The sequence below is a fragment of the Antechinus flavipes genome, chromosome X (assembly GCF_016432865.1).
Source record: "Antechinus flavipes isolate AdamAnt ecotype Samford, QLD, Australia chromosome X, AdamAnt_v2, whole genome shotgun sequence".
NCBI lineage: Eukaryota > Metazoa > Chordata > Mammalia > Dasyuromorphia > Dasyuridae > Antechinus > Antechinus flavipes.
The window spans coordinates 22,668,473-22,740,561 of NC_067404.1; the positions used below are offsets into that span (position 1 = coordinate 22,668,473).

The window sequence follows — 72,089 nt, forward strand, 5'->3', positions numbered from 1 at the left end:
ATAATGGCTTTTTTCCCCAAAATATGCACAAAGATAGTTTTCAACATTCACCCTTGCAAAACCTTGTGTTCCACATTTTTCTCCATCTCTTCCTCCATCCCCTCCCCTAGACAACAAGCAATCTAATATAGGTTAAATATATGCAATTTTTCTAAACATATTTCCACATTTATCATGCTGCACCACAAAAATCAGATCAAAAAGGGAGAAAATGAGAGAGAAAAAAAACAATCAAGCAAACAACAACAAAAACAGTGAAATTACTGTGTGGTGATCCATATTTATTCCCCATAGTCCTCTCTCTAGATACAGATGGCTCTCTCCAAAAAGTCTATTGGCATTGGCCTGAATTGCCCCCTTGTTTTTTTAATAAAGCTTTTTATTTTCAAAACATATGCATGGATCATTTCACAACATTGACCCTTGCATAGCCTTGTGTTTAACATTTTCTCCTCCTTTCCCCACCCCTTCCCCTAGATGTCAAGCAATTCAATATATGTTAAACACATTAAAATGTATATTAAATCCAATATGTATAAACATATTTATATAATTTTCTTGCTGCACAAGAGAAATCAGATCAAAAAAAGAAAATGAATGAGTAAGGAAAAAACATGCAACTGAACAACTACAAAAAGAGTGAAAGTGTTATGCTCTGATCCACATTTAATTCCCACAATCTTCTCTCTGGGTATCAATGGCTCTCCATCACAAGATCCTTGGAACTGGTTTCAGTCATATCATTGTTGGAGTCATGTTCATCAAAATTGATCATCGTCTAATATTGTTATTGCCGTGTACAATGACCTCCTGGTCCTCTTCTTTTCACTTAATATCAGTTCATGATAGTCTCTCCAGGCCTTTCTGAAATCATCCTCCTGATCATTTCATATAGAACAATAATATTCCCTAACATGCATATACCATCCCTTATTCAGCCATTCTCCAACTGATGGGCATCCACTCATTTTCCAGTTTCTTGCCACTCTGAAAAGGGCCACCACAAATATTATTGTACACGGAATCTCCTCCTTGTTGAAAAGAGCCACATCCATCACAGTTGCTCATCATATAATCTTCTTGTTGCCGTGTATGATGTTCTGTTGGTTCTACTCACTTTACTCAGCATCAGTTTATGTAAGTCTCTCCAGATTTTTCTGAAATCATCATGCTCATCATTTCTTCTAGAACAATAATATTCCATAACATTTATATACCATCATCTGTTCAGCATCCTCACTGATGGGCATCCTCTCAGTTTCCAGTTTCTTGCCATTACAAAGAGGGCTGCCACAAATATTTTTGCACATTAGTTGCTTTTCCCTTTTTTATGATCTCTTTGGGATACAGGCACAGTAGAAACACTGCTGGATCAAAGGGTCTTCAGGATTTTATAGCCCTTTGGGAACAGTTCCAAATTGCTCTCCAAAATGGTTGGATCTGTTCACTGTTCTACCAACAATGTATTAGTGTCCCAGTTTTCCCACATCCCCTCCAACATATATCCTTATCTTTTCCTGTCATCTTATCCAATCTGAGAGATGTGAAGTGGTACCTCAGAGTTGTCTTAATTTGCATCTCTCCAATAGTGATTTAGGGCATTTTTTTCCATATGACTAGACTATGGCTTTAATTTTTTCATCTGAAAGTTGTCTGTTCATATTCTTTGACCATTTATCAGTTGGAGAATGGCTTGTATTCTGATAAATTTGAGTCAGTTCTCTATAAATTTTAGATATGAGCTTTTATCAGAGCCCTTGGATGTAAATCCACCCCCCCCCCAGTTTTCTGCTTCCCTTCTAATCTTGGCTGCATTAGTTTTGTTTGTACAAAACCCTTTACATTTAATATAATCAAAATTATCCATTTTGCATTTCGTGATGTGCTCTAGTTTTTCTTTGGCCATAAATTCCTTCCTTCTACACAGATCTGAGAGGTAGACTATCCCTTGAGAAGGGCATTTTAAAAAAAGCATTGGCTGAACATATTGAGATATTGAGGTGTTTATGATCCTCTCGGAAGCATCTCTCTTGATAAGAATGGGGTGGGGTATGAATTCGATCATCTTTGTAGTGAAAACCTTTCACTTTGTGGTGACTTTTCCTGCTCATTTACCAATGTTCTCTCTCTCTTCTTCTGCCCATGCAGTAGGAAATACTGGAGACTTGGACTCAGGGGATCATATAGCCTGAGTTCAAATTCTGCATCTATTACTTATTATTTGACTTTGGGCAAATCATTTTAACTTTAAGTCTTAGTTTTCCTCTCTCTAAAGATAAGGATAAGGACTTAAGGACTGGATCTGTGATTTCATCACGATAGGGAGCTCCCAGATGAGAAGACTATCCTTTACTGTTTCAGGTTGGGGCCTTCTTAGAAACTTAGAATCTTGAAACATTTATCAAGAGAAAAGAAGGGTTAAATTCTTGCTCCGAGGCACATGGCCAGTATGAGTTAGAGGCAAGGCTTCCAGGGCTTCTTGGTTCTTGGGGGCAGTGAGAAGTAGCATGTAGCTCACTGGATAGAGCACTGGGTCTGGAGTCAGAAAGATTAGTTCAAATCCAGGCTCAAACAATTCCTAGCTGTGGGATTCTGAGCAAGCCACTTAATCTCTGCTTCTCTGACCAAATGGATCCACTGGAAAAGGACATGGCAAACCACTTCACGATCCTTGCCAAGAAAACCCCAAATTGGATCTCAGAGGGTCAGACACAACTGCCTTTCACTGCCCCTCCTCATTTAAAATGCAGATAGTGTTGCTTGTATGGTTCTGAATATCAAATGGGATGTGTGTATGTGTGGGTGTGCGCACATGTGTACGTGGAAGATGCTTTCTAACCTTAAAGCACTATACACATGTAAGCTGTTATTCTCATTAACAGTGACCTCGATACAGTTTGTGGGGACAAGGTTGAGGAGGAGGAAGAAGATAACAACTGTAATTTCTTTTCTTGCCTCCTTAATTCCTGAGGAGAAACACAGACTGCATTTGGTATCATTAGTTGAAGTGAAGATAAAACCCTACAGATTCTGTGCTTGAATTACTATATCATTCAGATGACCCTGAACAGTAATAATAACAAGACAACAATAAGAGCTGCCATTTACATAGATGATTAAGCTTGGTGTAAACGATCCTATTTGGTTTCTACAAGGACCCTTTGAGTTACATTTGTGTGCTGTTGTGCCTTTAAGAGTGCAGGAGCACCCACACACCCTAATAAGGTCTCAGAGGAGAATTTCAGTGCCGGGGATGGTTGGAGGGAAACCATTGCTACAGGAAGGAGGAACATCGTGCTGGCTAAGCTGCTATCCATCTGAAGTTCCCTAATCAAGGACAGATCCATGGGTTTCTGCATAAATCTTGGGATGATACGTTAATTGTTGCAGTTTGGTTTTGTATTGTAGGAATTTCTGGAAAGACTCCTCTCCTTCTCCCTGGAATTGAATCCCCCCGTGTAATAAAGGAAAGAAATTAAGCAAAAACACTGACAACAGTGACCTTGGCTGATAACACGATACAGTATTGTATCCCATCAATCTCTTGCTTCTCCTCTGAAGAAGCAGGATGTTCTCTGGGACCATTCCTCCTTTTTCAGTGAATTAAATATTGTTTCTGCTCCTTGGCGCTAGTCGTCTCCCATGCTTGGAATATACGCCCTTGCCGTCTTAACCCCAATAGAGACCCTCCCCTCCTTGTAGATTTTGCTTTTGCCGGCCCCCCCAACTCCTAGTGCTCTTCCAGCAAATGACTTTGTGTTTATTTTGTATATATTTGCGTAGATTACCTTGGGTTTCTATTCTTCCATGTACTTTTGTCCCTCTTTAAAATATCAGCTCCTCAGGAGTAGGGATGGATTCATTCTTTGTGCTCACATATCTGGCCCACAGCAGGCGTTTGAGGAGTACCTGTTGGTGGGTCGATTGCTTTTCTGCATCATGTAGTTTTTTTATTCGCGTGTTTAGAGTTGTAAGGTTGTTGAGAGCCAGCATTTTGGCAACACGACGCTTATGTTCCTCTGCTAAGGCTTCCCACAATGCCTCATTCTGGGGTGGAGGGGGCCCTGAGGTTTTAAGGCCAGGTCAGTGGGACAAGAGCCCTGGCAGGTCCCGCCGTAGCGGAGAGACACTGCCCGTGGCCGAGAGACACTGCCCGTGGCCCTGACAAAGGACAGAGTCTGTTTTCTGAGCATCGGCCCCATCGTGTACATCATGTACGTTTATCACCGATAGCTTGACCGCTTGGGGATGAATTCCTTGGCTGCGGGAATCCATGAAAGTAAGAACAAGGCCAGAGAACTTTCAATATTCCCCGGCCCCCGAGGGTGATGGAAAAGGGGCAGGAGGTACAAATCAGCACATAGTTTTTAGACAACCTAGGAAATTGCTGGCTCATTAAATGTGAGATTCTTATCCACTGACCAATGAGCAGACACACTAGTAATGGAGCTGGATCATGTCACTTTTGACATTCTTGTTAGGAATGAAAGCAGGAGAGAGGAGGAAGTTAAAGCCAAAGGGAAGAATGATGATAGAAATTGCTTGGAAAGGCAAAGAAATAAGAGGATGGAGCTGGTTTTATATAAGATCCAGAGACCACCACAAAGTATCGATCCATGGGAGTCTTGGTCATCTCATACTGTCCTGCTCATGGGTATTAGCAAAAAGTTTCTCTGGGTAATGACTGAAGTTTATGTAGCCATGGTGGTTACAGGGGATAGAGATGTAGAGAAATGGGATAAAAACGCAGGCCTCTCCAAGGAATGATAATAATAATTATATAATATGTTGTATTATATGATTATATAATATAATTTAGTAATAATATATTAAGAAGAATAAGAAGAACATTTCTACAGTATGTACTATGTGCCAGGAATGGTGTGAGGTGCTTTACAATTATCTTACTTAATCCTCACACCAGCCTTGTCAGGTGCTATTATTATCTCCATTTTACAGATGGAGAAACTAAGTGACCTTCCCAGGGCCACACAGCTAGTGAGTATCTGAGGCTAGGTTTGAACTCTGACCTGGCTTTTGCTCCCCAGTGACTTCACCAGAAAAGGAAAAGGCGAGGATGGCCCCAAATGCACATGTGTCAGAACACTTGGTTTAGGAAAACGGCCTGAGAGAAGTCTGAGCCTTGTGGCCTCCACAGAAGCCTTACGCCTTTACCCCACGAGTTTTCATATAGAACTCCAATAGCTGTCAACCAGTGGCTGTGAAAAAGCCCCCGAAGTGCCTCCATCAGCCAGCTCTCGCCTTACTTGCCAAGCCCACGGGAATGGTGGTCAAAGACAACACCGCTTTCTAATATAAAGTCAACTGTAAGGACGAGGGATGAAGGCAGGCAATATGACTTCAGAGGGCAGAGAGAAGCAGTGGGGGGCCAAACCAGTTTAAAGAGCTCTCGCTAGGCAAAGTTATCCCAATGGCACGAGAACCAACAGGGAAACAGCACAACAAACCAAGGAAAAATGGAAAAGGCCCGTGAGGGTGATTATAGCAAACTATGCCATGTCCATCAAGGACAGTGGAACCACCAGACTGGACTGTAAGATGGACTTACAGGAAAAGTAGAGCTAAAGCAAAGACAAGAAGGATGAGGAAAGATTGGACCGACAGCTTTAAGGAGATGTGTGCTGGAGATGACCCAATCGTGAGGGCCCTGAAGGAGCAGTTCACACAATATCTAAAGCAAGGGAATGTTTCAAAAGCATGGAGACGATCTCTGACTGATACATCTCATCCTGAAAAAGGTGTCTGAAGGAATAGTAAGCTAAAAGCCCATGGACCCCTTGACACAAAATCATGACGAGACCCATCTCTCAATTAATTGAGGAACTAGTAGGGAACAGGAAGGCTTTTGCAAGTGATATTGAAGTCATGGATTCTCTCTCTCTTTCTTTTTCTGCCTGTCTTTTTTTGCAGTCGATATCAAAATGTAGAGAATATAAGATCCCACTGTGTTTATGTTTATTTTACCAGAATAGTTAATATAGTAGAGCAAAAACAAATTCATGATTCTTTCAACAAAGCGTTTGCCATCCATACCTCTACTTCGCTCAAGATTCCTTGAAAGATATAACAAGAGAAATGAGTCTGTCCAAAGACTCCTCTGATCATAAATATTAGGTGAGGCAGAAAACTGTGAGCCAAAGGTGCTCACTCCTGTGATAGAGGGGATCTAGGACAGACTTCAAGATGAAGAAAGTTTTCCTGCAGATGACAAGGTTCTGCAGATTCTCCTGTTTGGGCTGACATTGTCCTAACTGCACCAATTTCCAGAAGCTTGCGGGATGTCCATAGAGCCCCACAACCACTCTAGAGGGGATTGGCTTGACCATCTACCCAGGAAAAACTAAGTGGATGACAACTTGGCTAGCCAGCACATAGAGCTTGTCCATCAGTATGTACACCTGGAATAGTGAGTACAAATAGAGAAGTAGTTGGGCCCTGAGTCAGGAGGAGCAAGGGAACAAACTGAATTGTCTTCAGAAAATTGCAAAGCTCCTTTAATAACCCCAAATGTCTCTTGGAAAAAGAGATCCACCTTTCCTTGTCCATTACACCACCCTGCCTCTCACTGCGCCCCTCATTTAAAATGAAGATAACAATAGTGTACTGTGTCACTTATGTTGTTCACAATGCGTTTGTGTGTGTACCAGTGTGTGCACAGAAGATACTTTTTAATCATAAAGCACTATAGACATGTAAGCTGCTATTCTCCTCAATTGTGACCTTGACACAGTTTGAGGGGACCAGGCTGAGAAGGAGGTGGAGGAGGTGGAAGATAATAACCAGTTTCTTGTCTTGGCTCCTTAATTCCTGATTAGAAACATAAACTGCGCTCAGTGTCCTTAATTGAAGCTAAAAATGCATTGTTTCTGTGCCCAAATTATAATGTAATCCAGTTGACTACAGACAGTAACAACAATAACAGTTTCCATTTACATAGATTATCAAGGTTTGAACAAATGATCTCATTTGGTTCCCACAAGAACTCTCTCTGAGTTAAGTGTGGTAGGCATTTTGATGACCATTTTTACAAATGAGTAAATTGAGGTACAGAGCAAAGCAGATGATATGTGGTCAGCTTCTTTGGTTCCAAGCTTTGTGATAATTCTATAGAAGATTGGCAGCAGACTTCGCTCTCAGGAGCACTTCTCTGACTGCCTCAGTTCGACTCCAGTAGCCTTTGCTCAATCCCCAGAGTTTGCAGGGAATATCTTTCAAGATGCTTTACATCTTGCTTTACCTGCAACCCTTAAAGGTGTAGCCTTCCCCCGAGGTTACAAAAAACCTTTCTCATTGTTCTCTGGATTAATGCAAACCTGTCATCTGGTCTCTGCTTCCATAGAAATCCACTTCCTTGTCTGATATGGTATGGGGGGAGGGGGTTGAATGCCTATGTTTAGTAGATGCTTTTTTCTTTCTTTTTTTTTATTATAGCTTTTTATTGACAAAACCTATGCATGGGTAATTTTCCAGCACTGACCCTTGCAAAAACTTCTGTTCCAACTTTTTCCCTCTTCCCCCCATCCCCTCCCCAGATGGCAGACAGTCCCATACATGCCAAATATGTTAAAGTATATGGCAAATACAATATATGTATACATATTTATACAGTTGTAAATGCTTTTTCTTAAGAAATACTATCTAGCATGGTGAAAGAGCTTCCAGTAAGGACTTCACAACTATTGCAAGGACTGGGAACAATTCACTTAATATCTAAGAGCCACAGCTTTCTCATCTGTTAAATGGGAATGTCTAAGTCAAGGAGATGTTGTGGGAGAAGTGCTTTGTAAACTTCTAAGTCCTTTAGAAGGACCTTCTCATATCGAAATCGAAATCCACCTCAGCAGTAAGCACTGTTTTGCTGCCTATGCTCATAGGACTTAGTAACTTAAAGCTAGAAGAGAGTGGAGAACTTTTTTAATTGGTGGAAGCATATGGTGGTGGACTGAGAGAGTGAAAGACTTGAGTTCAAATCCAACTTCAGATACTTCCTGGCTGTGTGACAGTGGGCAAGTCACTTTACTTCTTTCTGCCTCGGGTTCTTCAACTAGAAAATGGGAATAGCACCTACCTTGCAAAGTAATTTTGAGGATCAAATGAAATGCTAAAGCACCTTGAGAACCTTAAAGTACTATAGAAATGTTAGTTCTTATGTCTTCGACTCCAAATTTAGCACTATTATCCTCGTACCATAAAGAGATCTGATGAAAGAATGAATGAATGACTTGTCTGTAATTCAGCCGATGATTCCAGAGAAAGTTTCTTCAATACATATAAAAGATCCTGTGCTAGGACTACCGAGATGATAAATGACTTGTCTTTTCCATCAAGGAGCTAATATCTCAAAAAATGCTGGAAAGTATGGGATAGGTCACTATCAAGTTGGAAGTCCTTAAAAATTGTTGTATGTGGCACATCAGCCAAACTCCCCCAGTGGAAAGGCTAAAGGATGGCCCCATTATTGCTTCTTCTCAGCTGAGAATTACTTCTCATTACAAAGAGGGACCTTAGAAACCATCCACACTAGCTCTTACTTGAGGGATGAAGAAGTTGATGAAATTATTTGTCTAACATTACACGATGACAAATGTTGGGATGGAACCCTGGCTAGTCCCAGGTCTTTTCCTTCTCCCTTGCAGTTTTTCATCGTTTGGGACAAATAATAACATCTAATGAGTAGTCATTCAAACGGTGCCTTGGAAAAAGAACTGGCTTTGCCAAAGACTAATTGTGTGATCTTGGTCAAGTCACTTCCCTGCTCTGCGTTCCCATTTTCCTCCTAGGTAAGAAGTGGAGGTCGGATTAGATAATTAGCTTTAAACCAATGATCCTGTCGGACTCCTACCGTGCACAAGGCTCAGTGGTAGGTATTGCAGCTTCAAGACAGTGTCTGTTCTGAAAGATCTTATTATATACTGAGTTCATTACCCAAAAAAATTATATACGGAGTTCATTACAAGTGGGGAATCTTATCCTGCCAAACATTACTCTGCTAAGTCCTGTCTAAATTTATCTTGCCCCATGTACCATTTGGGAAGCAGCTAACATAAGCCGGGCTGCCATCAGCCCCCTAACTTACTAGGCTTGGGGCTTTTGTTCAGTAAGGTAAACTCCTGGTCCATTTTATAATGTGGTTGAAAGCATCCAATTTTAAGTATGCATAATCATGAAAAATGAGTGCCAAATTATAACACCAACTCACTAGGGTATCCAAATGAATTTCAGTATCAATAGTAATAGCTTTCGCTAAGTAGAAATGGAAAACGAAATAGCAGGTTCAAAATGAGACACGTGCTTCTCGACAGGCTCTTAGGTTCAACGACAGTTCCTTCACAATGGAGCGTGCCCTTGTGGACTAGCCATTTTGTATTATGTGAGGCTTTGGATGTTGACACAGAAATCTTCCTGCAGAGTTTTGCTCCAGAAAATTCATAGCAATGAATGACTGGCTGGTACAGTGGAGAACTCTTTGCTACAAGTGGGGAATCAGGCTTTGTGCATTTTGGATTTAATGATCTCTGATTTGGAAATTTCATGCTCAATGTGCAAAGCTCAGTCTTCTCAGCTCTTACACCCACAGCTTTCATAAAAGCTGATCATTAAGTACCAAGCAGGAGACATGGCAGAAGGGATTGGGTTCAAAGGATGCCTTCTCAGATGTAGTACATGAATGAGTCAAAACTATAGATTGCTTCATTGCCACGAAGCACTTTATAGCTCATATCCTTGACCTGCTTTAGGACTTGGAAATGATTGGGAACAAGAAAAGAGTCTTAAAGAAGGTCTGGGTAGAAAAATTTTTAATGATTTCCTGGCAAGATTTGCCTACTGCAAGGCGTCTGAAAACGGGTTCCATCAGCCTTTCCATTTACCTACAATCAACCTAAAAAGACAAGTTCAAGTACTCAGGAAAATACATCCAAGACCAGGATAAACCATCGTATCTCTCCCTCAAAGCCCACTGTCCTTTTCCAGAAAACAGCTGAGAACTTTTTTTAAAAACCTGAAGACAACCGCTAGATTTGTGAAAACGTTCCAATGGAAAGGCGACAGGAAGGGATGCAAAACAAATTTTGGTGCTGAACAAAATCGGGGTTTTCCTTTAGCCCGTTATTTCCAGAAACTCCTTCACAACCCTTCACCACCCATTTCACAAGCACTATCTGGGCAGGGGTTGTGATTACAGCAGATACCCTTTATGTGGCTCCTTTGAAAAGGAAAGTAGGCCCTTTGATGATCATCGTCACGTGTAACCTTGTGTGTGTCACTTAGACTCGGAGTAGAACGCGAGTAACCGAAACGCTATTGCTCAGGCTATTTTGGATCTTTCCGTCTTCGCCTTTCTTGCCGAATATACCTTGTAATGGGATCCTAGTACCTGGAACAGTTGGATCATTTGCAGAACTCCAGGTTGCTTTCATTGGATTAATCCCTTATTCCACCTACAGTATTTTGGTGTGCCTGGCTTCCCACAGTTCCTCCAATGTTAACATGTCCACATTTGTCACTTCACCAATCTGCATGATGCAAGGGGAAATCTGAGTTGTTTTAATTTGCATTTCTTTCACTGTTATTGGAGCTGGTTTTCATATAATCATTTATAATTTGCAACTCTTGAAAATTCAGTCACCTTTCAAATGGGCCAAATATGCCCAAGAGAACACTAGCTTCGGTAGCTTGGATTTCCTCTTTGATTAATGGGGACCAACTACTACATCAATAATATGAATTTCACTCTTTTTTTTAGACATGAGCATGAGCTGCCAAGTGCTAACTTACCATGGGTCCCTCCTTGCTGATCATCCATCATCTCAAAAATTGAGAGCACGTATGAGCCAGACAAGCTCTTCAAGATCATCTAAACTGACACAAGGAGAGGGAAAATGAGAAGCCATGTGGTGGAATACACAGACTTGACTCAAGAGGGCGGAAGACCCCTGGTAAGTACTTCAAATATTCTCCCCCCTCCGTGTGACCCTGGACAAGTCACAACTCCTGTTTGTCTAGGCTTCTTCATCTGTAAGAATGGTGATAATATCTGTAGTGTCGACTTCATAGGACTCAAAGGAAATCATGTCAGTAAATCCCTTTGCAAGCTTTAAAGCTCCATGTAAATGTCAATTAAAGTGACTTGAACAAAGTCATAGTTAGGGTTGGGGTGGGGGCAGCATTAGGAGTGCAAGCACACTTTATTGTCCCTTGCTCACTGGTGACAAGACTAGCATAGTGACTTAGGTTTGGTAGTTTCCATTATACACTGACAATGCCTTTGTTTTTTCTGGTTTCTCTCAAAAATTATTCATTAAATATCTTGGTATTGATATAAGAAAAGCACGTGTGTGTGTGTGTGTGTGTGAGAGAGAGAGAGAGAGACAGAAAGAGAGAGAGAGAGAGAGAGAGAGAGAGAGAGAGAGAGAGAGAGAACCACTCCCTTGGTGGTAATAGAAGGTGTATAATAATATATTTCCTTTTCTAGAGCATTTATTCTCTTGAAGTTATTAAGAAATTCTATAATAATAATAGTAGTAGGAATAATGGCTAGTATTTATATAGCACCTAATATATGTCAGGTACTGTGCTAAAATGCTTTATAAATACTAGCTCATTTGATCATCACAAGGACACTAGAAGCTAGGTGCTGCTATAATCCCTATTTTACAATTGAGGAAACTGAGGCAAAGAGAGGTTAAGTGGCTCGTCCAAGGCCAGACAGTTTTTAGGGGTCTAAGACTGGACTCAAAGCCAGATCTTTCTGAATTCGTGTGCAGCTCTCCATCTACTGCCCCACCTCACTGCCTTGAGGACAGTCATCTCAGAGTACAACTATCACACATGATAAAAATCTGGAATTTTGTCAGTGGGGACACCTCATCAACTGATGGAGACTGTGATCCCTCTCGGACCTAGGCCTTCCTGTAACCAGAAAAACCATCCCACTTTCCCTTTCCAATCACAACGAGTTTAGTCTTTGGACAACACACTCTTACTCTATCACCCCCAAACCTTTCCCACTTGGTAGGATCTGCCCAAATTTGTGCTGTTGTGCCTTTAAGAGTGCAGGAGCACCCACACACCCTAATAAGGTCTCAGAGGAGAATTTCAGTGCCGGGGATGGTTGGAGGGAAACCATTGCTACAGGAAGGAGGAACATCGTGCTGGCTAAGCTGCTATCCATCTGAAGTTCCCTAATCAAGGACAGATCCATGGGTTTCTGCATAAATCTTGGGATGATACGTTAATTGTTGCAGTTTGGTTTTGTATTGTAGGAATTTCTGGAAAGACTCCTCTCCTTCTCCCTGGAATTGAATCCCCCCGTGTAATAAAGGAAAGAAATTAAGCAAAAACACTGACAACAGTGACCTTGGCTGATAACACGATACAGTATTGTATCCCATCAATCTCTTGCTTCTCCTCTGAAGAAACAGGATGTTCTCTGGGACCATTCCTCCTTTTTCAGTGAATTAAATATTGTTTCTGTTCCTTGGCACTAGTCGTCTCCCATGCTTGGAATATACGCCCTTGCCGTCTTAACCCCAATAGAGACCCTCCCCTCCTTGTAGATTCTGCTTTTGCCGGCCCCCCCAACTCCTAGTGCTCTTCCAGCAAATGACTTTGTGTTTATTTTGTATATATTTGCGTAGATTACCTTGGGTTTCTATTCTTCCATGTACTTTTGTCCCTCTTTAAAATATCAGCTCCTCAGGAGTAGGGATGGATTCATTCTTTGTGCTCACATATCTGGCCCACAGCAGGCGTTTGAGGAGTACCTGTTGGTGGGTCGATTGCTTTTCTGCATCATGTAGTTTTTTTATTCGCGTGTTTAGAGTTGTAAGGTTGTTGAGAGCCAGCATTTTGGCAACACGACGCTTATGTTCCTCTGCTAAGGCTTCCCACAATGCCTCATTCTGGGGTGGAGGGGGCCCTGAGGTTTTAAGGCCAGGTCAGTGGGACAAGAGCCCTGGCAGGTCCCGCCGTAGCGGAGAGACACTGCCCGTGGCCGAGAGACACTGCCCGTGGCCCTGACAAAGGACAGAGTCTGTTTTCTGAGCATCGGCCCCATCGTGTACATCATGTACGTTTATCACCGATAGCTTGACCGCTTGGGGATGAATTCCTTGGCTGCGGGAATCCATGAAAGTAAGAACAAGGCCAGAGAACTTTCAATATTCCCCGGCCCCCGAGGGTGATGGAAAAGGGGCAGGAGGTACAAATCAGCACATAGTTTTTAGACAACCTAGGAAATTGCTGGCTCATTAAATGTGAGATTCTTATCCACTGACCAATGAGCAGACACACTAGTAATGGAGCTGGATCATGTCACTTTTGACATTCTTGTTAGGAATGAAAGCAGGAGAGAGGAGGAAGTTAAAGCCAAAGGGAAGAATGATGATAGAAATTGCTTGGAAAGGCAAAGAAATAAGAGGATGGAGCTGGTTTTATATAAGATCCAGAGACCACCACAAAGTATCGATCCATGGGAGTCTTGGTCATCTCATACTGTCCTGCTCATGGGTATTAGCAAAAAGTTTCTCTGGGTAATGACTGAAGTTTATGTAGCCATGGTGGTTACAGGGGATAGAGATGTAGAGAAATGGGATAAAAACGCAGGCCTCTCCAAGGAATGATAATAATAATTATATAATATGTTGTATTATATGATTATATAATATAATTTAGTAATAATATATTAAGAAGAATAAGAAGAACATTTCTACAGTATGTACTATGTGCCAGGAATGGTGTGAGGTGCTTTACAATTATCTTACTTAATCCTCACACCAGCCTTGTCAGGTGCTATTATTATCTCCATTTTACAGATGGAGAAACTAAGTGACCTTCCCAGGGCCACACAGCTAGTGAGTATCTGAGGCTAGGTTTGAACTCTGACCTGGCTTTTGCTCCCCAGTGACTTCACCAGAAAAGGAAAAGGCGAGGATGGCCCCAAATGCACATGTGTCAGAACACTTGGTTTAGGAAAACGGCCTGAGAGAAGTCTGAGCCTTGTGGCCTCCACAGAAGCCTTACGCCTTTACCCCACGAGTTTTCATATAGAACTCCAATAGCTGTCAACCAGTGGCTGTGAAAAAGCCCCCGAAGTGCCTCCATCAGCCAGCTCTCGCCTTACTTGCCAAGCCCACGGGAATGGTGGTCAAAGACAACACCGCTTTCTAATATAAAGTCAACTGTAAGGACGAGGGATGAAGGCAGGCAATATGACTTCAGAGGGCAGAGAGAAGCAGTGGGGGGCCAAACCAGTTTAAAGAGCTCTCGCTAGGCAAAGTTATCCCAATGGCACGAGAACCAACAGGGAAACAGCACAACAAACCAAGGAAAAATGGAAAAGGCCCGTGAGGGTGATTACAGCAAACTATGCCATGTCCATCAAGGACAGTGGAACCACCAGACTGGACTGTAAGATGGACTTACAGGAAAAGTAGAGCTAAAGCAAAGACAAGAAGGATGAGGAAAGATTGGACCGACAGCTTTAAGGAGATGTGTGCTGGAGATGACCCAATCGTGAGGGCCCTGAAGGAGCAGTTCACACAATATCTAAAGCAAGGGAATGTTTCAAAAGCATGGAGACGATCTCTGACTGATACATCTCATCCTGAAAAAGGTGTCTGAAGGAATAGTAAGCTAAAAGCCCATGGACCCCTTGACACAAAATCATGACGAGACCCATCTCTCAATTAATTGAGGAACTAGTAGGGAACAGGAAGGCTTTTGCAAGTGATATTGAAGTCATGGATTCTCTCTCTCTCTCTCTCTCTCTCTCTCTCTCTTCTCTCTCTTCTCTCTCTCTCTCTCTCTCTCTCTCTCTCTCTCTCTCTCTCTCTCTCTCTCTCTCTCTCCCCCTTTCTCTCTGTCTTTCTCTCTCTCCCCCTTTCTCTCTGTCTTAAGCTCCTTTAATAACCCCAAATGTCTCTTGTAAAAAAGATCCACCTTTTAAAATAATAAATATTCTATCATTGCTATCATATGGCAACAAGATATGGAACACAAGAATCAAAAATGAGTGTCATATGCAGTAATTAGAGCCAATGCAGAACTTTGAGGAAGAATAGTAGTAAAACATTTCATCACAGAAATATACGATGGGAAGGAAAGATAGACTGGTTATATGTTGAAGGCGAGGATGGCAGGTGGTCAGCTAACATGTTTTACAGGAGAAAGTGTGAAAGATCTTCCCACATTGGGAAGACATCCATGGTTAATTTATGGACAGAAGGTGCACACAATGGTCAGGAATATAGAGCAGATAGATAGATGCAGTGGCAAGAGCACCTGACCCTGAGGGCAGCAGGAGGAAAAATAAATTGGTTGCAGTTTGTGTTGCGAAAAACAAAATTCTAAATAATGCAATCACAAATCCATTTGAATGTTAAGTATTTATGTTATTCTAAGTTTATGGTTCTGTTACCAATATAAATGAGTTTGTACTTTTCCAAGATTTCAAGTCAACCAATTGTGTTATAAGATTTGGGGGAAAGAAATTCTGGATGCTGGCTTTGAAAACATCTAAAATGTATTTTATGGCTGGATATGCATATCCTTTAGCAAGAATCCTTGCTTTGACATTTTACCTTCACTCTATCCAAGTGTTATTTTTGAACTCTTATTGATTCTTAAGATATTTCTTTATATTGACGGACATTTTAGAGATGTTACAGAAATCTCACACGTCACAACAATTCCAGAAGGGGCAAAATCTGCTGCTTCCCCAATTCTTCAGTACACAAACCACACAACAGAATGTAGTGTACAGGGGATTAATATCTTGGTAGAGACATAATGGAAAATTTTGAAAAAGGATGGTAGTTCTTTTAATAAAGTCTTGTGTCATGGAACATGAATGTTGGTCAAGACATAAATACTCTTCTCTGTCATTCTTCCTCTCTATAGCTTAGTCTCCCGAGCCATATGCATGACTGACAATGAACAAAGCTTATTTATGTGGTATATAGAGTTTTGGCTTAATTTTGCCATCCTACTGTTTCCTTAAATGAATCATATTTTAGTATCATTTTATGTGCCAATTCTATGCATGAACAATTCTGGTAGGAGCCCCCTTGTAACTGGCATCCTGTCCCAGCTGCCCACTTGCCAGGGCCAGGCAAATTAATAGGCTTCAGCGGCAATTGATAGTTTTGGCATTTTTCATTATTCCAAACAGGAAGTTGATGTACACATCAATATCATGGTCTACGTACAATATCAGTAGTGTTACCATAATATGTAAAGACATCCCAGACTTCTCGAAAAAGAGACTGTTTCATTTTTAGAACGTGGGTCCCCAGCATCTAGCATAGAACCTGACACGTAATGTGTCCTTGGTAAACGCTTATTGTTGGATCAATTGGCCACCGATCTACCATTGATCCACCTTCCATTTTCTTTTCTCTTTCTTTTATTTTATCCCTGCTTTAAAGAACATCCTTGTCTCTTCTCATTGGCTCCCCTCTCGCCCTACAGACGCCTTCCCTCACAATGAAGAAGTAGACCTAACACGCTGGTTGTATCTGACAGATGTATGCTTTGTTCTGTACCTATAGCTGGGAGGAAGGAGACAATCTACCTTTGCTTTTGCAGACTCCCTAACAACAGTTCTTATTTGTCCTTTGTTTTTGAAGAGGATCAATGGCATTATGGAGTGATGTCTTAACTTGTGTGAGAACTGGATTTAAGTGAGGCTGAGTTGCACAAAGTCATAGCTTCACTCTTTTTTCCAGTTAGTGAAATTCAGTGAAAATGCAAAAGTCTAGATGGTTGATGTTGGCCAGGGACACAGAAGGTGATCTTGGCGTCTTTGATATCCGGCCAGGCTCTAAGCACTGCACAGTACCTGCTTCAACCGCCTTCGTGGTCACGGGAACACTTTGCTTTCATCTGCCCATTGTACTGGGGAAGTTTTCACATACTTGGCCAAACATCCCTTTGCCTCTCCTACGGATTTGAGGCCCGCCAGTCACCCTCAATCTGGTTTTACTAGGATGTGACTGTTCTGCATGCTCTGGCTTCTTGAGGGGGAGGGTCCCAGGTAAACACCAAAGGTGAATGAGAAGCCCTAAAAGGGGCTCAGCAAGCTCTCCCATCGCAAGTGCTACCCCTCGGAACACCTCACGCATTCCATTAGCTACTGTCTTTATAGATACAGCTTTCTTTTTAGCTCTGTTCCACTGTTTACTCCAAAGCATTCATATAACTCTTACTCTGGTGCTAAATGTTTTACAAAAATTATCTCATTTGATCCTTACAACAACCCTGAGAGGTATATGCTGTTCTTCTCCCCATTTTACAGTTAGGGAAATTGGAATAAACAGAGGTAAAATGATTTGCTCAAGATCACACAACCAGTAAGTGTCTGAGGCCAGATCCAAACTCAGGTTTTCTTGACAGAAGGCTTAGCACTCTAACCCCTTCACCACCTAGGTACCCTTTCAGTTTAGTATTTGTATCTAAAGTGCCCAGACAATACTTGGTACATAGCGGATACTTAATGGATGCTTCATTCGGTCATAATACAGATAGGGAGAAAAGGAGTGGAAGTGAGAGACTCAATCCCCACAAATGAGGGAAGGGCAGGGTTGAGGGCCTTGGTCTTGCTGAGAGCTTGTAGAAGAAAAGGAGATAGAAGCCGAAGAACTTTGAATTGTCTGGCTAACCTCCCCCTGGATACTCTGAGGAAGTCATTTCTCCACTGGGGCTGGGTGCTGAGGAGAGGGTATTAGTACAAGAGTGATTTGATCCAGACTGAACTAAAAATGAGAGTACATGATTTTATACAACCAGGCACAGTAAAAACTTGATTTGATCAAGGGATTATGGAGATCGGCTGGGGGTACATGCTCATTCTCCCCCTGCCTTTGTGAGAGTGGATAAGGATGGAGAGTATAAACACCTGTTGTTTTTCTTAAATTTAGTTTTCAGCATTATTTTATAAGATTTTGAGTTCCACCGGACACCTGTTTTATGGAGAATCTAGAAAGCAAGGACAAGGTCAGCCCCGGGATGGTGTGGGAAGGTCTTAGCTGAAGAGCCAAAGAACACAGAGTACACATTTATTCCCATAGGGGATTGTTATCATCTAAGTCCTAGAAACCACCTGAAAACAGGGGCATTGTGTCCCCTTAGTAAAGCCATGTGTACATCTCTTCTGTGGACCGGTGACAATACTCAGTGACCCTAGGATCTTGGGTGCCAGTGTGCTGGATTGCACACCATTGGGATCCTTCACCATTTGTGGGGACTCGATGCTAACTGTTCTAAATGTTGGGTGTTTGAATTTCATTCTGCCTGGTTGGGGAGCCCGGTGGGTTCCAATGTAGCCATATAGTATTGAGCATAGAGAACAACCATGAAAGCCCGGCTTAAATCCTAGCCTCCAAGGTGGGCAATGACGTATCGAGGAGAGGAGTGAAAAGGATTTTTCAGTAACTAAAACACCACCTTTGGCTCTAGAACTTGGCCCACGAATGATTAGGAAGCAAGTCTTCAGGTTTTTCTCACAGAATGATATTCTCTGCTGTATACAGTGTGGGGTGGTCCAACTTCTGACACAAGCCGTGTCACCCTGGACCAAGCACTTAACTTGATGCTTAAGTTAGCTCACTAAGATTTTAGAGAAGGTCATGGACTAGTTTGGGTGGCCCTGGGCAAATCAGTTAACCTTTTAGTTCTCCAGACAACTCTTTAAGACAATAATTTATAAAGGAATTGCTGGTCTGCCTTAGTGGAGGTACTTTCTATATCAGGAGTTCCCCATATGGTTTAGAATCCAGAATTGTACATAAGTGAATGTAGGGGTTACATAATTAAGATGAATATTATCAATAAATGTTTGCTTTGTATACCTATTTGATGTCCCTATCTACCTGGGCTTGCCTAAAAATTTCTCAGATTAAAAGGGATCATAAATGGAAAAGTTTAAGAAGCCTTGTTTCTTTAACCCTGCTTCTTGGCACCCTGGCACTTAACCTGAGGTTTATGAACTTAAAATTAATTCACATAAGTCTATTTCAGCATAATTGGCTTCCCTTGCAATCTTATGGATTTTACTTTATTTCAGCTGCTATTCTGAGAAGACCCCTAGTCTGCTCCCCCATCCCCCACTCCCCAAAAGCACACTGTAGGTATTACTCAGTGGAATTTTGGTAAGTTGAATTTATTTCTTCAGTTTAGGAGGCTGTGGAAGATGAGCAGTTTTAGAAATTCCTAAATCAGCCTACCTATCTTGAAACACAGTCCACTGTGTATATTTGACCATTATTAATTCAGTAGTCAATGGTGTGTCACATACTAAGCCAAATGTAAACCAGATCTCTGGTGCTCTCTGTTGACTTAGAAAACCACAAATGAACATTATCTGTATTGCATCACATTTTTACTTTGTCAAACATGGTGCAGTGACATTTTTATCTGGTTGTAGGCCACACTGGGGATTGCATTGGGAGTTTGATATCTCTGATGTAAACCACGGTTTCCAGAGAAGTGATAGTGAAAAGGGCTATGTGGGGAACTATCTTGAGTGGAATGGGTTAATAGTACTGGTAGATTAAATAGCTTTGATATAAAAGACAAATTGTTAAAAGTAGGAACGCTAATGAATATGTGTGGTTAGCAAAAGCCCGAGTTATAGGAACTTAAAAGATACTGCAGGGGGCCAGGGCAAAGCAGACATTCACCTGAGCAAGATTCAGTGCTCTTTCTGGGGTTTAGCTGAAACTCAGTTCAAATCCAAACCAATAGTGGGTTCTAGTCTTTCAGGGAGTCTGCTGATAACTGCAAAATGGAACCCTATACCATCAGCTCTTTTTGTTAATTGAAATTTTATTGAGACCTTTCATTTTTTTTTATATTATCACAATCATTTCTGGATGCTTCCTTCAAAGCTACTCTTGCCTACTCAATAAGACTTCTCTTATGACCCTCCCCTAAATAAAGTTAAGTAAAAACCAATTGATGTAGAACAACCATACCAGATGTACAGTGACCCTCTCTGACAAGATATGCAGCATTTTATACTTACAGCCCCCCACCTTTTCAAGGAAAGAAAAGATCTAATCACCTCTCGTGGAGCATGACCTCAAGTTTTAGTGTGTCCCATGTTATTTAGTCATTTTCAGCCATATCTGACTCCTTGTGACCCCATTTGGAGTTTTCTTGGCAAAGATATTAAAGTGATTTACCATTTCCTTCATTTTATATTTTATAGATTTTTTTATGGATCATTTTATAGATTAGGAAACTAAGACACACAGGATTAAGGGACTTTCCCAGAGTCATGAGTGTCTGAGGTTGGATTTGAACTCAGGAAGATGAACCTTCCTTTTTCCACATCCAGCACCCTGTGCACTACGATGCAACCCAGCTTCCCTCAGTATATGAGCTCTTTATTTATGATCATGAAGTAACTCAACATAAATGAGAAATATGATATTTGAAAGAGACCATTGAGCTGAAAATTTAAGACACTCTATATTTTTTCCTCATAATGTAAATAGGAAAAAAGATGCAGTCTCTTACCCTCCTATAGCAGAAAAAATTGTAGCCATGACAAATCTTATCATTCAGTGATCTGGAATCAAGGGCTCTGGGTTCAAATACTGATTCTAAAATAAAGTAATTTTCTAGGGGACCTTGGAAAACTTATTTCCCTTCTCTGGACCTCATTTTTCTCAACTGTAAAATTATGGAGTTAAGCTAAATGATTCCGTAGGCCTCTTCCAGTTTTTGAACTATGAAAGGTATAAAACTGATACCATGTAATGGAAGTGAAGACTAAATCACCACATTTTCCTTTTCTGGGCCCCTTCATTGGACTTTGATCTAGTATAACTTAAAAAGCTCCAATTCCACAGAAGAAAATATTGGTGGCAGTTGGAACCTCTAAGGACCACTACCCAAGTGAATAGGAGGGCATTCTTGCATAAAAAGGAACTAGTCAACCATATCAGTAGTGGGAGAGGTTTAAGCCCTGAATGTATAGAACAAAGTTTGACAGGCTCCTTTATTATCTTGCTATAGGCCATTTATATCGTGTTACTTGTGTAATTTTATTGATACAATTAAATGAAAAGACTTAAGGATGATTAAAGACGATGAAAGAAGATTCTGACTCTTATACTGAGACTCATAACAAAGACATCTACCAAGGTCTTAAGCACACAAAGTTAAAACCTTGAGATCCTTCTTCACATGGAAGAAAGGAATCCAATAAAAGAACATCTTGAGAACTTCCTAGGACATATTCTGGGACAAAACATACAGAACAAGAGGAGATAATGTTAACCACATGTCACATTTTGCAAATCAATGCTTTAAGTTAAAAAAAAAAAAAACCAAACCCATCACAGAGGGATCTGGACTGTAGCCACCGTTTGCTCTCAGTTATATATTTAATATTATATATTTCTTGATTAGCAGCCAACTTTGTACTGGAAGAATAGAAATTGGGTATGATCCCCAGAAGACAAGGGACCCCACAAGTTTGGTCTTTGTCTATCCAGATAGTAAAAAGGGCATCTTCAATATGCAGAGCTTTGGGGAACAGGGAGTGGTACACAGATACTACTTAATGGCAGCCATTACTGTCTAATTAATATCCTTTCCTTGAAAACTTTTCTTTCTTTATTATTACTATGAATATAAGAAAAATAAGCAGTGCAAAACAGTTGGGAGTCAAGATCCTGCCTCTGACATATACTGGTTGGATGACTATGAGCAAGTCATTCAACTTAGAATCCTAGGCTTGTAAATTGCAGAGAAGATGCTGATCTACATTGATAGAGGAGTCTACCGTCTGAGGCCATCTGAGTTGGTCATTCAGAAGCTCCTTTCTATTCTTACAGTTGATCATCCTAGAACATGGCTATTACTTTATACACAGTACATTTCACTTTGCTTGAGTTCATGGAGGACTTTCCAGGTTTTTCTGACAGCATCCTGCTCATCATTTCCCATGGAACAATAATATTACATCCTAATCATATACCATAATCTATTCATCCTACTCTCTATTCTCAAACATCTGTTTCCAGCATACTGAAAAGACTATTGACTCCAAAGTGAGAAGACCTGGATTTTAAAATCCAGTTCAATTCACTCAATTCAGTTTATTTATCTATTTAGAATTTACCAGGGGCAAAAGACCATATTAACTGTAACCTCAGAGGAGTCACTCAATTTCTCTAAGTCTCAGTTTCTTTATCTGTAAACTGATACCCATCCAGCCTGCATACAGGATGGTGGGATTCAAATGAAATGCTGAAACAATAAGTTTTATACATGTAATTAATAGCATTATTTCTGTTGCCTATCCTATCTGGATTCTTGCTAAAAAGCCTCTTCAATGATAAGAAATCAATTCGTGATTTCAAAATTAAGACTAGATTCATACAAAAAAAGGAAATGATATATTCAGGAAAAAATTGGTTCTTAACTATTACATTACCATTATTAGCAAAGCTAAGTAGTTGAGTCATAGAAGAAGTTGGTGAAGGAAGCAGCTGTTAGCAAAGATCTTGAAGAGAATGCTAACCTTTCTCCTACTCTGGAGAGACCACCAATCAGCAGCAAATTACCATTATAATTCTGTATCTTGTTGACAGCTTTTGTGTGAGAATAGTAACAGGAAACAGGTGGGACTTGAGTCTGGTTATGAATGGCTGTCTGAGTATGGAGTATCAAGAAAGGTGCTCTTGAATGTAGTATTTGTGGGCTCTGCTGAAAATCACGACCAGGGGAGAGGTGGTGTGTGTGTGTGTGTGTGTGTGTGTGTGTGTGTGTGTATCTGTCTGTCTGTATGGTTTTGGACATGTAGGTTTCCCTTGGCATGTTTTCATTCTGGCTATGAAAAATGTGCTTAGAGTCAGTGGAAGCTGTATCCTTGAGAATATGCTCTCTGACTCAATTGTTCATTCATTCATTCATTCTTTTAGTTGATATTTTATGGGTATGTTAGAGGATATTGGACCCTGGTAGTCAGAGTCTTTGGGACTCTGACAATTCTAGTCCGTCTCTCTACATGTGGGGGAAAAGAGGTAGTTTCCAATAGTGGAAAGAATTCAGTTAACTGGAGCCACTAAAATAGCTGTGTGACATTGGACAAGTCACTTTATGTCTATAGACCTCATATTTCTCATATAGGAAATGAAAGGCTGTGATCTTGAGCAAACCATCTCTCTGGGCCTACAGTTGACCCCTCTGTAAGATGACAAGATTGGCTAGCTGGGCTCTAAATTTGCAATCCTATGTATGCTCTTATGACTAGAAGACTTGTACAATTCTTTCTAATTCTATATCTGATCATCCTGTGCACATTTTGGATGGGTTTGGATGCTCCCTCTTCAGTTCTCTTGATCCACTGTAAACACTTATCCATGCTGGAGCATTTATCCAATCTCCTTCTCTGTTGGAGATAGTCACCTAGCTTGATTAGAAATTGGTTCCAAATACTATTGCATTTGTTGGTTCTCCCTCTCCCCCTTACCTCCCCCTCTGGGAGTCAGATATCCTATAAACAAAGTGATTGGGCTACTGGAGTAGAAATTAATGCATCTTTTGTGTTCACATGGTTCCTCTGTACCTACCATGGTCCTCCATGGCTTCCTTCTTTTCAAATCCTTCTCTTCTTTTAAGTTTCAGTTCAGGTATCCCTTGCTCCCTAAAGCTCTGGCTCTTCTTCCCTTAATGAAAGTATCATCTCCTTTAAATTTCCCCCTCGAGGATCCCAGAGATATCCACTGTCATCTTTCTACATTGCCTTATCATGGTATGGAGGTGATTGGATTTGAGAAGACTATGCCAGTGGAGCACAAGCTTTGAATGAGCATTTGATGTGTCTGTGGATCAGTCTCAGTAAGGTAAGAAAGCCTTGCCATTGGGTTGGTCATCAGTATATGAATTTTTCACCCATAGCAACTTCTAAAGACCCTCTGCTGAGCCATAGAAAAGTTATGAGTTATAGACCCCTACATAGGTTGAGGTGACTCGGGTTGCTAACATCTGGAGTGGACCAGTAGACTGCTTCCCTCAGCCCTTGGGAGTCTGCTGAATATCCACATCATGTGGTACAGCCTCCCAGCACAAAGGGCTTCTTCTTGTTACCTCCCCTTTGCTTCCTTTTTGGGAGAGGGGAGCACTAGCTGTGCTTCAAGGGCTGGGGCTGGATGTTGAGAGATCCCTAGGCTCCAGACTTCCTGGTTCTGTTTTCCAGGTGGAGAGACATATGTATAGACTAAAATCACAGATCTTTGAGTATTAAAGTTGGTCACAGAGAACATGTTCAATGTGTCGTTATTGTTTTTTTAATCTTTAGTTTTCTCCTTCAGACAATCTTTCCTTTGCTTCTAAGTTCTTGGAAAACGGATACTTTTTGTTTAGAACCAGTCACCCAAATTTCATTGTGTTCTACTGCAATGCATCCCTTCTTAAAAACCTCATTTGTTTACTTCTTGTGTTAATTTATTCCAGGCTATTCTTTTTAGACCCAGGAATCACTGAAGAACAAGAAACACAAGAAATAACACTCATAGTCTTGCCTGGCCTATTGACAAATATTTTCTGAGCTTTACCAGAGACATTCCATAAAGGAGATCAAAACAAACAATGGAAATAAATGTCCTGCTTGCTTGACTGAATTGACCAATAAGCTCCATCAAAGAATTTGAGCCAGGAACTCTGTGATACTCTTCGAATGTTTAAGCAGGTCTCAAATGGGCTACATATTTGAGCTCATCAAATTCATTATGGAGGAAAAAAATCAAGTTTGCTTTAAAGCATACATCCATAACACAAAATTCTGTGGAAATAGGTCTGCTATCTCAGATATGAAAAGGTGGACTTGGACTCAAAAGCCCTGGACCCTTGGACACGTCATTTAATGTTAAGTTTTTTGAGCCTCAGTTTATTAAACTGTAAAAGGAAAACAAGGTTCCTCTTTGGAGATGACCAACTAATCCTCTTATTAGCTGTTAAGTCAAAAGAATTGATGACTCAGTGCTCTCACTATTCTCTTTCCTTATAGTTGAGAGTCTTGTCAGGATTGTTTCTACCTATTTTCCATGAGGGGGTAAAAGGAGAGTGGTTCTTCTTATTGCCTAACTCGGACACCACACAGCCATGAGCACATAGTAACTAAAGCATATATCTTGCTTAAGTAACCACTAACTTGGGTTTGGGGTAGCCTCATTTGTGCTTTTTCTTTCCTGATCTTAGATGTCTGAATGTTTAGCCTAAGGTAGATCTGTTCAGGCTTGGGGATCACCTCTTTTATTAATTTCATTTTTTTCTGGTTATACAAATACATTAACTTTTTAAATACACATTTCTTTATGAATCATGTTGGGAGAGAAAAATCAGAACAAAAGAAAAAAACCATGGGAGAGATAAAAAACCAGAAAACAGAAGTGAACACAGCATGTGTTGATTTACATTCAATCTCCATAGTTCTCTTTCTTGGTGCAGATGGCATTTTCTATATGAAGTCTGTTGGATTGCTTTGGATCACTGAACCACTGAGAACAATAACCAAGTCTTTCATAGCTGGTCATCTCACATTCTTGCTGTTACTGTGTACAATGTATTCCTGGTTCTGCTTGTTTTGCTCAGCATCAGTTCACGTAACTCTTTCCAGGCCTTTCTAAAATCAGTTTGTTTATCAATTTTTTTTACAGAACAATAATATTCTATTATCTTCATATACCACAACTTTGTCATTCTCCATTGATGGGCAGCTACTCATTTTCCAATTCTTTGCTACCACAAAAAGAGCTGTTATAAATGTTTTTGTACATGTGGGTCCTTTTGCCTCCTTTATAATTTCCTTGGGATACAGACCCAGTAGTGACACTGCTGGGTCAAGGGGTCCACAGAGTTTGATAGCTCTTTGGGCATAGCTCCAAATTACTCTCCAGAATAGTTGCATCATTTCACAACTCAATCAACAATGCATCAGTGTTTCAATTATCCCACATCTCCTCTAACATTTATCATTATCTTTTCCTGTCATCTTAGACAACCTGAGAGGTGTGCGGTGACACCTCAGGGTTGTTTTAATTTGATACCTCAGAGTGGTTTTAATTTGTATTTATCTAATTAAGAGTTATTTAAGAGTATTTTTTCATATGACTATAGATGGCTTTAATTATGCCATCTAAAAATTGTCTGTTCTTATCTTTTGACCATTTATCAATTGGAGAATGACTTATATTCTTATAAAATTGACACAGTTATTTATATATTTTAGAAATGAGACAGTATTTGTTTTTAATTTTTAATTTTGTTTGTGTTGGTTTTGTTTGTGGAAAGTCTTTTTAATTTAATGTAATCAAAGTCATCCATTTTGCATTTCATTAATTCCCTTGAGATTCTTGCCCTTTTGTTCTTGCAGATGAAGTTCATTATTTTGGGGATCACTTTGTGACCTTGAAAGGTTCAGTGGATCTGGATCCTTTGGAAAGAGCTGAATGATGACAGAATCCCTAGAAAACTTCTTCTGTGTTCTTAGGAAAAAGAATACTTGGCTGGAGGTTGGGAACAATCTCTGATCTGGTGTTTGAGAAGACATAGGTTTGGAGAAAGACTGTGCAGAGCTGAGGGGAAATGTAAAATACCTAATCAACAGATTTCTGAACTATCTTGTATTTATATGGCTTTAAATGTCTATCACTGCACACTGAATATAACAATAGTTATGTTATAAGGCACCATATCCTGATTTGTCATTCTGTTATGAGCTTGTTAAGCGTTTCCTTAATGTGGTAGGAAATTTTTTTTAATGAAAAATGCTTCCTAATCACTATTGAGAAATGCAAATGACAATAACTGAGGTAGAATCACATGGAGCAGAAGAAACAAATGCTGTAGGGGAGATAGAAAAATAGGTACACTAAGAAACTGCTTGTGAGATGTGAAATGCTCTAATCATTCTGGAGAACAATTTGGAACTATGCCCAAGGCTATAAAACCGTGCATTAGCTTTGATCAAGAAATTGCATTACTAAGTTGGTACTTCAAAGAGATCAAAGAAAAACAAAAGGACCTTTTTACAAAAATATTTTTAGCAGTTCTTTTCACGATGGCAAAGAATTGGAAATTGAGGGGGTACCGATCAATTGGAGAAATGTATGAACAAGTTGTGGCATATGATTGTGATTTTTTCTCATGACTATACATGGCTTTAATTTAATCATCTGAAAACTGCCTGCTCATATCCTTTGACCATTTATCAATTGGGGAATGACTGGTATGCTTATAAATTTGACACAGTTCTTTATATATTTTAGAAATAAGACCTTTATGAGAAACACTGGCTGTGCTACAAGAAATGATGGAGTGTAATTTCAGAAAAAAAAATTACAAGTACTACATGAACTGATGCAAAACGGAGTGAAAAGAACCTGAAGATCATTGTGCAAAGTAGTAGCCATGATGGAATAATGATTAACTTGGAAAGACTTGACTATTCTGATCAGTACACTGATCTAAGACAATTCCAAAGGAGTCATAATGAAAAAAATGCTATCCACCTCCAGAGAGACAATAAGAACTCAGGGCAAATTGAAATATAATTTTCATTCTTTCTTTCTCTTTCTTGCTTTTTTGTGCTATAGCTAATGTGAAAATGTTTTGTATGATTTCCTATGTATAATTGATATCATTCTGCATGCCTTGGTAAGAGGGAGGGAGGAAATTTGGATTTCAAAATTTAAAAAGAATGTCAAAAGAAATTATAAATTCAAAACAAAACAAAAAAGAAAATAAAGAAGGCAGAAAAAACATTTAAAAAAACCCCAGAAAACAAAGAAATACATATGGGGAAAATGTGATAGTCTTCCTGGGGAATGAAAAGAAAAACCCAAAGCATGATACTTATTAATAATTTTGTAATATAAATAATAAATAATCACGATAATGATACTTTAAAACAAAGGTTGTTATCCTGGGGTTTGTGAGTTCATTTAAAATTTTTTTGATAATTACTTTTTATATTTCAAAATAATCTATGACTTTATGCATTTTAAAACATTATTCTGAGAAAGGGCTCCATAGGCTTCATCAGATTGCCAAAGTGGGCCACTGTATGAAAAAGAATCACAAGCTCTGGTCTCAAACATATAGATTTAGAATTGGAATAGATCAATGAGGTAATCAAATGCATCCAGTTTCTTGGACAGATGGAGAAATTGAGGCCTTAGAGAGGTTAGGTAATTTGGCCAAGTTCACAGAGGTGGCAGAGGGCAGAATTCGAATCCAGGTCTTCCAAAACTAGTGGTCTTTCCATTGCACCAAGGCTGGCTTTTTATCTTGGATCGAGTAATTTGGGAGGAGAAAATCAGCATAATGGTTTGAATCGTCAATCTGTAAAAATGATGAAACAAAGGTTTGCAATTTTTATCTAAATCTTTTCAACTAATTGTGTAGTCCTGGCTACTGGACTAACCACACATAAGATTTTGGATGAGTTACATTGTGTTTCTGAGCCTGTTTATCTCTTCTGTGAAATGGGTATAATATAACAAGACATTGGAGTTAGAGAGTTGAATTTCCATTTCTAATTTAGAGAGCTAATTTAAAAAAATAAGGCTTGTAACCTTCAAAATAGCATAGAAACCTTAGCTTTCTTGTTCTTTCTAAGGCTTGTTCCAGTAATAATACTGAATTTTGAAAAATAGAAGTGCTTTCACCAATGTAATGGCTATCCATGTCTTCAAAGGACCTATGATCAAGCATGTCACCTACTTCCTAAAAGAGAGGGGATAAACTCAAGATTCCGAAAGACACATACATTTTTTAATGAGACCGTTGTTTTGCTTGTCTAAGTTTACTTGATACAAAGACTTTCCCTTCCACCTTCCATCTCTAGGTTTGCCCCTAGAATCTTTGAGAAAGGATCATAGATATAGAGCTAAAAGAGACATCAGAGACCATTTCATCTAACCACTTAGTCTTGGTAGAAACTCCTTGATTTCCTGCCAGTTGGTGAAGATTTTTGCAAGTAAATAATTCAATTATACTTTTGTGCATACCATGAAAGAGACGGATGAATGAAATATCACCCTTATCCTGAAGAGCCAGTAATAATGATTTAGACTATCAGGGAAGGGTAGAGCAGGATTTAGAGTCAGGTTTAGATTGATTGTAAGAAGGAAAACAGATTAGGTATGGATAACTAATTTAGCTTTCCTCCATTACCCCTTTTAACTTATCCTTCAAAGATAAGACACAAGATAATGAAAATCTATCCACAAAAGCACTCAGAGATCTCATATTCAGCAAGAAGGTCGATGAGATGGAACCTCCAAGAAAATTCAATATAATGTCATTGTCCCTTTAAGAAACTTCCAAATCTACTCAGTTAATCTGGAAATTGGAATGTTCCTTTGGACTTGTTAATGATGTTGGACTGATGTTTCTACTCCATTGGGCCCTACTTTCCTCCTCTGTGAATCCTTAAGGAACCAGTCTCCCAGACTGTCTGTGCTACATATAGTAACAGGATGAAGGCAGAGCTTGGCAATATCCCGAATCCACATTACTTTTCCCTGTCCCCAAGTCTATGCCTCGTCCAGGACCTTTGAAAAATCTAAGCATTTTGCATTAGAGCTTTGCTAGATTCTAGATTTTGAGTTGAAGCATTAATGAATAATCACCAATGACACTTTCAGTGCTGATTGCCTTTAATTTTAGTTCTCACAATTATAGGCTAGCTCAATTTTGAGCTGCTTCAGGATGGAAGATCTAACATATGGTGGTAATTAAAAGGCTTATGTGCTTGTTGGACATCATTTCTTAAACATCTGGACTAATGTTACACATTGAGAACCCGGATTTGACCTAACCTTGACTGGAATCCGTAAGTGGAAAAAGGGAACTAGCAATCTGGAAGGGAATGAGAAGAGCAGTTCATTTATAGGACACTTGGGGAGAAATTTCACTAGGAGCAGGGGGAATGTTATAGTCTTGTAATTCAGGAAGAAGATCTAGCCCCTTGGGTTTGTGCTGATGTGTTTATTTCTCATCTACACTGACAGTGTTTTGTGGGGTTGGGGGTGTGGAAACACCTTCCTGGTCTTGGTCTCTTTCTTCCATTCCATCCAAGCAGATGTTGCATCAATTATTGTAGCTAAAATAAAAGTGATTTCATAATTCAGAAAGTGAGAAGAGTCTAAGCAGACTATGGAAATTTAATTCAATTCACCAAACATTTGTTAAGCAATTACTCCATGTTAGATTCTGGGGATACATAGATGATAAATAACAGTCCCTTTCCTCAAAGTACTAACAAGCTAATAAAGGTGAAACAACACATATACAGACTTATTCATTTATGCGATAAAGAGTTAAGTGCTTCCTTTGGTCCAGGCACTGAGATAGGTGATGAAGACATAGAGACAAAAAAATTAAGAACAGTCCCTTCCCTTAAGGAGCTTCCAGTCTAATGACAGGGGAGAGTGCACATAGATAAGTATATCGAATGTAGTAAAAACAAAAGAGAGATCCAGATGAAGTGGCTTAAAAATTGAAGGGGGGAGTAGATCCTTTTTGGCTAGAGTGAGATCAGGGTGTGCTCGCTCTTCAGGGCATGGCACAGTATTTGGGATACAGTAAGCAATGAGGGATAGGGATTGGACCTTTCATTTCTTTGGTATAGGAAACTCTCAGGTGATGAAAAAAGCAGCTTCAGCATCTTCTCTGCCACTTAAAGTCTTAGAGAGTTAGCTGGGGCTTTGAAAAGTTAAATGACTTCTCAGGGTCATCCAAACAGTATATCTTAGAGGTGGGCTTTAAACACAGGTCCTACTGGTTTTCATCCAGCTGTCTCTTCACTATGTGAAGCTGATTCTCTTAATTATTAAATGTATTAAATTACTAAATTTATTTATTAAATTTAAATTCTTTTTTATCAAATTCAATTTGCTTTTAGAATTTCGGGTCAACTATTAACTCTTAAATTGAGATGATCTAAGGACATTCATTTCCACTTCCATATGTGCAATTGACCAATTGGCAAAGTTCTCTTTCAAAAGGAATCACTAAGAGGTCTGATTGGAGCCATAGGCTAAGAAGGTTATTCTGTACAGACAAAGGCCAAAATGATAATAAGTGTAGAGAGAAAGTCATTTCCAAGAAGGGAGGGACACCGCCTTCTTTTTTTGTTTTTTTTAAATCTGATACCAGCCTAACACAGACCTAACCAATGGATTCTCCATTCTCTTTCCATCCCCATTCCCCCACCCTCATTCCCAAAGCCCTCCCAAGGAGTCTGGGCCAAATCCTTTAAGCAATGGCCTATCTAAACCACTAGATTTCTATTGTGAAAAATTCACCTGTCTAAACACATAGCTTTCCTAAGTAAAGTCAGCATGTTGCTGTGGAAATAGCCAGATTTGGAGGCAGGAATCTTGGGTTTTTAATCTCAGCTCTGCTATTCAGTACCATATGTGACTTTAGGAAAGTCACTTAAATGTCAAAGTCTGAAATGTGAAATGAGGGGCTGAACAGGATGAATCTCCAAGGCTCCTTCCAACTCTAAATCCTGTTCTGTCCTGGGACCTCATTCTTCCTCCAATGGAAACACATTACTAAATCTCCTGTGGATGGTCCAAGAATTTTTTGAGCTAAGCGTCTTTCAAATGATAATAGCACATCTTGGCCGGCCTTAGCCAACGACTCACACAGATCCTTCTTGGAAAACAGAAACATGAAATATAGATGGATTTCTTAAGGGAGATTTGAACTAAAAGACAAATATGGAAATCATTGTTTATCAATGAGGGGAAAATGGTTCGCTGAGAACCAATTTTTCCTGAGGTGTTCATTGCTTTGATAACTCTGAATTCTCTCTGGAGGCTGAGTTCCCCATCATTGTACTGTAAGCTGAACGTCAGGAATGCTATAGACCAGTGGTTCTCAAAGTGTGGTTCCTGAGGCACTTTTAGGGAATTGGAGAATTCAAAAGTATTTTCATAAGAATACTATATTTTGCTTTGTAATATGGTAAATATCAGTAGTTATAACTCACATTAAAAAAAACTTTTTGCTGGGTATGGGGTCTTTAACAACTTTTTAAGAGTATAAAGGGGATATACGATTGTGGTGGAATACTATTGTGCTGTAAGAAATGATGAGCAGGTTGAATTTTGAAAAACATGGAAAGACTTGGATGAAATAATGAAGAGTGAAAAGAACCAAACCAAGAAAATCAATGACTGTTATTCTGTGAAATATAAATATTCAAATACAAAAGAATTTTGTGTTTGAGCTACAAAAGACCTATTAAAGAAGATGCTTATCTACCTCTAGAGAAAGAACTGATAAATAGCAGTATGCTTAGTATGATTTTATATCCCTCCAACCATCAGTCCATCCTTCCATCTACCTACCTATCCATCTCTGTCTCATCTTTGTTTATCTATTTATATGTTGAACGGTTGCCTCTGCTGCAGAGTGGAGAGGGGGACAATTTGGAACTTAAAATGTAATAAAAAAAATCAATGTAATATAACATAATCTGACATGATATGATAATATAATATAGCATAGCATGACATGACATGATATGATGATATAACATAACATATGACGTGATATGATATAACAAAATGACATGATATAATATAACATATATTTAAGAGTGTAAAGGAGTCCTGGGACCAGAAAGTCTGAGAACCTCAGCATCGAGAAAGGGTGACGTTAAAGAGAAGTGGCTGTGTCTGAGGTCCCGTTCTCCCAGTCTCCTGACTGAAGGAAACCACAGAACTACAACGAAACAGTCACAAAAGCTGCATGGGCTGTGTGCTAGTTTATTTCTCTGGTCCCTCTCCCCACAGCTAAGCAGCCCTTCTTTCTTTACTGCTCAGAGTCAGGTGCACGGAGCGTGCGGACTCTTAAAGCGGCTGACTGAAGTGCTCGTTTCCCCTTTCTCCCCCTCTGGCCTGCCTGCCTGCCTGCCTGCCTGGACCTCCCTTTTTGCTCTCCGCATCTGGCGCCCAAGTTCGGCCCGCGCTGGCTCCCGCTTAGTTTGGGGACAGAGCAGGAGCCTCTTTCCCCCTCCCCTCCCCTCCCCCCGCCCTCCCGCTTCATAGATATCCCCATAAAACCCTCCCACGCCGAATACAGGAGATAGAAATACTGCTAGAAATCAGTACCAAAAAAGGGGGCAGGCTGGACCGAGCCGGTTCCCTAACTTCCCTGTGGCCTTGGGGTGCAGGGCGCAGGCGCGGGCCCGGTGGGCGGAGCCAATTAAGTCAATAAAGAGCGCATGTTCGGCACAGCTTCTCCAATACCCTCGAGATTGGAAAAAGTTCCATCTGAGGATAGAACCCCTAGAGTCAGACCCGGAGGGCCGGCAAGCCAAAGATGACGCTGCCAAATCTGGGCCTGCTGTGGCTGAGGTTCGCCGTTTCGCTTGCCATCGCGCCTTCCCTGCTGAGCGTTCCTACAACCGAAGGCCTTGAGTACATGGAGCCCGAGGATCTGCTGGAATCCGTCAGGAACAGCTCATTGAAAGGTCCTGCGGGCTAACCTGGGCCCCGAAGGGCGGGGGGGGGGGGGGAGGGGGACTAACGGGGGGGCGCAGCGGTACGGCTACCTTTGGACTCAGAGCCCTGAGGCTCCATCCCCTCCAGGGCTTGGGCTGTCTAGTCCTCCCCTTTGCCTTTCCCTCTTCTCACCTGGTTAGGGGGAGGAGCTGGCGGCCAATTCACCTCTCCAGCTCCTTCTCCCCTTTCCCTTCCGCCCCTATGCCCCACCGCTCTAGTCTAGCCCCCGCCCCGCGTCCTGTCCCAAAGAGTTCCCATTAAAGACAGTTTCAGACATTCGAGACTTTTGTTGCTGGACCATTCAACCTGACCTCCCGGGAATAAAACTTGTTACAAGTTAGGGCTAAGGAGATAATAGCTGTCGTCATTTCTTTTGTCCACTTAGACGGCCTGAACGTTCTCTTGATCATCGTGGATGACCTGAGGCCCGCCTTAGGCTGTTATGGAGAGGATTTCGTGAAATCTCCAAACATCGATCAGCTGGCCTCTCATAGCGTGGTGTTCCAAAACGCCTTTGCCCAAGTACGTTAATAGAACTCTCAGTCATTCGTAGATTTCCCTAAATTGGCCAACCTGTAGAGGTGGTGCTGAAGTAAAAGGTTAAAGTGGCTCATTCAACTGGGTTTGGAGAAAATGCTAACGCATATTCATTTTGGCTTCTAAATGTTTTCAGAACTTTAGGATCTTTTTCAAGAAATTGAAACTGGGACCATTTACATAGGGGAAAATTTGCCGTGGCAGGGATGTGTGTGTATAAAATGTCTATCAATATCTATAATAAGCTCTAACTGTCTCTCTGTGTCTCTGTCTCTCCTTTCATATAGCTATTTTAGATACTCCGAGGTCACATAAAAATTTTGTGGGGAGAAAAGGGATTGCAAGTGGGAAAAGTTTTAAGAAGCCCTGGGAATACGTAGAGCAGTGGGCCTGGAGTCAGGAAGATTCTTGAGTTCAAACCTGGCCTCAGACACTTACTACCTGGACAGCCCTGGGCAAATCACTTAATGGCTGATTGCCTCCGTTTCCTTCACTGTAAAATGGGGATAATAGAAGCACCTACCTCTCAGAGTTGTAAAGGTTAAAAAAAAAGATAATATCTGTAAAAAGTACTTAGCACAGTGCCTTGCACATGGTGTTTATTAAATGCTTATTTCCTTTCTTCCCTCTATTCACTCTTATACTATAGTATCTCTCCAATCATTTTGCCCACTGCCAAATAAGTGCTCATTTGAAATACTCTGATTTCGTTTGAAAACTTATAGTCATCCTAAGTTTTTGAATTAGACAAAGGTTTTCTAAAGGCCTGCCTGAGCAAGAAAGCAGGACTCCTCACAGAGAAGGGATATTATAGTGCCTGGCACATATTGGGAGCTTAATAAATGTCCATTAAATGAATGAATGAATGAATGCATGTTGTTCATTTTTAAGTCACCTGACTTGCTTCTGAGCCTTTGGGGAGCTTAGCTAGTTTCACCTAACAGGCCGGATCCTACAATACTATTAAATCACGGTGCCGGTTTTTGATTGACTGTACCAAAGAGTCATTTCTTGCCAGTGATATAATTTAATGACATTGAGAAGTAACCAAGCCACTTAAGATGTCACACATTTATATGTGTGACATCTGTTAGTGTGCTGCCTTTGATATTAGACTATCAAGTGATGATGAATAGTATTTTGGCTTGAGTTACTAAATTCAGAACATTTGTATGGTTAGGCCAGACACTTTTATTTCTGGAGACTGAGCAGGTAAGAGATCTGTATGCCCTAAATGCTATTTATCTCAGTTTAGCAGATTGCATGATAAAGCTTCACTAGGAGCCAGGGAAATCATTTGCTCCTTAACACTCCTATGTCATTTTGTTTCCTCTTTAACAGCAAGCCGTCTGCGCCCCGAGCAGGGTGTCTTTCTTAACTGGCCGGAGACCAGACACTACCAGAGTGTATGACTTCAATTCCTACTGGAGAGTCCATTCGGGAAACTATTCTACAATCCCCCAGTATTTCAAGGAAAATGGTTACATCACTTTGTCAGTTGGAAAAGTGTTTCATCCTGGTACTGTATGCTTTCAATGCCCATAAAGTCAAGCTTTTCCTTCTTTCTTTCTTTCTTTCTTTCTTTCTTTCTTTCTTTCTTTCTTTCTTTCTTTCTTTCTTTCTTTCTTTCTTTCTTTCTTTCTCTTTCTTTCTTTCTTTCTTTCTTTCTTTCTTTTCTTTCTTTCTTTCTCTTTCTTTCTTTCTTTCTTTCTTTCTTTCTCTTTCTTTCTTTCTTTCTTTCTTTCTTTCTCTTTCTTTCTTTCTTTCTTTTTCAGTGAGGAATTCTCCATGTAGTCAGTCAGGGTTATTTCTCATAAGAACTCATCTGGTTTTATAAGCACCAGTTGTGATTTCTTTATAGTAGTTTTAAATATAAATCATAAAGGTAAGTTAGACAACCAGCTTTCTGGTCCCAGCTTGGCCACTCACTAGCAATATGACATCATTCCACCTCTGTTGGACTCAGTTTCCCTAACTGTAAATGAGAAGTTTTAGACTAGAGTTTTCCAAGCTTCTTGGAATGCATTATATAGGGACTTGAATTGATGGAATCCATAAATTCTGCTCTGGGGATAGAGACTCTTCTTGGTATAAAGAAGGCGAGGGTATCTGGGAAATTTTGAAGCAAAACCAAAAACTCAGCTTCTTTTCTAAAAATTACCCACATAAAATTTTTGAGACATTCATATTTGTATATTTCATAGGTTAGAGGAACAACACATTAATATTAAAGTTCTCAAAGAACCCTAACCATACAAACTGTGTGGAATGGCAGGGTTCTACAGAATGCAGTTTCAGAAACCTTGGCCTACATGATCACTGAAAGATCCTTCTAGTTCTGATGTGGGACGGTCTCACGAAAGTCAGAGCTTATGGCCTATGGAGGCTTTAGGTGACTTACTTTTGGTGTCTTGGCTTTAGGGAAGCACTTTATTTGTAAAGGGGCTGTTGCTGCTGTACACTTGATAGCTGCTTCCTCCTGAGCTCTAAATTTATGTAATTGAATCATTTATGGAATTGCCTTTGACTCTGATGTAACGTGGGGGGAGGTAGTTGGCACAGTGGATAGAGTACCTGGTTTGGAATCAGGAAAATTCCTCTTCAGACTCTTACTAGTTATATGACCCTGGCCAAGTCATTTCACCCTACTTGCCTCAGTTTCCTTATATGTCAGATGAGCTGAAGAGGGAAATGGCAAACCACTCCAGTATCTTGCCAAGAAAACCCCAACTGGGGCCATAAAGAGTCTGACACAATTGAATCGACTGAGCAACAACTGGTGGAATGTGGATTTTGAGGTTCTGAGGGAGGACCTTATTAAAATACAAGGAGTTCTTGATCTCTTAGAGAAGACACAATATAATACTGTCTAATCTGTTTATGAAAAAGAATGCACTCTGCAATCAGCATTCTCCACAAATGGGTATCAGCTTTGACTTGATTCTCTCTAGAGAGAACCTACTACTTACTGAACCTTAGCCCATTCTACTTTTATGATGGTAAAGAAACGCTGCCTCTTCCCTGTAGGATTTGGTGAGGAAGAGAATTTGATATAGAAATGTGGAGTTGGCCATGATGCTGGTATTAGTATTGATTCTGAAAACTTTTTCCACAGAAGGGGAAATTGAAGCTTTGGACTTGCTTAACTACCAAGTGGGAAATTTGGAACATAGCCTAGTACTCTTCAAAAACCTTTTTCTAACCCTCACATTAAATATCAATATAGATAATCAAGTATATTTACATTAATTAATTTAGTGAATAAAATATAACAGGTTTTTTTAGTCATTAGATTCCATTGGAATTCTCTGGTCCATTAACTTTTCCTCTTATATTGGTCATAGTGTATACACTGTTCTTGCTTTTTTTTTGCTTTGCTTTATTTTTGGGTGGTTTGTGATCAATATTTATTTATATTCCTCATACTTCTTGTACTTAATTACATTTCAGGAGTCCGGCTTATCCATGAAGCACAAAATAACCATTCCCCTATTTTTTATATTTTGTTTCCTTCCAGGTTTTTGTTGCTATTGATTATTGTCTTTGTAGAGGTAGCTTTCTTTTGTTTTTGATAACTTTCAGAGTATGTTCCCAATGATGGAGTTAAAAGGTAGGATTATTTTTGTCATGTTACTGTGTATTGCCTGTTATTTTTGCTTCCCCTCTACCACTCTCCCTTTGAAGGGCTCTTTTTCTCTCTCCTCATCTCTTTCCCTATTGAACTTACTGTATTTCTGCACAAAACTTGGATGTATTGTTGTATGTTTTCAAGCTTTCTTTATCTGGTTCGCCAGAGTCCATTTCTCTTACCTCTCTGTATGTAAACTCATCTTTTGGTATACCCCAATTAGGAAAACTAGCAAATTCCTTCCTATTCCTCATTTTCTCACTAGTGTATTTCTTTCCCCCTCTCTTTTGTTCTCTCTCTTCAAACCAGCTCTACATTTGTCTTTATTCCTCTGTGAGTCTTGAAGGTAGTGGAATTCTGGCAGGACAGTTGACCGTTCTGCCATTATTAGAATGTAAGCATTTATTCTTCGTTTAATACTTTCCTATTGTTTGAGTGTATTAATCTTTCTAGCTTTCTGTTATTTCTTGTTTTCATTTCATAAATTCTATCCAGCTCTATTGTTTTTTTCCTTTGGGGAGGCTTGAAAGTCTTCCCTTGCTTTCAAAGGAAATGGATCTTTTGATTATTCGTAGTTTGGCGGGAAACAATTATTTTTGATGTAAGTATTTTTTCTTTTGCCTTTTGGTATATTATATTCCAAGATCTTTTTTAAAAAATGTAATTGTCATATAGTCATACAATTCTGACTGTGGTTCCTTGACCCTTGAACTCTTTCTGGCTACTAGCAATATCTTTCATTTGACATGAAAATGCTAGATTTTGCGCTGTTATTTCTGGATGTTTTAATCTGATATTTCAATAAGAAAATGACAAGTGGGATTCTTTCAATTTTTGTTTCTTCCTCTGGTTCTAATAAATGTCAGCCATTTTAAGGATTCTTAAAAGATATGCAAATTTTCTGTTTGGTTATAGTTTAAAGGGCATAGAGGATGTTTAAATCACCTTTCCTTGACCTGTTTTCCAAAGCAGTCGTTTTTTATTATAGATACCTCATATTATTTTAATTTTTCAGTCTTTTCATTTTGTTCTGATATTTTCTTATTGTCTTATTGAATCCTTGAGTTTGCATATTCTGCATTGTGATGTGTGCTTTTTCATGACCCTTTATTCTAGGGCATCTATCATGCATTGTTGTTTGCAGATGCCCTTCTCTTTGTTCTTTGGCAGGCTCTGGCTGTTCCCTTTAAATATGGCTCATGGTTTGCTTGCTCCAGGAAGCTATGACTAACCTCAGTTTTCACTGATAATGCCTTTCCATCGGGTTCTTCAATCTATTCTGTATCATTTACCAGTTTATTGGCAGGACATTTATCTTGTCTCTGCAACTAGCTTGTAAATTATTTGAGATTAGAGACTTTTTTTTTTTGCTTCTTTTTTTTAAAAAAAAAAATTCCCTTTAGTGTTTTTATAGGGCTGAATGTCCAATAGGCTCTTCACAAAAGGTCAGTTGATTTGGATGTAAGTACGAGGAAGTGAATCTCTATACAGAATTGAGAACTAGAAAGGGACTTTAGAGATCATCTAGTCCAATCTCTACCCTGTCCCACTGTAAGATGAGGAAATAGACCCATAGAGTAGGAGGAAGTGCTTGTCCATTTGTATACAGTCTTAATTTTCCGTACCTTGGTAAAATTCTAACATTTTCAAAAACATTTTTTTCTTCAAGGAATTTCTTCCAATCACAGTGATGATTTTCCATACAGTTGGTCAGTTCCACCTTTTCATCCCTCCTCTGAACGATATGAAAATAGCAAGGTAAAGATGTTAATAAATCAACATTTTCAAGAGTATCAGTTTTCCTTCTTGCCTAGAAAATGAGTGCTTGGGCTAAGTCTTATTTTATACATATTTTAAAGTTTATGATACAACTAAATGCTCATTTTATGTAACTGTATGTGTATACATATACTCACTTTACACATACAAACACACACATATATGTATGTAGAAATCTATACGTGGACAGCCTTGCTTTGAAAGTGAAAACACAGTACCTCTCTAATCATTTTTTTAGTTTTTTCCACCCATGTTATCTATTCCTCATTCCCCCCCCTAAAAATGCCACTCTAGTAGTTCCTTATCACCTCCAGGATGAAATACAAAATCATTTCAAGTTCAAAATCCTTTATTACCTAGTCCTTCCTAGCATTCCTCTTCCCCTACTTCCTGTTATTTCTTGAATAAGACACTTGATTTCTTGGCTCTGGGCATTTTCACTGGCTGCCTGTCACACCTGGGAAACTCTTCCCCTTCATCTCTTCTTTGCTGTCCTGGCTTCCTTCACATCCCAGCTGAAATCCCACTTTCTACAGGAAGCCTTTCCAAATCACTCTTAATTCTAGTGTCTTTCCTCTAGCAATGATTTCCTATTTGTCCTGTCACTAGCTTGTTTCTGTAGTTTTTTTTTGCATTAGATTGGGAGCTCCTTGAAGGAAGTAACCGTCTTAGTGCCTAGTTTCTGGTAGATACTTAACAAATGCTAATTGATTGGCCACTGGGTGGGATCCCAAAATAGCTGCATTCTAAAGGATGCTGGGCATGCTGTACAATACTGGTCTATGGTAAAGTCCTGTGACTGGAACTGTGGGGGTTCTGGAAATAAATAAGCCACAGTCCTCGGCCTTCTGGTACTTACAGCCTAAAAGGGAAGATGATTTCTTTATAAATCACTCGATTGTTTATAAGTCATCCTTGATAATTGGGCTATGAGGTAAATAGAAAGGTCCTTATCTTAATATATTTAAGTGGTGTTATATGTATGTTAACATATCTTGACTTATTAAGGGCCTGTGGCCTGATAGGTTGAACACATTTAGAGAGTTAGATTGGGGAAATATAGAGTTCTTCAGTGGGTCTTTGGCCCTTAGTTAATGTGAGGGAGTTCATCCTTAAGGAATCTTGTAGCTCTGGCATATTGGGGGTAAGATCAGAGGTTGAAGTCAACTGTTTTTTGTTTGTTTGGAGGAACAACAATCTATACTAAGACCCAAAGCTGAGGGATCATAATTGGAAGGTAATTTAGAAAATCAAATGGAGTTCGGGGGAAAAGGACTTTGCCCAAAAAAGTTTTGAAGGACGTGGCTTTTAATGTTGGATTTTCCTTTTCTTTCCTTTTCTTTTTACTTATCCCTTTTCCTTTTTTCCTTTCCCTTGGAGTGTGACATAGTAATACCATCCCACTTCCTTTTGTGGAAGGTTTCATCGGTATCTCACTACCTTCTAGGCCTTAAATAAATATATTGGATCTGAAGACAAGAAAACCAGAGTTTTCTGGTAGCAGTCAGCTCATCAGTGGGATGAACATTGTAGGTATACATAGGTGCATATACACTGAACATTACTCTTGATGCCCCAGCAGCAAGATTGTGAAACTGGCTTCTTGTTTTCAGGAGAAAATCTGTCTATGTCAGTTAACGGGCATTAGTAACTGTGTGCCAGGCACTGTGCTGAACAGCGATGATACACACAAAAGCAAAAATATTGTCCCCATCTTCAGAGAACTTTCATCTGGGGGCAGATTACATGCAAATAATGAGAGAAATACAGTCTCATCACAATAGAAAGGAACTAAGGGGAGGGGAAGGAAAGCTTCCTGCAGAAAGTAAGATTGGAGATAAGTCTTGAAGGAAGCCAGGGAAGTCAGCAGACAGCTGTGAGGAGAGAGAACAATTCTAGACATAGAAGATGGCCAGCGAAAAGGCCCAGAATCAACAAATGGAGTGGAAGGAACTTTCACTAAACCAGAGAGTGCTGGGTGAGGAAGAGGCAGGTTAGGAAGAAAGGGCTTTAAAGGGTCAAACAAAGTATTAGTTATTAGGTCCTGGAGGTGATAGGGAGCTAGTGGAGTTTACTGGATAAGGAGGAGTGTGGTATAGTCACACCTGTGCTTTAAGAAAATCACTTTGGCAGTTGAGCAGAGGATAGACAGTGAGCAGAGAGCAGAGCTGGTGCTGGAAAATGAGCTGATTTCTTGGGGCCAATTTGTCCTGCAGGGGGAGGCAGCAGTACTCGATAAAAACAAACTGATAAATGAAATCAGTAGATATTCCTTTTTCTCTTTAAAAAGCCAGAAACCGCATGGAAGGGGAACATGATTGATCCTAGTAACTCCACCCTGGCTGATTCTTCTAAAGTCATTCCCAAGTCATTATTTTTGTCATCTTGCACAGATGATCCAGTTGCATTTTTTTCGGGCTTCTTTTCATTTAGACCGGAACATTTGTAAAGCAAAAGCTTTAGAAAATTAGCACCTTGTTGAAGGAACTTTGATTTTGTTAGCATGAGTGCTCCCTTTGCTCACGGAATGCTACTTCTCTGACTCGGTAGAGCTCCTTAGGAGGGTTGCCGTGGCCCACACGTTCCTTAGCCATGTCCAAACTAGCTCTGGGCCTCTCCTGGCTTAGCTAGTGTGATCCTTACACAGCAGATTTGTAGTTCATCCCAGGAGGCACAGCTGAAGCTTTTTTAGCTTGCTCTGGGACCAGCTGGGTATTATACCGATGGCTTAGCCATGGAGCACCCAGAGCAACTTTATAATTTGGACTGCCTAGAAGTGAAAGAAATAAAATTCCTCACTGAAATATGGTTTCTCATTTCCTTAGCAAATTCCACTACTTGAACACAGTGATTTGCTGGCAAGGTGTTTTGTAAAAGTAATCATAATAATAGGTGATATTTATAAAGTGCTTTTAGGTTTGTAAAGTCCCGAAATATATTCTCTCATATGATTCTGTAAATCTTAGCGATTTTTCGAAACATATTACTTGACATTAAAATGATCTCATGTATATTTTTTGAAAGACATGTAAAGGTCAGGATGAAGAACTTCACGCCAACTTGATTTGCCCTGTGGATGTAGATGAGATGCCTGAAGGAACCTTGCCTGATAAACAGAGCACCGAAGAAGCCATAAGATTGCTACAAAAGATGAAAAAAACCAAGGGTCTTTTCTTTCTGGCCGTTGGCTATCATAAACCTCATATCCCATTCAGATATCCCAAGGTAACGAAGTGGATGAAAATTATCCCTCAAATTATAAATATTGGGTTTTTTTGGGTTTTATTCCAAAGGGATAGCTTGGACTTCTCGCTAGGACTTTCTTGAATTGCTTTTTTGAAAACATTTGATTATGCTTGGCTAGAAGGCAAGTAACAGAGAAAGACGGGGTTAGGGTGGATCGGAATGTGGTCTGCAAAAAACGAGAATAATTTGCTGGGGTCATGATTCATTTTAAAGAGAGGCTAAAGGAAGGCATTTTCTGTAGAAAACCTGTACCTATTTCTACATGGCAAGTCTGTTTGATGTTTACTAACCTGGAAAGTACTGGAAGAGATGGCTGAGAGGCCAAATCCAAAAAATAAATTACAGAGTTGAAGAAACCTCTCAGAATGAGTTCATTTTCTTTTCTTCCCCTGAAGGATTTTCTTTTCTTTCTTTGTGAAAAAAAGTTGGGTTTTGATGGCAAGAGAGCCTTAGAGAAGAGTGTCAGAAGCAAGAGGCAAGACGCAAGAGATAAATGATGGGCCTTGGGAAGTAATTCTAAGGATACCAGACTGTTTTCCACAATTGAAGTATTTCTCTGACCTTGTCAGCCCAGATAACTTGAGCTAAAGGAAGTATTGGAACCTTGGACAGACGTCAGAGCGTACTTTAAAATGAAATAATAGTATATTGTGCCAGAGTGTACTTCTCCTAAAACGTGACATTTCCCCTATCCCCTTTCTTTCTGAGTGACTGAATGCTCTTATCATTTTTGACTTTCTGGAGAGCACTTCTTATGTGGAGAGTCATGATCAAAAAGTTCGCCAAAATTGTCTTGTTTTCATTGGCCCAAGGGGTTTTGCCTCCATAACAAGACATTTTTGTGACTGTATTACTATTTCTTCCCTACTGCCTCTTACCTTCCCCTTTTTACCGCTTCTTTTTGCACAGTGAGATATGGGATAGTGCTTCTATGGGATTTGAGTTTTGCTGAAGGGTCCTGTCTTTGGAAGGCTTTTCTGCATTTTCCCAGGCCAAGAGATACAAAAATGGTCACTGCTTAATTTGTGCTGTGCTGTTTGCAAGATTGCATGATGGAAGTTCTAGGGATACGGGATGAAGTCTGAGGACCAAATTCTTTGATTAAAGTGTTAGTAAAATCAAAAGGGCTAATTAGGTATGGGTCTGTTTGAAAATCAAAAAGCATACCGAAAGCATAGTAACCCTGTGTGACTATCGTTTCTCGAAGGATTTTCAGAAGCTGTATCCTTTGGAAAATGTTACTCTGGCTCCTGATCCTCAGATCCCTGGTGGACTACCTCTTGTAGCATATACTCCCTGGATGGATATCAGGAAGAGGGAAGACGTCCAGGCCTTAAACATCAGTGTTCCCTATGGTCCGATTCCTAAAGAGTTTCAGGTACCAAAGACTTTAAAATGTGTTTTGTTGCTGTTTTTTATTGTTTGTTTTTTTATTGCAGTCTTTTCTTTCCTCCTCGCTCCCCCATGGAACCCTTCATTGTGACAAAGGACAATGTGTAAGCAAAAATAATCATAGTCACTATGATCAATAGTAACAACAACAAATAATAATAATAATAGCAATCATTATTATTATTATAACTATCATTTATATAGTGCTTTAAGGTTTGAATAGCATTTGACAATTATTCTCTAATTTTATTCTCACCACAACCTTGGAATGTAGGTGCTGTTTTGATCTCCATTTTACAAATGAGGCAACTGAGGCACAAAGGGGTTAAATGACTTGTCCAGGGTATGGTGTTTTTGAGGCTGGATTTTTGAACTTGGTTCTCTTGCCTCCAGGCCTGGTACTCTATTTTGTGTAGTGCTACATAGCTATACCAGAGTACACGCTCAAATTGCTCTTGCTCCCCTCCCCTCACTGAATGGAGGCAGGGATTCATTTTATTATCAGTTCTTCAGGCCCTGGATTGGCCATTACTTACTCAGATTTTGACTGCCTTTTAGTGTTGCTTTTTTAAATGTTAGAGTATTCCTCTGGTTCTGCTTATGTCACTCTCTTCATAGAGTATTCCTCTCGAGTTCCTCGTATTCTTCATTTTGTAGAACATGACAATTTTCTGTTCTATTCATGTGTCAAATGACATTCGTACCAATAAAATGCCTCATATGACCTTTGTGGAAAAGTTGAGGACGTGTGGATGCAATAATAGAATCAGATGGCCTCAGAAGGCTGATTCTTGATTTGGTTGGAGCTCTCCAGGGGAATGTCCCTGGGGATCAGTACCATTAATCATTTTCATTGATGATTTAGATCCCCCTGTAGTGACATGATTATGCAGATGCCAGAAGTGACAGCTAATATGCTGGTTAACTGAGGCAGGAGCCAAAGAGATCTCAACTAGCTTATTTCCAAGTTTGTTGTGTGGAGAAGGTAGAGACTTGTGCTATTTGACCTCAGAGGATGGTATCAGGAGCACTTTTCTCTGTCCCTTCATGGCTCATCGCCCAGCAGGCCATGGTTCTTGTCCAGAGCCACCAGAAGGATGGTCCCTGTTAATTTCCTGAAAATTTCACCTTCTGCCTACAGACCTAAAACTCTTTCTCTGCCTCTATTCTTAATCCAGGCTTCTCTTCACAGAGTATTGCCTCAAAAGAATATGCAAGATATATTTATTTATGTGCTCAGGATGGGGAAAAAAGAGTCTCGAAGACAGAAAGTACAGAAAGCTTGGATTTGGACCTTCTTAGCCGTGAAGCTAAGGCCTCATTCGGCCATGGGATCAGTGGTCAGGGTCGGATGTGCTTACACTGGCCAAGGCAGCTTTTGGTTTTCTGGAAGGGAGCTATTAGGCTGTCCGGCTCTAGAGTTCTCTTCCTCTCCTCCTGGGGTGCAGAGTCTCCTTAGCACTTTTTCACCGAGCTTGAGGAGAGAGTATGGGAGACTAAAGTCTTATTTGAGATTACTCTCATATATCCACTTAGGTGTGAACTCCCTATTACTCATTTTTTTTCAGTCCTTGCCAGTTTAGACATCATTCTCTTTGTCAGGGAAAAGAAGCTTCATGAGAAGCTTCTCTGGGTCCCATCCCCCTAGAGCAGCAAGTCCTGTCCTTCTTGTGATAGTCACTCTTTTTTTCTTCTGTCCTTAAAACAGCCCAAAGGCCATCTGAGTTGGTCTTGGCCCTCCTCTTCAGCTTTGTCTCATTAATTACAGTGTGCTCGGGCCTCCGGGGATGGCCTTCAATTTCTTTGTCAGTGTTTCTAGGTACTGAGCCAGATGATAAACTTTCCAGTTGGAGGGGCCATCGAGGTACTCCAGAATATTATTTTACAGAGTGGGGAAGCTAGCCTTGAGAAAGGAAGCACCTTGGCTCAGCTGATGCAGCCAATTAGCGGCAGAACCGGAGCTAGAACCAATTCCTCTAACTCTGTCCCCAGTTGTTTTTCCACCCAAAGTTTTGTTTATTTGGCTGGCTTCTGGGAATTAGAAGAGTGCACAGAGTTGCTGGACAATATCAGTAAGAGGCAAATTGACCTGAGAATAGTGGACAGATGCAAGCAAGAGATGTTGTGGAGGTAGAAATGACAAGCTCTGATAGCTGATGGGATATATGGGGGCTAGTGAGAATGAGGAGTTCAGCATCAGTGCACACACATGAGTGTGAAGCTAGGGAGATCGGTACTCTCCACAGAAATGGAGAAATTTATTTGAGGAGGGAGAAAGATACTGAGATTTCTTTTGCACACTCAAACTTGAAATCTACCTTGAAATGTCCATTAGGCAGTTGGTAATATAGAATGGAACTTGGGTGATAGCCTGAAACTGGATATACACAGACGTGGAAGTCATCTGCATTCAGATGATAATTGAAATGATGCGTGCTAATAGGGTCATCAAGGGAGAGAATAGAAGGAAAGAGAAGAGGGTCCAGGACAGAGTGTTGAGGAGCTCCCACAGTTGGGGGAGTGAGATATAGAGAAAAGGACAATGGGACAGGTAGAAAGAGAACCAAGGGTGTCCAGAAGGGGTCAGTGGTCAATGATAGATGTTGCTGAGTATTAAAGAAGACTGAGGGCTGAAAAAAGTGATCAGATTTGACATTTCAATTACAACTAGTAACTTTGCAGAGAGAATTTTTCAATTGAGTATGAAGTTGGAAAATACTGTGGGATTAAAGATTAGAGAGAGCAAAGAGTGGGGCAATGATCAAGGAAAAGGTTTCTAGAAAAGATGGGAGAGAACGGGCAGAAGGGCCAACTCTCTGAGAGAGACTTGAAAAAGAGAGTGGGGAGTATGGGCTGATGGCAAAGGCGTGTGGGATGAAGGGGGAGTTTATGGTGAATGGTTTGTATTTTCTCAGTAAGTTCAAAGTAAAAGGATAAAAGGGGGCCGAGAAGCTTCTACTGTGTTTTAGCTGAGAAAAATAAAGAGCCCAAATTGGAGGGAGGTATTTAAGTGAAGTCTGAATTGAGGAATTTTCACTTTTTTTTTTTAAACTTTGCAGCGGAAAATCCGTCAGAGTTATTTTGCATCCGTTTCTTACTTGGATTCAGAAGTTGGTCGCCTGTTAGATACTTTGGATGAACTTCAGTTCTCAAACAACACAATTATTGCCTTTCTGTCTGATCATGGTAAGCATTTCAAAGGGTTCTGGGAAGTGATTCAACATTCTAGAATTGTTCTTGAAATTTTTTCTCGCCTCGGAAACGTCACTCGTGCTCTTCCTTGTGCAGCGAGGCACTCTCCTCTTTGCCAGTGACATCTCCTTTTGTGTCACCTTCTTACCTTAAAGAGAATTGCTCACAGCTTCTTTTGGTCACTGAGTGGTTACTGATGAGAGGTAGCCCTTTGCTAAAGCACTAGCCTGTGGTCTTTCTAAACCAGAGAATAGAAGCGTCATTAGACCAAAAACCATGTGGGTTCCAAGTGCTCCTGCACTGCCTTTCAAGGCCTTTTGTGAGCCATTCCAGGAGCAAGCAATGTGGAGGGAACTCTCAGGTTTCGGTGAAACAGTAATCTGTTCGATTATTGTCCTTGTCTATTAAATTTCTGCTTACCGGGGAAGATTATTGTCCCTGAGGCTCTTAAAAGACCAAGTGGAGTTGATAAGTTAGTGAGGAGTAGTGGAAACACTTATTTGCTTAGTGTAGGACTTTCTGAGTGAAGTGCTAGGATTCTGGGCAAGCATCATGCTCTGAGAGGGGAGGAATTAGTCGGTGGGGAATAACAGTTGATGAGTAATGTATTTGTCTATATGTATACACACATATATGTACACATACGCAATCTACATACATATTGACATGGAGAAAATATCTAGAAACATAATCTCTATACAATTTGCACATATACACACGTCTGTGTACATATACATGCATATATAGATACACGTACATATGGGCAATTGAGGCATATGTATTTATATACATATACACACACATATAAATACCCAATATATACATGCATATCTATATACATTCATTGTCATTCCCCATATACATACACATATACACATATACATGTACACGTGCATAATTTCTTAGGCAAGTTTGGGAACCACAGATAGTACATGCTTTATTCAGAGAGACTTTTAAAATTGCATAGGCCCCTTGTTTAGTTGTGATAAGTACAATTTCCTATTATTTTAGGATCCTTTTTTTTCAAAACAGATGAACAACTTAAGAGTATTGTTACCATTTTTAAAAGGTTTAGCAGTTAGGCTGAGTAAAGAAGCTAGAAGCAGAAGCTATATTTTATCATTAAGCTGTGTGACCCAGTAGGAAAAACAAACCCTTAGTTGATAATTTCCTGTTCTTTCTTTGGAAATGTAGACTCTCCTCTGGCCATTTCTTAAATATCTGCCTTCATATAAGTCCCTCTCTAATGCTTCTTCATGGAGTTGGGGGAATCCTCTATCAGTGGCACATTGATTCGGGCACTGCCTGGCAAGCTAGAAAGGCCAAATGCCTTGAAGAACCGTGATGAGGCGTTGGAGGGGGTCTTTAGCAGGGACATAATAGGAATACTGTCAAAACTGAGCTTGAACCTTGGTGGGATTCTACTTGTGTGTGGTTTTTTTTGTCTGTGAGAACATGTTTGACTTGTGCTTTTTACCATCCAGGATGGTCTCTGGGTGAACATGGAGAATGGGCTAAGTACAGCAATTATGATGTAGCCACTCGAGTGCCTTTGATGTTTTACGTGCCTGGAAAGACTGCTCCATTTACTTTTCCCGGAGAGAGGCGTTTTGCTTACATTGATCCCTTCGATTCAATAGCCGAGTTGATGATTCCAGGTACAAAAGACGAGTCTTATAAAGTTAAACTTAACTGCTCTATTATGGTAAATCTGTCTTTTCATTTACATAGGATTGTTCTAGCCTATTGAGACCTCTCTGAATCCTGATTTTATTTCCTGTGTGATATTAGCTATTTCTTCTCACCTTGCTATCATCTGCAGATGTAGTAATCGTGTCTTTTGTGTCATCATCCAAATCATTGCTTAAAACAGATTGAACAACCCAGGGCCATGAAGAGAGCTTGGGAGATACTGCTAGATAGTACCTCTCTTCTTCCCTTCCCCACTCCCCACAAATCAATAGTGTTTTGTGGTTCGGCCAGTTGCAAATCCATGTTAATTGTACTGCTACTTGGCCAACTTTTCTCTTCTTTTTCTTCTTTTTTTTTTAATTCAAATACTATTTATTTTTAATTGGCTGTTAATTTACAGGGCTAACAAGGGCAAATATTAAGGAATTTTATGAGGTTTTTATGCAAGAAGATTCAAACATTTTTGGTATTTATTGGTTCTGCTGGAGAATGTCAGTATTTTTAGAGGTAGAGAGGCAAAAAATCTTCTATCTTCTTTCATAAAGAGAAACTAAGTCACTGTTGGTAGGATTTTAAATCATGGCTTCTATCACTAACCAATCCAGGTGAACAGAATGAATTTGACTACAGCTTCAATCTCTTTGATATTAAGTACAGCTTCTGCCTTGCAGTCATGCACATTAAAACTGGATAGCTCTCTGAACAATCTAAATCAGAGTAGTAACCATGTCACCTTCAGCCCTTCCCATATTGAAAAGCTCAACCTTGGTTAACTTGGTCCTGAGACAAGGACGTTTTGATTTTTCTGCTTCCCAGCTTTGTCCATAAAGCCATGTCTCCTCCCCTGCAAAGGATTTAGCCCCCTTCCCACCAAAAGCCAAATCCATCTTCAACCAGGCCACCAGCAAGAAAAAAAAAATCCAACTTTTCTCTTCATGAGAAACTCAGTAAAATGACTCCTAGGATCCTGGAGTTAGAAGGGACCTCAGAGGTGATTTAGCTCAGTCTCATCTCGATCCCAAATCTCTTCTACAATGTCTCTGATGAGTAGTCACTCGGCCTCTGTGTTAAGATCACTAATGATATTTTTCTGTGCTTGGAGCCTTGAACTCGCTTAACACGAAAGGCAGTGTGGCACAGTAAGATAGACTACTTGACTTGGAGTCAAGGATGAACTGGGTGCAAACACCAAATACTAACTTCCTGGGTGACCCTGAGCTTATCTGTAAAGTGAGAGAGTTGAGCTAACTGTTCTCCAGGCTTCCCTCCCAGTCTAATGTCCTATGGTCCTTAGAAGCTGATGAAGTTTTCTCTCATAATTTTCTTCTGTATTTTGAGCTTTCTCTTGTTTCCGCCTTTTTCATTCTGCAAGGTTGGTGCTTAGACCCTAGCTATTCGGTCCGCCCCGGGTCTAAATGGGAAGGCTTTTCAGCTGGTACTGTAGCTCTAGTGAACCCAGGGTTACCTTTGTGCTGCACTGAGGTATCAGGAGAAGACTTGAGTGGCTCTCCCTTTTACTGAGCTAAGCTTATTCTCCAGCAGATGGAGTTGGACCCTTGCATGTACATCCTGGTCAGGACTGACTTTACAGGCAGGGCCTAAGTGAAAATTGATTATTCTCTTCTCTTTTCAGCCAGGAGGCTTTATATATTAGTGGGCTTTGCAAATGTAATAAGTAGCCTTTTAATCCTCCCAAATTTAAATCCTCACCCAACAAAATGGTGGTTGAAATGGCTTTACTTTAGCCTTATGGTTTTTCCTCTTAAAGAGTCACCTGGGCTATCATATCATTCCTTATCACTCAGCTTTTACAGAATCTGATATCTAATATATTGGTGCTCAGTGCTGGAAGAACAATTGGGAGGGAGTTCCAGGCTAAGATGACTTTTTTCTAAGTTAAATAAAAAGAACATGCTGCAACAAGCTGGCTCTGATTATTCTATTACTCTTTCTGCCTCACTTTCAAAACTTGTCGTTTTTTTGTTCCTCCAGGAAAGCAAGCCGAGGAGCTTGTTGAACTTGTATCTCTTTTCCCAACTCTCTCCGAACTTGCCGGATTGACTATTCCTCCATGCTGCCCATATGATTCATTTGATGTTGAGCTGTGCAGAGAAGGACCAAGCCTTGCCAGGTTTCTAAACTTTGCCACATGGGAAAAGGACCCTTACAGCACCAGGAAACCCAGTGATTTTGTGGCATATAGCCAGTACCCCCGGCCTTCAGACACCCCTCAGTGGAATTCTGATGAGCCAGATTTAAAAGATATAAAAATTATGGGCTATTCCATGCGTACAATAGACTACAGGTTTACTGTATGGGTCACCTTTGATCCTGTGAATTTCACTGCCAATTTTACTGATATCCATGCAGGTGAACTATATTTTGTCGACTGTGATCCTTTGCAAGATCATAATTTTTATAACCAGACCCTAGGCATTTGTTAAAATTCCCTGGGTCCTGGGTACTGAGTCCTGGGCCTATAAATTTTATATCATTAAAAAGCATTCTATTTACAACTGTCTGTCTGTCTGTTTTTTTTTTTTTAACATTTTCTTATTCCCTGTCATACATGGTAGATGTGAGAATGAATTGGAAATTTGGGGATGTTTTAGTGTTAACAGAAGTGACCTGAAGAGTACATGGTTGAAAAGGAGCTTCGTTTCAAAGATTAGTAGTTCATTAGAGTAGAACCTTGATAATTGGAGTTTCTTTAATTTTGAATTTGTGATCATTTGGACTGAAAGTTAGCTGGCTACATTACTGATGAAGAAAAGGTTGGCTAGAAAATGAACATCCTCAAGGAAAGGGAGAAATGTATTAACTATTAAAGAAAATCCAATGTTTTCAAACATCCACTGATAAACAAACATCCCGCTACCATTATGAAAGCTTTCTGTGAGCGATATCGGGATTCAGGCTTTATAAAAATTCATTTGTCTCCCTTATAAATTTAACATTTTTGAGGTCCTTCATGTTTATAAAGTTGTGAAGGTGACCATGGAATTTGGCAGCTGCTGTAATGGATGACTGTTTTTCTTTTCTCCAGCCTGTGAAAATATTCATGCAGTTTCATCCATCAGGGAACATGCCATGTTTGTCTGATCCTCCAGCAAGGCTTTGCCCAGACAGAGATGTTCCATTATGACCGCAGTTTCTTGGGGTGTTCATATAGCACTTCTTACTCTCAACCCTGACCAGTCATCATTCAGTTCCAACTCCAAAAAGCTATGATCTGGGATTCTGGGATGCTATTCACCAAATGATGAAAAGGCACCCACGTTCTAAATGCCTTCTCCCCTGAATGTTGTCTATCCTGCTTCAAAAGCAGCCCGAGTTTTTATTCTGTAATGTGTGCGATGGGCCCGGGTCTCAGAAGGGCCGCCCTGCCCCCGAGAGAGTGCCTGAGCTGCAGACAACAAATGGATCTTGCGGTTGCTCCGGGTGAAGTTTTGGGAGCCTCCTGAAATGCTTTCCTGCACATCCTGTTGTGTGCACGGCCCATGGTATTGTTCCAGCCGAGCAGCAGGCTGAAAAAGAATAGCGTAGTCAGTGGCGAGAACAAAGAATTGAGATCTAGGGTAGTGCTTCTGGATATAATAGGAAGAAAGGGTTAGGATGTAGACAAAGTAAAGAGCAAAGAACAAAAGTTAACCAGTTTTTCTTCTATGGCCTCTTAAGTCAGAGACTATTATTTATGAGGGTAAGAGGGGTTCACAGCTATAATGAGACTGACATTTACGAAACCCTTGCTCTAATTTATCGTTGCCGTTTTAGTATTTTCTAAAGCCTTTGCTGGTGATTTATAGGCAAAACTCATTGTTTACTTAACGGGTTTTCTGAATTCATCTCTTGTATACTTTTGAAAAATCTACCCCAGTATTTGGGTTAAGTGCATCATGATTTATCATATGAATAAATCATATTAAATCCGCTATTATCACCGTGTGCAATTCTTGCTGGTGTTTTTAGTACTAGTTGATGCAACATTAAAATAAATGAAGCCGTTAACTCATATGACTAGCATGCCACAGGTTTTTACCCCATCTCTGAAGTACCCGATTTTCTCATTGCTATTGATTTATGAAAGACTTAGCAAAGAATAACTTGGAATACCTTTGTAGAGAGAGGAAGTGGACTTGTCCAAGATCATCCAGCTGAATTCTCGATTTTAAGTGATGGATGCTATCTGTACTTGCCAACGCATCCTTGATTTGCTGGGAAACCTCTCCAGGCGCCATCTGGAAATTGGCAATATGGGTGGGCTTGCCTTGAGAAATTCCTACATAGAAAAATCTGAATGTAACTTGGGGGGTAATTATTTAGCCTCTGTGAAAGGATTCAGCCCAAATTTTCTTTTAGCAGGCCTCAGTGTATGGATTTGGAAAAGTTCAGTTTGCACTTCACCTTTTGCAAGAAACTCTAAAGTGGAGTTTCCAAACATCTGGTTTGGAAAATATCTTCTAAAAAGAACAATAATAACAACTGACAATTATGTACAACTTCTAGGTTTGCAAAGCACTTTATGTATGTTATCTCATCTGCTCCGTACCACAAGGATCTTGTGAGCTAATTCCCTTAGGGATTATCCTTCTTACAGATGAGGAAACAGGAAAGGTACAGAAAGCAACCAGAAAGATAAAATAGATGTTAAAATATCCTATGTTAGAAATAAGGCCTTTTTGATTCATGGCACTCGGAAACTATCAAAGTTCCTTCTCTGAACCCTGTCTGGAAAGCTCCTATCCCTAGTTTCCCCAGCTTTGAAATGATAGAACTAGAGTAGATGGCCCCTCAGGTCTCCTTCAGGTCTTCCGCTAGGTAAAGTATTAAATGCTAGGACCTCATGGAGGTCATTTGTTCGGTATACCTACTTCTGGAAGAGAGACTGGGAATTTCTGTGTGCTCACCCTTCCCCTCTTCTGATAGCACCCAAAAATAGTGATTATTGATTACCTTCTTTGCCCATTAGTTCAGAGTCCCATCTGACTCACTGAACTCACCTCTCTGCCTTGGAACTTTGACCATCTCATTGCCCTCTTTAAAATCTCCCATGACTCACTCTACAAATGAAGACCAAACTCCTTTAGCTCGGTATTCAAGACCCTCTATTCTTGGTGAGTGTGCTTCTTACTGTTAAGAGGACTTTGATATCCCAGCAACACAATGTTATGTACATAAATGACCCAATTCGAACTTCCATCTGCAAAAAAGTAATATCTAAAAATAATGATCTTTATCATATCTTCTCTGAGACTGACTCTTTCCTAGAAGCCTTATTAGATGCACAGATATCCTGTGAAGTTAATTAGAGCAAAGCTTCTTAAACTGTGGGTCACGACCCCATATGGGATCACATAACTGAATGTGGGGATCATGAAATGATGATTCATTATTTTCCTGAATGTTTGATTTGTATACCTGTTTTATAGGTATATTTCTATATGTGGGATCACATAAAAATTTCTTGAGCAAAAAGGAGTTGTAAGTGGAAAAAGTTTAAGAACCTCTGATCTACAGGAAGACATTAAATCTCTTAACAAGGATACAACTGTTGCTGCTCCTCTTATGTTTGGCACACACAAGTACATCAGAACAGTCTGATCTTTGCCCCGATGGAGTTACTTCCCTTTGTTTGGATTCTTTTAAATTCAGAAAGATGGGTTTTCCTTTTTCTCCTTCAGGAGACCAGCATCTAGTCTAGGGTAGTTCTAGAATAGCCATATTTTTCTTCATTTGCCCCGACGGAAACATCTGACACTTGGGTGAAATAGTTATGATGGGGGATGTGATGGAACAAGAGAGTTTCCTCATTCTCTAGCAGAGAGTTTATGTTGGCCATAAACTGAACTACAGACTACTAAGACCTGAGCTGCCCAGATCAATGGCACCCAATCCAAACTTATGTCCAGAAAGTCATGATGTGCTTCAGGTATGTCTTTGGGAAGCTTATGATCAAAATGAGATAAAACAAATAGGGAGATGACATATGTGGTGGCATATATTGTGAGCCATGAGAAATACAAACCAATGATGGTTTTGAGGAAGGGAGGATCACCTCCAGTTAGCTTGGGAAATCAGAATGGGGTCATGAGAAGAATATATATATATATATATATATATGTGTGTGTGTGTGTGTGTATGTGTATGTATATATATGTGTGTGTGTATATAGGTGTATATATATATATGTATATATACATACATATGAATAATTACTTTTTTTTTGGCTTTAGTAATGGGGGGTGAAGTGATTTTGCCCAGGATTACATAACTAGGAAGTGTTAAGTGTCTGAGGCTGGATTTGAACTCGGACCCTCCTTACTGCAGGGCTGGTGCTCTATCACTGTGCCACTGAACTGGACCCAGAAATGTAGAATTTCAACAGGTGGAGAATTCCAAGTGGGGGGAGGGCCACGCCCTCCCCCTCCCCAACAACTGGAGCTGACTGCATGAGCAAAGGCAAACAGATGAGAAAATGAAACAGTGATTCAGTTTGACGGGGTTAAGGCATGTAAGGGGGAAGTAGAGGCAGAAATCCAGTTGAATTTCCCAAGCATTATGTGCTTACTGTATACCAGCTGTTGCAATGATAGATGGGAGATAGATAATAGAGGGTCTTGAATACCGAGCTAAAGGAGTTTGGTCTTCATTTGTAGAGTGAGTCATGGGAGATTTTAAAGAGGGCAATGAGATGGTCAAAGTTCCAAGGCAGAGAGGTGAGTCCGGTGAGGTGGGGTGTGCAGAATTGACGGAGAGGAGAAACTGGAGGCAGGCAGGTGAGTTAGGAGACTAATGACAGTGCAGGTGTGAAGTAATTAAGTCCTAAACGGGGCGGGGCGGGGCGGGGGGCGGGGCCAGTGAGGACGTTGGAGATAGTTGCACGGGGAACATTTGGCGGGACTTAGCCACTGATTGGATGTGTGTGGGGGGGAAGGGCAGAAATAAAGACGACTCGGGGGCTTCTTCTTCCTGCCTCTCACTCTTAGGAGGGCATTTCCAGCGCTCCCTCGACTTCGTCCTTGCTTTCCACATAATTTAACAATTTAGAAGCAACAGATAGCCAAGTGAAGAGTGGATACTAGAGGAAAGCCCCCTGCCAATTCCAAGAATTGATAGACAACTTTACAAGTAAGGAAAACGAAAAAAAAACCGTATTTGATGGGGTGCAGCCCTTAGAAATGTTGTAGCGATAACCCCCGGGCGACTTGGCCTTGAGGGTGATGTAATAGCAGGAGAGACTCCAATACTTATCTGGAACCCCCTCCTCCTCCCCCCCCCCCCACAGCAGGCCTTGAGAACGGAGCTCCTGGGAGGGAGGGATGTACGGGAGAGAAAGGGAGTTGGGCCTGATAGCTTTATTCCACTCAGTTATTCTTCAAGGATGTCCGCTTTCTCATGCAAGAGTCCGGGCTGCTATCTCGCACCTGGACTCGAACAATGAGTTCTTTTTAGTTTCGTGGTGGAAGAAGAAAGGGGGTCATCAGCCCCCGGTACCAAACACTGATCCTCTGAACCCTAATCCCATGATGTCAGTCACCCCGCTCTGTTCTTTGTTCTGGGCTCCCCAAATCCCTCTAATTGACTCACCTGCTCCCTGTTCTTTGCTATCTGGCCCTCTTGGAATTTAGCCTGCTTCAATAAATGTCATCATTGTAATAAAAATCTGCCTCATAGAGAAACCTCCAAATTCTTTTTGGACAACTTGACCATAGGCCCAGCATACTGCTGTTCTGGGGCCTTCCTGGATCCCAACATGTTCATTTAAAGGATGTAGTTGCCGGAGGCTATGTTAACGTAGAACCAAGTGCTACTGGTCCTCATTACCCCTCTCCTTCCCCACGGAAGAACCTTACTCCTCTTTCCTTGCTGTATGGGCCCACCCCCACTCTCCTGGGGCCTATTCTCCCCCACCCCCCACCCACCACCCCAAGTGAGGGAAAATTTAGCTACTTCCCGAACTCCTGGGGGCAGGCTGGTCTTAGGTATGCTAGGGATTGGACTGTTTATTTCATGAGTATAAAAGGAAATACTTTTTACTGATGGAGATGGGCACCTTCTCTGTAACTTAGATTTAGAAGTTTGCTTGTAAGGAGGGGAGGTTCAGTGATCTGTCCGTGGTCACACCCACCATCTGTGTCAAGTCTCTCAGGCCAGCTTTCTCTCCACTGAATTGCCTTTCTGTGTTGGGTGACTTAGGAAAAGAATGTTCACAGTAGTTCTCCCCCCAGCACCCCAAAAAGGCTGGATTATATTCAGTATCTCTTCTTCAGAGAGGTAGGGAAATACGTAGTTAAGAAATATTTTCATGGGGCCACCTACCCCAGCTCTGAAGTCAGCAGGGCCTGATTTCAAATCCAGCCTCAGACACTTAACACTCCCCATCTGGGTGACCCTGGATAAGTCACTTAACCCCAAATGCCACAGCAGAAGAAAAATTCATTTGGAATGGCTAAAAGAAAAGATCTAGAATTTGGAGGGATATTCACTTCCACGAGGCAGTTCATTTCCTGGCAATGGCAGGAAATGTGTTGTGCGTTTCAGTTTTTAGAATGGTTTTTCCCAGGGGCTGGCTCTTAGTGACTCATGAGCCTCATAAGCTCTCTTCTTATGTCAGCATGACACTCGGCAGAAACGGATGAAGGAAAAACCATTATTAAACCCTTACCGTGGGCCAGGCGTGAGATGCACAAGCAAGACAATCTGTGCCCTCAAGGAGCTTATAGTCCAACATGGGAAAATGACGCTTATATCACAGGGGTGGTCAGGGAGTATTAGGAAACCAGAGAGCATTCATTCACGTGCACTCACTTGTTTACTTGACTACTGTCTACTGTTCTCAGAAAAGACAAGCATTGAGGGCTAGAGGCATGTGTGTTGTTTAAGTGGCAAGGAGCTGGTAGGACTGAGACAAGATGAGGCGAAAGCTCACGGGTCAGAGCCCAGTGGTCCCAGAACGGGGCTAAAAACTTTCCAGTACCAGCCCGGGCTCACCAGTGAAAGAAGAAGGACGTAGGAGCTAATTTACCTTACCTAAGCAACAAAGCTCAAAATTTGGTACTCCCAATTGGATTTGGTTCCTCCAACCACCTCAAATGAAGAAAAACTCATGTATTTATTTTTTTCTATAAAGCTTTTTATTTTCAAAAGACATGTGTAGATTCTTCAACATTCACCCTTTCAAAACCTTGTGATCCATTTCTTTTCTCTCCCTTCTTCCCGCTCCCTCCCCTAGATGGCAAGTAGTCCAATATATGTTAAAATATATATACAAACATCCAATATGGCTCTTTTATACATATTTCCATATTTATCATGCTGCAGAAGAAAAATCAGATCAAAAAAGGAAAAAAAATGAGAGAAAACAACATGCAAGCAAACAATAAAAAGAGTGATAATATTATGTTGTGATCCATATTAAGTTCCTACAGCCCTCTTTCTTTCTTTTTTTTTAATTTTAATTTAATTTTATTTAATAATAACTTTGTATTGACAGAATCCATGCCAGGGTAATTTTTTACAACATTATCCCTTGCACTCGCTTATGTTTCGATTTTCCCCCTCCCTCCCTCCACCCCCCCCCCAAGATGGCAAGCAGTCCTATATATGTTAAATATGTTGCAGTATATCCTAGATACAATACATATTTGCAGAACCAAACAGTTCTCCGGTTGCACAGGGAAAATTGGATTCAGAAGGTAAAAATAACTTGGGAAGAAAATCAAAAATGCAAATAGTTTACGTTCGTTTCCCAGTGTTCCTTCTTTGTGTGTAGCTGTTTCTGTCCATCATTTATCCATTGAAACTCAGTTAAGTCTCTTTGTCATAGAAATCCACTTCCATCAGAATACATCCTCATACAATATCGTTGTCGAAGTGTATAATGATCTCCTGGTTCTGCTCATCTCACTTAGCATCAGTCCATGTAGGTCTCTCCAAGCCTCTCTGTATTCATCCTGCTGGTCATTCCTTACAGAGCAATAATATTCCATAACATTCATATACCACAATTTACCCAGCCATTCTCCAATTGATGGGCATCCATTCATTTTCCAGTTTCTAGCCACTACAAATAGGGCTGCTACAAACATTTTGGCACATACAGGTCCCTTTCCCTTTTTTAGTATTTCTTTGGGGTATAAGCCCAATAGAAACACTGCTGGATCAAAGGGTATGCACATTTTGATAACTTTTTGCAGCCCCCTTTCTTTCTCTCTCCATCATATGACCACTGGAACTGGCCTGAATCGCCTCGCTGTTGAAAAAATCCACATCCATCACAACCGATCATTATATAGTCTTATTATTGCCATGTAAGTCTCTCCAGGGCTTTCCAAAATCATCCTGCTGATTATTTCTTATAAAACAGTAATATTCCATCACATTCATATACCACAATCTATTCAGCCATTCTCCAATTGATGGGCATCCACTCAGTTTCCAGTTTCTAGCCACTACAAAAAGGGCTGCTACAAACATTTTTGCACATGTGGGGCCCTTTCCTCCTTTATGATCTCTTTGGGATACAGATCCAGTAGAGACACTGCCAAATCAAAGGGTATGCACAGTTTGTCAGCCATTTGGGCACAGTTCCAGATTGTTCTCCAGAATGTTTGGATCAGTTCACAATTTCATTAGCAGAGTGTTAATGTTCCAGTTTCCCCACATCCCCTCCAATATTTGGCATTATCTTTTCCTGTCATCCTAGCCAATCTGAGAGATGTGTAGTGGTATCTCAGAGTCGTCTTAATTTGCATTTCTCAGCTCAACAGTGATTTAGAGCACCTTTTCATATGACTAGAAATAAAGTCATGTATTTATTGCCACATAGGACCCCAGACTCTAGCCCAAATGGATTTTTACTACTTAATCTGAGGTTATTAACTTGGAGGGCTATGAAGTTTAAACAATTTTTGTTGCCATATTTCAATGCAAACCCATCCTTTTATTATCCCTCCAGTGGCCCCATTCACACCAAAAGCTCCCTTTTGTGTACCATCTGTGTATGTTTTTTTTTTGCCCCCAAAAGGGGCATCTTGTGTGAAACAAGTTACCAGGGCTGAATCCCTAAAGGAAGACAAAGAGGAGACAATAGCTCTGCTGGGATGAGCTTCCCACAATATCCATTGCTGAGTAGTTTTCCAGCCTGTTCTAAAATTACCCACTGAAGGAAAAGCCACTCCCTCTTTAGGTAACTTTTGGGTAGGTCTAATTTTGCTTAGCATGTTTTTTTCCTTCACATCAATCCCAAATCTGCCTTTTTGTTGCACCCAACTATTTTTACTGATCCTACCCCTGGAGCCAAACAGAACAAATCCAATCTTTCTTCAAAATACTTGAAAGCGTATGTATCATAAGAGAGTATGTTAAGTTCCAACATCTATCTGGTATACTGCAAGCGCTTAATAAATGCTTGTTGAAATATTCTTTATAACCCCCAGTCTCCCTTCTTTACTCTCATTATGGGCAGCCATTACCATACAGTGTTTCACTGAATCATTTTTTAATTGTCTCACAGCATTAAAGTGGGAAGGAACCCCAGAGAGCAGCTAGATCCCAAAGGAAAGCCTTTGACATTATCTCCGACAAGTGGTCCTATGCTTATCTTTAAATGAGACGTAAGATGCTTGAAAGCAGGGAGCATTTTTCTTCGTTTCAATTTCTACTGCAGTGTTGGGCACAGGGTAAAAGATACTCAAGATAAACTTGCTTATTGATTGATTGACCTGCCAATCTGGGGAGTTTCCACTTATTTATCTAGGTTTAGACTTTGATTATGGTGAATGAATGAGAAAGCATTTAATAAGTGCTTATTATGTGTATAGTACTGGAGATGATAGAATAGAGAAGACAGTTCCTGCTTTTAAGAAACTAGTGTCCTCATGGGGGAAAACAAAATATGTATTTTCCTTTTGGTAGTCAGGAGATTTAATCAAGTAGAGACTTCAGTCCCCAGAGAAACATTTAGCTGGGAGCATTCCCGTAACTGTTGATTCTCTGAATGATGGTTATGGCACCTGGATGGCAGTGAGGACTATGGGGTCCTGTTATTCCTGGGAATCTTGGCACTTGGTTAGGAGTTGGGCCTGTGCTGTCTCCACCCAGGTCTGAGGGAAGATGGCAGTTAAGACTTTTCATCTAGGCTGGTCTGCGAGTAAGAGTTGGTGGGGATGGAGGTCTAGAAGATGTAATAAATAGATCAGAAGTCAGGAAGACATAGACTTAAATTTCATTTCTGAACATTAATTGTGTAACCCGTCACTAATCCTTTGACCTGTCTGTGCCTCAGTTTTCTCCTCTGTAAAATAGGGATAGCAGTACCCATAGTTCATTGGAGGTCCAAATAAGATGATGGATGCAAAGCTCTTTGCAAATTTTAGAGTACTGTAATTACTAAACTAAAACTACAGTAATAATAATAATAAAATGATAATCAGTGTTATTGTTCAAAGTTTGAAGAGAAGAGGTATCAAAATTAAAACCAGAGAATTCAAAGCATCCTGGAAATGTAAGGAATCTTAGTCATAGTCTAGAACCTTACCCCTCACTATGCAGAAGAAGTCATCGGAGCCCAGAGATGTTAGGTAGATGACATGCCCAATGTCTCACCAAGCTAGCTGGGGCAGAGCTGGAGGGAGGATTCCCTTCTACGGACTTCTGCTGGCCTCTCCTGCTGTCTCCCGTCCAGAGTCTGGGGGAGGCAATTGATCTTTATTTAAAGCAATAATTCCTGTTTGACATTAGCAGCATTCTGTGAAACAAGATGGCGATCTAGGTGGCGCGATGGGCTCGGAATAAACAAAGCCTGTGTTCAGACTTTGCCTCTGCCTCTGGTGCTGTGACCCCAGGCAAGAGTTTCATCATGTGTAAAGTGTGGATCGTGCTTGGAATATGCGCCTTGTTGGCCGTTATAAACATCAAATGATAGGATCCTGTAAAGGGCCTTATATCAATATCATCTCATGATTAACAGTCCTGAAGAGACCCTCCCTTAGAAGGAGGTCTTAGCAAAAATAATGCTTGGTGGGACAAACTAGAACCTGGAAGGTTTTTGGAAATTCACCATCACCCATGAATGTGAGCATGAGCAAAACGGTAGGCCTTTGTTCTGTGGACAGGGAGGTCCCTCCATATCCCCCATGGCACACTGCTTTTCTTACACAATGGAAGTTATGGTGGGAAATAACTTCTTCCTCCCTCTCCCCCCATCTTTGAGGCTGTTCACAACTAATCGAGCTCCCCTTAAACACAGGGAATCTTTGAGTTCCCCAGTCTTCAACAATAGATAGGATCTGTTCTGCTGTAACCATCAGGGAAGTGTGCACCTAAACAAAAGGGTGCTTTTGGGGAGAGTCTCTACTCTGGGGAACTGGCCTTGGTTGTGCCATGCACGGAAGTCCCTCCGTCTGGAAGCCAGAGACGTTTTTGACAGGTACACTCTTAAATCTTTTGTAACGTATGTGTCACCATGGCTTGAGAGGTAGGAAAAAAACATTTTAAAAAGCCGAGATGGTTTTAAGCAGAGGATCTGAAAAATTGGGTCACCGGTTACGAGACATGTTAGCGTGTGAGAGAAAATGCCGCTTTTGTCTCATCCCGGTTTCACAGCCATAGAGCCAGGCTTTGTTTGCCATGACTTGCTTGAAACTGCACCTTGAAGCTTTGATTCACTGTCACAAGAGGAAGCCAAAGAGATTCCCTGAGCCTTTCTCCTCTGTTAGAAAGTGTCTTAATCCCACCTTATGTAGTTCTCATGTTTCACCACTAGAGATCACTAAGACATAAAGGCAAAGGACTGGGCTGGGTGGGGGGAAGGAAATATGGAGGGAGGAATATATGAGTCACATTTATGCACACTCTACAGCTGAATTGGAGGGCAGGATTTTAAAGAAACTATCCGTTTTTAATAAAATGGAGGCAGTTATGCCCTGGAGACGGCAGAGGCAAGGGAGAACCTGAGAAAGGGAGGTAAAGGCCAAAAAAATTTGAGAATAACAGAGGTAGAAGGATGAGAGAGATATGGAGAGTAAAATTTCAATATAATTCTGATGTGAATCAGTGAGGTAAACTGCTTTTTATTATACCCTTCTGTCCACTTGAATTGCTCGAAAATCCGCTCTTCAAACCAGCAGCCTGTTATTCTGAGCAGAATTTTATATCATCTTACTGGGTATTTGATGGTAATTGTAACTGACTCACACACCTGTGCTAGGCTCGAGGTCACACAAAAGCTTGTTTATGGGTTTTTTTTTGGGGGGGGGCACCAGGCTGGGGAATTAAATTATAAACTTTTGAACAGATCATATATCTATCAAGGTCCGCTCCCGTGAGGCAGTGTAAATAGCATGATCTTGCAGCTACTTCCTGTGTTCCATAAGTATTATGTGTTATTACTATCACCAGCATCCTTCCAATGATAAAACACATTTATCAAGCATTTTTAAGGTTTGTGAAGCACTTAAATAATAATAAAAAAATTCATATGGCACTTTAGGGGCTTAAAGTTAAGACACATTAAATATATTTTCTTATTCTATCCTCATGAGATCTAGGGCTCTGGGTATGATACCCAATTTACAGGTAAGAAGCAGAGGTTAGGTTCTGTGACTTGTAAGTTTCTGAAGCAGCATTTGGACCCAAGTCAGCCTGACTGCAGATACAGCATTCTGCTATGCTATGCCACCTTTCCATAAGACAGAGGACAAACCAATAATAACCCTGTGTTTAAGAAGCCTATCTATTGAATGACTGACAAAGCCTGAATTGGTTTAGCAATAAAGGGACATTTAAAAAATTTACCATATTATTAAATTATTTTCTTGCACATATATTGGAACTGAACAATAGCAGCTTCCATATAGGTTTTTCTTGTAATTACTGGTCTCGGGTAGTTGGTAGTGTTATCTCCATTTTACAGATGAGGGAATAGACCCTCACAGAGTTAAAATGACTTTCCCAGAATCACAGAAAAAGTGATTTAAACCTGGGTCTCCTGATGCCAAACCCAACTTTACGCTAAATTGCATTTCTTACCATGGACCAAAATTCATTATAATGTGTATCTCTCTTGGACTTTATCCAATATTTATGATGTGACAAAATAACTTCTATAGTATTGCCTTCTTGGAGTCCCTATGGCCTAGACTCAGAGGACAACAATTATAGCAAGTTTTATGTGATGGTGAGAGTGGATCTCAGGAAGATGGAGGAGCAAAGAGAGAGTGAAGAGAGAATCCAGTATTCAAGACTACAGGTAAATAGTTTGTTCCAAGGCAGATTTTTGTGCTCTTTGATAAAATACAATATTTTCCTTTCTCACATTGATTTATCTTTTAGAAAAATCTTTTATTTTTTAGTTAACAATAACTATTTTCTCTTCTTCTTACCTCATTCACCCACTGAAAAACGAGAAACAGAATCTTGTGATGAATATGCATAGTTAAGAAAGGTAGATCCCAGCATTGTCCATGTCCCCCCAAAATGTCTCATTCTGTATCTTGAGTCCACCTCCTCTCTGTCAATGGGAACCATGTTTCATTATTAGTCCTCTAGAATTCTGGTTGCTCATCACATTGATCAGAGTTCTTAAGTCTTTCTAAGTTGTTTGACTTTTCTATGTGGCTATTATTATACAAATTATTCCTCTGGTTCTGTTTACTGAACATCAGCTCATCCGAGTCTTACTAGGTTTCTCTGAAGCTGTCCTTTTCAAGATTTTTTTATGGTACAATCATATTTCATCACATTTATATGCCATCATTGGTTCAGCCATTCCCTAATTGATGAGTTCCTCGCCCCCCCTCCCTCCCGCTTAGTTTCCAATTCTTTACCACAATAAAAAGAACTGCTATAAATATTTTATATATTTGACTCCTTTATCTCTTTCTTTGATCTCTTTAGGTATAGACCTGGTTGTAGTGTCACTGGATTAAAGGGTCTGCACAATTTAGTGACTTATGGGGCATACAGACTTCAAAATTGCTTTCCAGAATCCCTGGACCAATTCAAAACTCCACCAATGGGCCATTATTGTGCCTGTTTTCTTGTAGTCCCTCTAATATTAATCATTATCCTTTTTGATGGTCCTATTTGCCAATCTGATAGATGTGAGATGGGCTGTCAGAGCTGGTTTAATTTACATTTCTCTATTGGGGATTTGGAGCCATTTTTCACAGTAATAACTTGGTTTTCTTCCCCTGAAAAATGTCTATTCATATTCTTTGACTATTCCTTAATTGAAGAATGGCTTTTGAATTTGAATTTGAAGCATTTCCTTTAAATGTATTGGAAGTGAGACTTTGATCAAAGAATCTTGCTACAAAGATTTTTTTTCCCAGTTAGCTGTTTTGTTCCTGATTTTAGTTCCATTGGTTTTGTTTGTGCAAACCCTTTTGATTTTATGTAATCAAACTTGTCCATCTTCTGTAGTTTTTGCTGTCCCTTTTTGGGTTTCAAACTCTTCCCCTATACATAGGGTGTTTGATATATAATTAAACCTTTATTTGCGGGGGAACCAGATTGAATCAGTGGACATTTTTACTATAGAATTGTATCGGGGGCCTTTGTCCCTGGTGATCGCCAACTTTTGTTCTTTCCCCAGGGTGCTTCTATTCTCTTTTCAGGACTTTTTAAAGCTTTAGAGTATGTTATAATCTAGTCCAAATCACTAGGGAGTAAGGGAATGCCAGGGAATGGAAAGGAGGGTAAAGATTTTCCCTGACTCCAGAAAGATTCAGTGAGCTGTGGATGTACTGACCCCATGGAGGGAAGCATACTACTTGAGGCACTGGTCACATAATAGGTGAATGGAAGCAAATCATCCTAACTTGGCTAAGAGTTTTATTCATTTTATGGGGTTTCCTAAGAATCTCTTCTATTTGTTGTTGTGTAAATAAAACTTTCTATATATGTAATCCTATTGTTAGCTTGAATGCTTGCAGGAGAACTGAGGGATATTTTTTGGAAGCAAAACTAGCCAGATACAAATGGAGTACCTAGGATTTTTCTGGATTTGAGACCATGATTCAGAAACATTTTTGTGAGACACACCAAATTTATATCCATGGCTTTGTATCTATAGGGAGACTCCAACACTAGCCTTATGGAATGTTTGAATGAGTATTTAAAAAATGCACAAACCGATCTAACAAGTAGTAAGGAGTCCTTGAACACAATTTAGTGACTATATTGGTATATTGTGGTTAATTGTAATTGATCAATAAGCATTTATTAAGTGCTTACCATGTGCCAGGCACTATGCTGACTACTGGGGATGCAAAGAAAAAATGAAAAATAGTCCCTCACTCACAGACCTTCTAAAGGGAGAGATAACATGAACAGAAATGGGTACCTCCAGGATGGATACTAAATGGAAGACAGGTAGTTTTAGATGGGAGACGACATCTAGCTGAAGCTTAAAAGAAGTGAGGGATGCTAAATGGCAGAAGTGAGGAGGAAGAGCATTCTATGTCTGGGAGAGCAATCAATGAAAAGGCAAAGCATTTGAACAATTTGGTTTTAAACAGGTTATTTGCACTTTTGTTTCTACAATTCATTTGCTTAGGAAACCCCTTCTTCTTAGAAAGCACAAAGCTAAACCTCCAATCCACCCATGTCTGAATGATACCGATTTCTATGTTTACTGATGCTCACGTTAAGTAAGACTTTGCTTACATTATAATGTGTCTAAAGCTAGTGCCTGTCAAGATTTTGTCAAAGTGTAGTGTCCAGAAGTTGAGAAAAATATAGCAGCAAAGGTGCTGAAATCTGTAACCCCTTTTTATCTAGTCCTGCCTCTCCTCCCATTTCTAACTTTGTGCCGGGCTTGGATTTAGCTTCCTCTAGCCTCAGCTGTTGTTTTCAAGCCTTGTGAAACCATATCTCTGCTTGTCTAATGGACAAACTCCAATTTACTTTAAACACTTAATAAACAACTACTATGTGTAAGCTACTAAGCTAGGCATTTATCTCTGGCCATTTTCACCCTTGCTTCCATATGTTTTACATCATCTTGCCTCTCTCCTTCTAGTGCTGTCAAAAGATTCAGTAATTTGTTTATTCATTTGTGAGGCAATTGGGGTTAAGTTACTTGCCCAGGTTCATACAGCTAATAAGTGTCACGTGTCAGAGGTCAGATTTGAACTTGGGTCCTCCTGACTCTGGGGCCGGAGCTTTTCCACTGCAGCATCATCTAATTGCCCCCTCTCTTATTTATACCTAGATGCTGGTCCATACCATGGAGAGCAGCCCAATTTCACCTACCTCTTTTAAGCTAGTTCACTTTCCTCCAAATTCAAGAAGTCATCTCTGCTTCTACAGAAATTCTTGAATTCTAAAAGAATCCCCAGATTTATTATCATATATAATATGGTAACAACATAGATTGTGCAACAATATAGGATAATATATAACCTTTTGACAATAATATGTAACATACCCTGCATATAATATATGCTATTTTGCATATATGTATATATGTGAGTATGTATGTATGTAAAATGGCACCTTTCATCCAATCACCTTTCATCTATAAAGAGGGAATACTGTTTTAAAAAAAATCTTCAAAACACATGACACCAAGAAGAGGGAAAGATAGGCCAATTCCAAGTGTTGTGGAAACCATGGATTTTGAGCCTTGGAAGAGATATGAAAGTTAAACTAATCCAATCCCTAGGAGACCAAGAATCCCTTCTGGGCAGTCCCCAGAGAGTAAGTATCCATCCTCTGCTGGAAGACCTTTAGTGGGGGAGAACCCACTAATCCTCAGGGCAGCCCATTCTCCTTGAGGATCAGCTTAATCATTAGGAAGGTTTTCCTGACAGTGAGCTATAATCTTCTGCAACTTCTCAGCCCTTACTCTGCGCTTATGCCAAGCAGAACAAATTGCATTTCTTCTCCATATGATAACCTTTTAAATACTTGAAGATGGCAATTCTGCTTGCCTTAAGACTTAGGCACCTAAAGTTCCATGTGCAATCCTTTTAAGCACGTTTCCACATTTGCCATGTTGTACAAGAAAAATCAGACCAAAAGGAAAAAAACCATGAGAAAGAAAAAGCAAACAGACCAACAAATAAAGGCAAAAATATTATGCTTCTATCCACATTCAGTCCCCATACTCTGGATACAGATGGCAACTTTTCATCCCAAGACTATTGGAATTGTCTTGAATCATAGAATTGCTGAGAAGAGCTAAATCTATCATAGTTGACCATCACATGATGTTGTTACTATGTTCTCCTGGCTTTACTCACTTCGCTCAGCATCAGTTCATGCAAGTCTTTTCTGAAATCATTCTGCTGATCGTTTCTTATAGAATAATATTCCATAACCTTCATATACCATAACTTATTCAGCCATTCTCCAACTGATGGGCTTCCAGTCAATATCTAGTTCCTTGCCACTCCAAAAAGGGCTGCCACATTTTTGCACGTGTGAGTCCTTTTCCCTCTTTTATGATACAGACCCAGTAGTGAGACTGCTGGATCGGGGGATATGTGCAGGTTTTTAGCCCTTTGTGCATAGGTCCAACTTTGCCAGTCATTCTCAACACCACTCTTTTACTCTCCAAACTTCAGGAAATGGTCTTTGTGAACTGAAAGTCATTTTGTCTCTACTTAGTCCATGGATGACAACCAAGCCATTCCCTTTCTAGCTTAGGAAGTAAGCCCTACCAGACCTTTCATTTAGCTTGAACAGCCTTTGACAACCTAGCTGCCCCCAAACTTTGTTTTTTGAATTGCCTCTATCTCTGTTTTTCTTTGGAATACATTTCCTACCAAAGGACCCATCTAGCTGCTGGCACTGGAGTCAGGAGGACTTGAGTTCAAAGTTGACCTCAGACACTTAACACTAACTGTGTGGCCCTGAGCAAGTCATTTAAGCCTAAGTGATTTACCCCAAATATTACCAGTCTGGTCCAAAGAAAGAGCCCAAGTCAGTTACCACGTCTTTCATGAAATAGTCCTTGATTTCCCTATTGGTAAGAACTTTCCCCCCAGACCTCATTATGCCACATTGACTCGCCTCTCTAATGTACAAGTGTCACATAGTTGGAGGCAGGGAGGCCAAGTGGAAACAACACTGGATTTGTTTTGGGAAGACCTTCTTTTAGATTTCAACTCTGCTACTTATCAAAACACGTGGAACAATCGAAAGTGAACATTGGAGAATTCACAAAGGACCAGAGGGCCTCCAGAGAAGGGAGATGAAAAGATACCCACACTCTGCCCCTTTGCAAAGGTGAGAGATCCACAGAGGTGTGGAACACTGCAGATATTTTCAGATGTTTTCAGTGTATCGACTGGTTTTATTGATTTTTTTCTTTAAAAATTCTATGTTATATGGCATGACTCTCTGGGAAGGGGGAAGGAGAGAGAGAAGTAGAAATGCTAGGAGAAATTTAAAGCATGGGAAAACGAAAGATACCAGTTAGATTTTCTTTACACAATCATCTATGTGACTTTGGCTGAATCATTTTAATCTCTCGGGGCCTCCCGGTTCCTCCTATGTAAAGTGAGGGGATGGAAAGATGACCTCTACGGTCCCTTCCATTTCAAAATCTCTGAGAGCAATATGGTATGTTATAGTTGGACTTGTGCCTTATTCTTCTACTTAAGTGTTTGAGTATAAAGAGTGAATGTTATCCACATCTTGTACCTCCCTATGTTTGTTGTTTTCAGAAGGCTATCTGTTTCCATATTGGTCAAATGGAGTGGGTAGGAGTCAGCTGACATGTATGGTTCTGCCATCATGTGACCTCATCAGTCCTGAAAGGACATGAGGAAAACTTGGATTTGAATCCCATCTTAGACACATGCTAGCTGTGTGACCCTGAGCAATTTCCTCCTCCTGCCTCAGTTTCCTCCCGTATAAAGTGGGGATCACAATAGCATCTATCTTATGGGGTTGTTGTGAAGAGCAAATAAGATAACATATGAATCACTCTGCAAACCGCAGGCCGGCTTTTATTATTGTCTTCTCTGAATTTCATTTGATTCGACTTTAAGACTGTGTTGCATTGAATGAGTTCTAATGATTTTTTTTGAGCTCCAATAGTCTAATTTCAAATATTACAGAACACAACCTATGTGATCCCTGCTTTGCTGACAGCAGCTAATTTGGTTTGCATGAGGGATGGGTGATAGCTCCTTAGTGACAGCATGATGAGGGAAGGCTCCATCAAGGGTGTAGACTTTGAAGGATGGGTTGGGGAAACAGACCGTTTTGCAGTTGTAATGGAAATCTGGAGTGAATTTCAGTGCTTGTACCCCACCAAAGTCCTTTCTGACTCTCAGCGCAGCAGGCTGGCAGAGCCATAAAACAATGGACGCCAGGCCGGCTCTGGGTGGAGCCAACTGAGTATTGTGGTTTGTTCTGCAGAAAGCCTAACTCTTGAGGGCTGAGACATTTTGCAGCCCACCTGTAAAGCGCCATAAATTGCTTTCTGAACTATCAAATTACCCACTGAGCTCTGAAGCTGCAACTCACAAAGCATGAAGGGAGAAATCGAGTTGGTCAGACTTGGGCAATCTTGGATCTGGGTTGTTGCAAGCTGAAGTCATGAAATTCAAAGCTGAAAGGGGCTTGAGATAATAATAGCCACCATTTATCTAGTACCTTAAGGTTTGCAAGCAACTTCCTATATGGGATCTCAGGTGATTCTTATAACAAGCTTTTAAGGTAAGAACTAGTTAATATTATCTCCAATTTACAGGCGGTTATATGACTTGTCTGTCACATAGAGAGTACTGGAGGCTGGATTGGAACTGAGGTCTTTGACCTTTGACACTTTATTCACTATGGTGAATGGTAGATCACCTAACCTAGCCCACTCATTTTACAGAAGATGAACATAATTTCAATGGCTTGCCCAAGGTTCTACAGCCAGAAGGCAGTAGAGCAAGCATTCTGAACTAAGGCCTTTGCTTCCAAATCTGGTATTTGAACATAATAAATATTTAAATACATACATACAGTCACGTGGCGCTTTCAAACCTTTTCTCCAGGTTTATTCCTATCCATCCATATACTTGATTTCTAAGACATTCTAAGACAGGTAAGGTAGCTAACATCATTCTGTAGCTGAAGAAACTGAGGCAGTGATAAGAGACTGGGCCTGGAGTCAAGAACATCTGAATTCAAATCCAGCCTCAGACACTCACTAGCTGTATGACTCTGGGCAAGTCAGTTACTCACTCCCTGGCTCAGTTTCTTCAAGTGTAAAATGAGAAGAATAATAGCATCTCACAGGGTGGTTGTGAGGATCCAACGAGACGATATTTAGAAAGCACTTGGCACAGCGTCTGAAACATAGCTGCCGTTTAAGAAACGAGTCCACATCCCTATGTCTCCCTCATAGTAAGTGCTTGATGTCTCTGAATTCAAACAACACCCTCTTTTTTTTTTTTTTTTTTTTTGGTAGAGGCTCTCTGGTCTAACCCTCTATCCTACTAGGGATTCTCTCTCCCATATTCCTGATCATCTCTGGCCTTTGACTCCAAGTCTGGAATATAGTTGTAGGAGGTCCGTGTCACATCCTAAACCTCCACTTGAAATCATGGAATCAAAGTTCGAAAAGGGATCCCGCTTTGGGACTGAAATGACAATTCGTCCAGGGCCCTACTGTTTCTCAGGCTGTCTCAGGAGGTGGGATGGTTCCATCCTTTCTATCACGAAAAGCCCATAGGCATGAAATAGCTGGGAGACTCGAATGAAGGGTTTTAAGGCTCTTTAAGGATTAGAGACAATAGGATTCAGATGAACCTGGCATCCAGGAGATATGTTATTACTTGTCTGGAATTTGCTTTAATCCTAATCACCTCTGCTGGTGACAGTCCTAATAGGCCTCCCTCCCCTTTTCTCACAACAACCTGAAACCTGGAAATTTAGAAATTAAACTTTAGTAATGAGGTTTGCTCTCCATCCGCTTGAGGGTGGATTCAAACCAGTGACCTCAAGGGGAAAATATGTTTTTAATGACTTTTGCTGCCTTCTCCAGGCTTTCCAAAGGGAGTCTGGTACAATACTTTTCAATTCATTTCACACATCACAAATTTACATCTTCA

General features: G+C 40.3%; 1 protein-coding gene across 1 annotated transcript; it reads left to right on the plus strand.

Annotated features, from left to right (window-relative positions):
* The first annotated feature begins 33,291 nt into the window (after positions 1-33,291).
* Positions 33,292-51,542, plus strand: IDS (iduronate 2-sulfatase). Its single transcript, XM_051968557.1, has 9 exons — positions 33,292-33,529; positions 33,946-34,082; positions 35,439-35,616; positions 39,395-39,483; positions 42,529-42,729; positions 43,958-44,128; positions 47,202-47,328; positions 48,819-48,992; positions 51,019-51,542. The coding sequence occupies exons 1-9, from the start codon at positions 33,379-33,381 to the stop codon at positions 51,468-51,470; spliced, it is 1,680 nt and encodes a 559-aa protein (XP_051824517.1). The 5' UTR covers positions 33,292-33,378; the 3' UTR covers positions 51,471-51,542.
* The last annotated feature ends 20,547 nt before the right edge of the window (positions 51,543-72,089 follow it).

What these genes read in the sequence shown, in the direction of transcription:
- IDS (XM_051968557.1), top strand. Translation starts at nt 33,379, where the DNA reads ATGACGCTGCCAAATCTGGGCCTGCTGTGGCTGAGGTTCGCCGTTTCG. An exon ending in CAGGAACAGCTCATTGAAAG is followed by an intron (nt 33,530 to 33,945) that starts GTCCTGCGGGCT and finishes TTGTCCACTTAG; the next exon opens with ACGGCCTGAACGTTCTCTTG. An exon ending in TCCCATTCAGATATCCCAAG is followed by an intron (nt 42,730 to 43,957) that starts GTAACGAAGTGG and finishes CGTTTCTCGAAG; the next exon opens with GATTTTCAGAAGCTGTATCC.